This window comes from Moschus berezovskii, chromosome 14, assembly GCF_049115385.1.
Source record: "Moschus berezovskii isolate FMDL1 chromosome 14, NW_MosBer_1.0, whole genome shotgun sequence".
Classification (NCBI taxonomy): domain Eukaryota; kingdom Metazoa; phylum Chordata; class Mammalia; order Artiodactyla; family Moschidae; genus Moschus; species Moschus berezovskii.
Window position 1 is genome coordinate 84,910,023 of NC_142473.1, and position 72,089 is coordinate 84,982,111.

General features: G+C 38.7%; 5 protein-coding genes and 1 pseudogene across 5 annotated transcripts; 2 read left to right on the forward strand and 4 right to left on the reverse strand.

Annotated features, from left to right (window-relative positions):
* The window catches only part of LOC148775768 (olfactory receptor 8H1-like), a 5,905-nt pseudogene extending 2,849 nt beyond the window's left edge, over positions 1-3,056 (reverse strand).
* A 5,681-nt stretch (positions 3,057-8,737) lies between these two features.
* On the reverse strand, positions 8,738-9,685 carry LOC129537492 (olfactory receptor 8H1-like). The gene has a single exon (XM_055396883.2). It carries the CDS (start codon positions 9,683-9,685, stop codon positions 8,738-8,740), a length of 948 nt encoding a protein of 315 aa, XP_055252858.2.
* Positions 9,686-22,590: 12,905 nt separating this feature from the next.
* On the reverse strand, positions 22,591-23,529 carry LOC148775769 (olfactory receptor 5J3-like). The gene has a single exon (XM_088843584.1). It carries the CDS (start codon positions 23,527-23,529, stop codon positions 22,591-22,593), a length of 939 nt encoding a protein of 312 aa, XP_088699710.1.
* An 8,844-nt stretch (positions 23,530-32,373) lies between these two features.
* On the reverse strand, positions 32,374-33,336 carry LOC148775770 (olfactory receptor 5J3-like). The gene has a single exon (XM_088843585.1). It carries the CDS (start codon positions 33,310-33,312, stop codon positions 32,374-32,376), a length of 939 nt encoding a protein of 312 aa, XP_088699711.1. The 5' UTR covers positions 33,313-33,336.
* A 17,033-nt stretch (positions 33,337-50,369) lies between these two features.
* LOC148775771 (olfactory receptor 8H1-like) lies at positions 50,370-51,317 on the forward strand. The gene has a single exon (XM_088843586.1). The coding sequence runs from the start codon at positions 50,370-50,372 to the stop codon at positions 51,315-51,317; it is 948 nt and encodes a 315-aa protein (XP_088699712.1).
* Positions 51,318-59,489: 8,172 nt separating this feature from the next.
* Positions 59,490-60,428, forward strand: LOC148775772 (olfactory receptor 8H1-like). Its single transcript, XM_088843587.1, has one exon. It carries the CDS (start codon positions 59,490-59,492, stop codon positions 60,426-60,428), a length of 939 nt encoding a protein of 312 aa, XP_088699713.1.
* The last annotated feature ends 11,661 nt before the right edge of the window (positions 60,429-72,089 follow it).

Sequence of the window (72,089 nt, forward strand, 5' to 3'; positions counted from 1 at the left end):
GTCTGGATTTTTCCCATTTGCCAGAAACATATTCACCCTAGATTTCAATAACAGAAAAATAACTAATGGTAAACTTGTAAGAGTACAAAAAAAGCTGCTGAAAACTTCATAGGAAATGAGAGAAATATGACATATATAATGTAAACCATGTGCATACATAACTATCGATCTAGAGCATATGTTGTTGTTGTTAGCCCCTAAATGGTGTCTGACTCTGTGACCGCGTGGACTCTAGCCCGCCAGGTTCTTCCTTCCATGGGCGTTTCCAAGCAAGAATAATAGAGTGAGTGTGATTTCCTTCCCAGGGAATCTTCTGGGACCAGGGCTCAAACTGGTAACTCCTGCATTGACAGGTGGATTCTTTTCCACTGAGCCACCAGGGAAGCCCCTTAGAAGAATATATTATCGCTGCCGTTCAGTTTCTTTGTTGTGTCTGACTCTGTATGACCACATGAACTGTTGCCCATCAACCTCCTCTGTCTGTGGGGACTGCCAGGCAAGAACACTGGAGTGGGTTACCATTTCCTTCTCTGGAGGATCTCCCTAAATCAGGGATTGAGCCTGTATCTCCTTCACTGGCAGGCCAATTTTTTACCACTGAGCCAACAGGAATGCCCAGAAGAACATATATAAAAAACTTTTTTTTCAAGTTTTTCTTATATTTTCCAAGTTTTTTGAAGAAATCTTGAAGTATTGAGAATTTACTTAGTTTGTGTATTTGTCTTTCAAATAAACTAAAAGTAATTTATAAATTATAATAATATTCTTTAAGAAAAAATGTAAACCATTATAAGTTAAAAATAAGCAGGGATGCGAACATTCTGATGATAATAGTTAGCATTTCTTTGTAAGGCCTTAAATGCTTTACATCAACTGTGTGATATAATACCTACGATAACACTATAGACCTGGAATTATTACTTACTTGGTGAGGCTGAGGAAACCTGAGTCCAAAAGTTCCAATGATTTTTTCAAATGTTACAGAGCTACAAGGGACGCAGATCGAGACCTGAAACCCTGCAATGCAGGCTCCAGAGCAAGTGCTGCTGAATACTCTGTGATATTTCTTCTCCACAAGGCCCGTGAAATAATCTCTAAACCTGTTATTTCTGTTCCTAAAATGGGCTTCTTTTCATAATAAAACTATCTAAACTTGCATGATACTGTTTAAAAAGCAATAACTATACTTCATCATTCTGCAAATCAGTTGTCCTTAAATGAACACCATGAATTTAGCATGTTTCAATATTTCAAATTATTTTCTTAAGGCATATTCCAGGAAAAGGGTTTCCCATGGCTCAAGGTTAAAATGTGTTGCCAATGCAAGAGATGTAGAGGATGCATGGTTCAATCCCTGGGTTGGGAAGATCCCTTGGAGTAGGAAATGACAACCCATTTCCGTATTCTTGCCTGGAATATTCTATGGACAGAGGAGCCTGGTGGGATATGGTCCTTGGGGTCGCAAAGAGTCGAACACAACTGAGCATGACCACAGTGCCAGGAAATGCCCAAGGTCATATTCAGCTCAGTTCAGTTCAGTTAAGCCGCTCAGTCGTGTCCGACTCTCCGCGACCCCATGAACTACAGCACGCCAGGCCTCCCTGTCCATCACCAACTCCCGGAGTACACTCAAACTCATGTCCACAGAGTCAGTGATGCCAAGCAAAAACTTGTTCAAAAAGAAAAGCAAATAAATAAATAGTTCAGTTTGTTTCTGTAAAGAGAAAGCAGGGGAATAAAATACAGATAAAGAAAAAAATAAACTGGTGAGCATAAACACTAACCTTCAATGCTATTTTAATTATTCAGAACACTTTACCTGGGCTTCCCTCATAGCTCAGTTGGTAAAGAACCCGCCTGCAATGCAGAAGATCCTGGTTTGATTCCAGGGTCTGGAAGATCCCCTGTAGGAGGGACAGGTTACCCACTCCAGTATTCTTGGGCTTCTCTTGTGGCTTAGCTGGTAAAGAATCTGCCTGAAATGCAGGAGACCTGAGTTCGATCTCTGGATTAGGAAGATCCCCTGGAAAAGGGAAAGGTTCCCCACTCCAGCATTCTGGCCTGGAGAATTCCATGGACTGTATAGTCCGTGGGGTCACAAAGATTTGGACACGACTGAGTGACTTTCACTTTATCTTCTGCATGACTCTTCTGAGAGCATTTTTTACTTCCTTGTTTCTAAGACTGTATATGAGTGGATTCAGCATGGGGATGACAATAGTATAAAACACAGAAGCCACGTGATCCTTTCCCAAGGAGTAGGACTTACTTGGTTTTAAGTAAGTAAAAATCATAGTGCCGTAAAAGACAGTGACCCCCAGAAGATGTGATGCACAAGTAGAGAAAGCTTTTTTCTTACTAGAAGTGGAAGTAATTTTCAGGATAGTAGACAGGATGGACACATAGGACCCTGCTATTGTAGTAAGAGACAGCACTAGGCTGGAGCCAGCAAAAGTGGATATGATGATTTCTACGCCATGTGTGTCAGTGCAGGACAAGGCTAAAATTGGGGATAGATCACAGAAAAAGTGATAAATTATATTGGATTTGCAGAAATGCAATCTGCTCATGCAAAATCCATTAACAAAAGAGTCCATAAAGCCAATCAAATAACATCCAAAGACTAGGGAGCAGCAGCGTCTGGTATACATGACAATCGGGTAACGCAGAGGGTTGCAGATGGCTACATAGCGATCATAGGCCATGGAGGAGAGAAGGAAACATTCAGTCCCACCCAAGAATATAAAGCAACTCATCTGGATGAAGCAGTTCAGGTACGAAATGTCCTTGGTGGAGTTCAGTAAATTGTCTAAGGTTTTGGGGGTGATGACACTTGAGTAACTGAGGTCAAGAAATGACAAGTGACTGAGGAAAAAGTACATGGGTGTGTGAAGCTGGGGGTCCAGGCGGATTATCAGGATCATCCCCACATTCCCCAGCACAGTGATCAGGTACATCAGGAGGAAGAGGGTGAAGAGGACCAGCCGGATCTCTGCAGAGTCTGTCAGTCCCATGAGGATGAAGTCAGACACCTGTGTGATATTCCTTCTGCCCATAGTGTTCAAATGCTCCAAATTGTTGAGATCAAAGTTGATACTCAGCAGGAATTACCTCAAAAATTAAAAAAAAATTACTTTGTGTATGTATGAATGACATCACTTATTTATATCAATTTGGTGTTTACATGAAGTGATGATAAGGAGGTGTGTACACTGTATGCAGAGACAAAATCTTATTTTGATTTCCAAATATATAAACAGGTGTGAGTTGACATTTGGATATATTATAACAAAAACTAATACACTGAAGAATTAGAATAAGCCTGGCATGGTCCTAAATACTCCTGTTAAGACATTTAATTAATGCACTTCATGAGATTTTTATACCATAATTAGTACTGTTTTAGCCATATTTTTCTGTTGAGACAAAGGGCACAGATAATTTAGCTAACTTGTCCAGGTTTAGAACTACTACATTTTGGATCTGTAATTCCACCTCGATAGATTGACTCCAGAGAGCATGTCCGTAATACTATGTGTGTGTGCTCAGTCATGTCTGACTCTTTGCAAACCCCGCGCACTGTAGCCCTCCAAGCTCTTCTGTCCATGGAACTTTCCAGGCAAGAATACTGGAGTGGGTTGCGGTATCCTCCTCCAGTGTATCTTCCCCACCCAGAGATCAAACCCATGTCTCCTGCATAGCAGGCAGTTTCTTTACCACTACTCCACACCATAATACCATACTCCTATTTATAATTAGTTTAAGCAAAACCAAGAGTAAACTGCTAGCTATGTGATAAAGAATGATAAAAGAACAGTTTCAATGTACAATGTTCTGCTCTTTCATTTCAAATACTATTCATGTTAATGCCAAGCATCCAAGCTTAGCGGACTTTAATAGGGTGTATTAAAATGATAGACCACATTGGTACTAATTTCCAAAAAATCTGATGCTTTTCTAACTTGACCACTGAAAATCAAATTTCTTCCAAAAGTATATTTCTAATAAATGCTAATGACTTGTAGACCCTGATTATATCAACTCTGTACTTCCCCTTCCACAAATCCTGACACTTTTTAATAAGGTCGGAGAAGGCAATGGCAAGCCACTCCAGTACTCTTGCCTGGAAAATCCCATGGATGGAGGAGCCTGGTAGCCTGCAGTCTGTGGGGTCGCTAAGGGTTGGACACGACTGAGCGACTTCACTTTCACTTTTCACTTTCACACATTGGAGAAGGAAATGGCAACCCACTCCAGTGTTCTTGCCTGGAGAATCCCAGGGACGGGGGAGCCTGGTGGGCTTCCGTCTATGGGGTCACACAGAGTCGGACACGACTGAAGTGACTTAGCAGCAGCAGCAAAAGATATCTGGCTGCATATTCTGCTGATAAAGTTCCCGTTTTATTGGATCCTACCTAAAACCTTCCAAATTTGAGAATTATACTTACTTTCAGCCAAACTTGGTGAAGAAACACTTTCTTCCAATATTTTCTCTCTAGAAGTATGTCAAACACCAATTTTTCTCACAAATAACACATGAAGACCATTTCAGTTTAAAATTTCTATGATGCAATATTTGTTTTCTTTGCGATAATTTCTTTTTAAATTTTAGTGCATTCATTTTGTTTTATTCTGAGGCAAAAATAAATGAAGTTTTGTTCAACTCCTGATCATGCATAAAATTTGCCAAGAAGTTATGTCTAAAATGAGTATCAGGGATCAACTGTGTACATGTATGTAAGTGGAGCACATCTTTTGCCTCTCATCCTGAAAACTCCAGGGTACCTCATATTCTGGGGACTGATGATAAAGTAAACTTTGGTCATCTCTGTGGACCAATTTCCAAGAAAGATTACTTGGCATGTCTCCAAGGACAGAAGTTCAAGTACTAAATGCTGCCCTGCTAAGTTCTGAGAAACTAATTTTTTCCCTTAGAAGCCACACAGTGAAGAGCCTGATGCTGTGGCCTCCCAACATGATGCTCTAAATCTATGCCTGCTGTGGCAGAGAAACTATCTTTAGAGAATTATTTCCTTATTCTCTGACTGAAACTATCAGGGATGGAATGATGCATTTTTTACAATGAGACTTTTATATTTAAATTGTGACAATATTATAGGAGTGGACTTCCCAAGTGACACAAATGGTAAAGAACCTGCTTGCCAACGCAGGAGACATAAGAGACACAGGTTCAGTTTCTGGCCTGGGAAGCTCCCCTGGAGGAAGAAATGACAACCCACTCTAGTATTCTGACCTTTTGAATCCCATGGACAGAAGAGCCTGGTGGGCTACAGTCCTTAAGGTTGAAAAGAGCTAGACATGATAGAAGCGACTTAGCACACATGCATTATAGTAGCAAATATGCACATTGGAAACAAAATGTCAATATAATAAAATTCAAAGAACAATGTGAAATAATAAGAACTAATGTAACATTTTGATTAAAATTTCCCAATTATCTTTTTCTTCATAAACTGCTTATTTATAGACCTCTAGATTTGCAATAAAGGACAGAAATGGTATGGACCTAACAGAAGCAGAAGATATTAAGAAGAGGTGGCAAGAATACACAGAAGAACTGTACAAAAAAGATCTTCACATCCCAGATAATCATGATGGTGTGATGACGCACTTAGAGTCAGACATCCTGGAATGTGAAGTCAAGTGGGCCTTAGGGAGCATCACTACGAACAAAGCTAGTGGAGGTGATGGAATTCCAGTTGAACTATTTCAAATCCTTGAAGATGATGCTGTGAAAGTGTTGCACTCAATAAGTGAGCAAATCTGGAAACCTCAGCAGTGGTCACAGGACTGGAAAAGGTCAGTTTTCATTTCAATCCCAAAGAAAGGCAATGCCAAAGAATGCTCATACTACCACACAATTGCACTCATCTCACACGCTAGTAAAGAAATGCTCAAATTCTCCAAGCCAGGCTTCAGCAATACATGAACCAGGAACTTCCAGATGCTCAAGTTTCTTTTAGAAAAGGCAGAGGAACCAGAGATCAAATTAACAATATCCGTTGGATTGTTGAAAAAGCAAGAGAATTCCAGAAAAACATATATTTCTGCTTTATGGACTATGCCAAAGCCTTTGTCTGTGTGGATCACAATAAACTGTGGAAAATTCTGAAAGACATGGGAATACCAGACCACCTGACCTGCCTCTTGAGAAATCTGTATGCAGGTCAGGAAGCAACAGTTAGAACTGAACGTGGAGCAACAGACTGGTTCCAAATAGGAAAAGGAGTACGTCAAGGTTGTATATTGTCACCCTGCTTATTTAACTTATACTCAGAGTACATCATGAGGAACGCTGGGCTGGAAGAAGCACGAGCTGGAATCAAGATTGCCAGGAGAAATATCAATAACCTCAGATATGCAGATGATACCACCCTTATGGCAGAAAGTGAAGAACTAAGAGGCTCTTGATTAAAGTGAAAGAAAAGAGTAAAAAAGTTGGCTTAAAGCTCAACATTCAGAAAACTAAGATCATGGCATCTGGTCCAATAACTTCATAGGAAATAGATGGGGAAACAGTGAAAACAATGGCTGACTTTATTTTTCTGGGCTCCAAAATCACTGCAGATGGTGTTTGGAACAATGAAATTAAAAAACGTGCTTATTTCTTGGAAGGAAAGTTATGACCAACCTAGACAGCATATTAAAAAGCAGAGACATTACTTTGCCAACAAAAGTCCGTCTAGTCAAGGCTATGGTTTTTCCAGTGGTCATGTATGGATGTGAGAGTTGGATTATAAAGAAAGCTGAGTGCCGAAGAATTGATGCTTTGGAACTGTGGTGTTGGAGAAGACTCTTGAGAGTCCCTTGGACTGCAAGGAGATCCAATCAGTCCATCCTAAAGGAGATCAGTCCTGGGTGTTCCTTGGAAGGACTGATGTTGAAGCTGAAACTCTAATACTTTTGCCACCTAATGGGAAGAGCTGATTCATTTGAAAAGATCCTGATGCTGGGAAAGATTGAAGGCAGGAGGAGAAGTGGACGACAGAGGATGAGATGGTTGGATGGCATCACCGACTCAATGGACATGAGTTTGAGTGATCTCCAGGAGTTGGTGATGGACAGGGAGGCCTGGCGTGCTGTGATTCATGGGTCGCAAAGAGTCGGACACGACTGAGTGACTGAACTGAACTGAACTGAACCGCTTATCTCTATTAAGTAATTTAAAACAAATGAGTTAAGATTCAATTTAATTAATTTAATCTTTTAATGACCATAACAAATCTATAGAAATCAGGAGAAAAGAAATTATGGTTTTTTAGTTTATTTATTTTAATTGGAGTCTAATTACTTTACATTATTGTATTGGTTTTGCTATACACTGACATGAATCTGCCCCGGGTATACATATGTTCCCCATCTTGAACCCCCCTCCCACCTCCCTCCCCATCCCATCATCCCTCTGGTTCATCCCTGTACACCAGCCCCAAGCATCCTGTATCATGCATCGAACTTGGACTGGGTATTCGTTTCACAATTATGTTTTAAATTACACAGATTATCAATTAAAAAGCCAATCTACTGATGCTTGTTGACACATCATAGAAAGCAAGAATTTTTTTAATATTTCCATATAGTCACCAAAGAGACATAACTGTCTGAAGATTTTTAACTTGATGAATTTACAAACGCTTCATGTCCAAAGAATTGCAAAATGAAAGTCAATCTTTCCCATGTATCAAAAACACATTCATCTTAGGGTTCACTCACAAAGAATTAGTCATAGGTTAATTGACAGGTACCATTTTAAATCCAAACCTGTGAGGTGCTGAGTTTTTTCTTAGCTTTTGTGTGTTTGTCTTTTACATCAACCAAAAGTAATTTTTTTACAAACAAGAGAATATTCTGTAAGAATAAGACACTGTGCATTAAAAATACTGAAGAAGTCAGAGTGTTCTAATGATAATGGTCTGCCTTTAATAGTGCTACCTTAAACACTTACATCAGTTATATGAATTAATCTTTACAAAAACTCTATGGGACTGGAATCATAATTTATTATGTTTGATTTAGGAAATGTTTTGTTTTATTTTTTTATTAAATAAGCTAAGCTTTATTTTCCAAGTGGCACAAAGCATTAAACATGTTGAACAAGAGGAGTTCATAGTTACATGTCACCATCTGTCTACACACTATTGCTTCCTCGCTGACTAAGCCTTTTTTTATTTATTTATTTTAATTGGAGGCTAATTAGTTTACATTATTGTATTGGTTTTGCCACAGATTCATGTCAATGTATGGAAATGTTTTATTTAAGAGTTAAACAGCTGAAAGAGTTGCAGATCTAGAATCAAAAGTCTGGAATGTTTGGTTCAAAAGCAAGAGCACTCCGCTATACAGCTTTTCCACAATATAAATGAAATAATTTCTAAAACTGTTATCATAGTTCCCAAAATGAAGCTCTTTTCTATCATAAAATTCTATGAATCTGCATGATATACTTTAAAAGGTGGCAAATATAATTTTTATTTTGCTAATCAGTTACCCTTAAAAACATATACATTTGCACCATTGATTTAATATATGTCAGTGTTTAATGTGGATTTCTAAAGGCATGTTCTAAAAAATGTCCAAGAAAATATTTGGTCCAGCAAAAGATAATTCTACAGAATAAATGAATAAATAAATGACAAGTAAAGTCCATTTCTGAGAAAGAGGAAGGAGATGCCACAGAGGGAAGAAGGAAAAACAATAGCTTAAAAGTTCAGCATCACTGCTATTTTAATTGCGTGGAAACATTTCTTTTCTGAATGACTCTACTGAAAGCATTTTTCACGTCTTTGTTTCTAAGACTGTATATGAGGGGGTTCAGCATGGGGATGACTATAGTATAAAAAACAGAAGTCACTTGATCCTTTCCCAAGGAGTAGGACTTACTTGGTTTTAGGTAAGTGAAAATCATAGTGCCATAGAAGATGGTGACCGCCAGGAGATGGGAGGCACAGGTAGAGAAGGCTTTCCGTTTCCCTGAAGTGGAATTAATTTTCAGGATGGTGGACAGGATGGACACATAGGACACAGATATTGTGATAAGAGACACCACTAGGGTGGAGCCAGCAAAAATGGATATGATGATTTCAATGTCATGTGTGTCAGTGCAGGACAGGGCTAAAACTGGGGGTGCATCACAGAAAAAGTGATAGATTACACTGGAGTTACAGAAATGCAATCTGCTCATGCAAAGCACATTGACAATGGAATCTGTAAAGCCAATCAAATAAGATCCAAAGACAAGAGAGCAGCAGCGTCTGGTGGACATAACGACGGGGTAATGCAGAGGGTTGCAGATGGCTCCATAGCGATCATAGGCCATGGAGGAGAGAAGGAAACATTCAGTGGCACCCAGGAAAACAAAGCAATTCATCTGAGTGAAGCAGTTCAGGTATGAAATATACTTATTGGAAGTCAGTAAATTGTCTGAGGTTTTGGGGGTGATGACACTTGAGTAACTGAGGTCAAGAAATGACAAGTGACTGAGGAAAAAGTACATGGGTGTGTGAAGCTGGGGGTCCAGGCGGATTATCAGGATCATCCCCACATTCCCCAGCACAGTGATCAGGTACATCAGGAGGAAGAGGGTGAAGAGGACCAGCCGGATCTCTGCAGAGTCTGTCAGTCCCATGAGGATGAAGTCAGACACCTGTGTGATATTCCTTCTGCCCATAGTGTTCAAATGCTCCAAACTGTTGAGATCAAAGTTGATACTCAGCAGGAATTACTTCACAAAGGTTTGTGTTGCTATATATGACGTGACATATTCATATTTGTTTAATGTTTCTAAGAATTGGTGATAATGAGGTATGGACTGTGTACAAAGAGAAAAATAATAATTTGATCCCCAAATTTATAAATAGATGCAAACTGACATTTGGATACAACACAAGGCGGTATATTGAATAATGGGTATAATCCTGACACAGTTCTAAATGCTTCCTCTTATTAATGCATTTAATGCTCATAAGATTATTATACTGTAGCATCATTAGATTATTATACTGTAGTATCATTAGTACTGTAGCATCATTAGATTATTATACTGTAGCATCATTAGATTATTATACTGTAGCATCATTAGATTATTATACTGTAGCATCATCATTAGATTATTATACTGTAGCATCATTAGATTATTATACTGTAGCATCATTAGATTATTATACTGTAGCATCATTAGATTATTATACTGTAGCATCATCATTAGATTATTATACTGTAGCATCATTAGATTATTATACTGTAGCATCATTAGATTATTATACTGTAGCATCATTAGATTACTATACTGTAGCATCATTAGATTACTATACTGTAGCATCATTAGATTATTATACTGTAGCATCATTAGATTATTATACTGTAGCATCATTAGATTATTATACTGTAGTATCATTAGCCACATTTTTCACATGAGAAAAGGGAACAGAATTTGGGTAATGTATCCATAGTTAGAACTATTAAATGTTGACTCTGTATTTCTACCAACATAGATTGACTCCAAAGAGCATGTCCATAACATTCTTGTCATAGTTAATTTAAAATATGCTTATTAAAATGCTATATATATCATAAACAATCATAGTAGAATAATTTTAATATACTATGCTCTGCTATTTCCCCCAATATTATTTAATACTAATGAAAAATAAATTTCAATCTTTGGTCTTTAGCAGAGTGACCACATACTTAGTATTGATTTCCCAAAGATACAACCTTATCATAACCTGACCATTCAAAATCAAACTTCTTCCAAAGTTACGTTTCTAAATTGCTAAAAGACCATGATCATAACAACTCTATATTTCTGGGTCCACCAGTTCTGAGACTACTGAAGGTAAAGCTATCTAAAATGACATCTGCATGCATATTCTTCTGATATTATCCTTACTTTATTTGATTTCAACTAAAACCTTCCAATTTTGAGAATAATACTTGCTGGGAGGCAAGGTTGATCAAAAAACACTTTTCTTCATTATTATCTGTCTAGAAGTATGTCAACTTCAACATTTGCTCACAAACATAATATGAGGACCATTTCAGTTGAAAATTTCTGTAATATTTTTTTCTTTGAGATAAACTCTTTTTAAATTTTAGTGCAGTCATTTTGTTTTATTCTGTGGTAAAAATTAATTAACCTAGAAAGTTTGTTCAGTTCCTGATCAAATGTAACATCTGCCAGGAATTTATGTCTAAAATGAATATCAGAAGCAGAGCAGAGTATGCCTTGCCTCTTATCCTAATAATTCCAGGGCACTTTACATACTGGGGATTGATGATTGCAACATTTGGTCATCCCAGTGGACCAATTTCCAAGGACCAATTTCATTCCAGTGGACCAATCTCCAAGGGCAAAAGGGACTTGGCATGTCTTCAAGGATTAATGCAGGTATGTTGCTGCTGCTGCTGCTAAGTCGCTTCAGTCGTGTCCGGCTCTGTGTGACCCCATAGACGGCAGCACACCAAGCTCCCCCGTCCCTGGGATTCTCCAGGCAAGAACAGTGGAGTGGGTTGCAATTTCCTTCTCCAATGCATGAGAGTGAAAAGGGAAAGTGAAGTCGCTCAATTGTGTCCGACTCTTAGTGACCCCATGGACTGTAGCCCACCAGGCTCCTCTGTCCATGGGATTTTCCAGGCAAGAGTACTGGAGTGGGGTGCCATTGCCTTCTCCGAATGCAGGTATGCTAGGTCATGAGAACTAGATGTCTTCCTTTCCAAGACCTACAATGAAGGGCCTAATGGTTTGGTCTTCCTGTGTGATGCTCTAAATTTTTCCCTGGTGGTAGAGAAACTGTTTCTAGAGAAATATTTACTTACTCTATGACTTAAACTTTCAGGGAAAGAGTGATACATTTTTCACAATGAGTCTTTTATATTTAATTGTGTGACACTATTACAGGAGTAGGCATTTTCATTAGAAACAAATTGAGAATTTAACAAAATTGAAAGAATGATATGAAAAATTTCAAAACTTTTGTAACATTTTGATAAATTTCACAGGATGATTTATTTTAATAGAATGCTTGTTTGCATACCTATGGAACTTCATAATTATTATCATACTGGATATTCACCATCCATCCTTATTTGATAATTTAAATTTCATAATGTACTATGACCAATGTTATTCTAGCCTCTCATAAAACCAATAATTTCACATTTTATTTGTTGACTGACACCCTATAACCAACTTTATTCTAGTGAAGTTTTCTTCAGATGTTAAGAATTTTATTGAATATTATTCATCCAAGATGAGACAACAAAAAAAGACTATAAAAAGGGACAGACTAGATTAAAATACTCTTAGGAATCTTTCATTAATTCATGATAATTAAACCAATATTCATAAAGATTTAAAAGTGACTCTTACTAGAAACTCTGGTCATACTTCAGAATTTCGGGAGATAATTTGTTGTTTGGAAAAAAGGGAAAAAATTGTGCATTTAATGTACTTTTAATTAATTTTGGAAGAGCAATTATACTCACCCAAACTTCATTCTGCTAGAACAGGTGTGAAATAAAATTCATATTTTGTGATGAGATAAGAAAAATTATAAACAAAAATTTTCCTCTGGCCTTTCACCTCCTCTCTCATCTGCATTATGCTCTGGCCAAACCTCCACCATCAACAGAAACACCTGCTCAGCCTTAAAGAGCAACATTCTTCTAGCATTAACAAAGCAACTCCTTAGGATATTCCTTCTTGATCTCATAATGGACCACTATGACCCATGACTTCCCTGGTGGCTCAGATAATAAAGAACCTGACTGCAATGTGGGAGATCTGGGTTCAATCCCCGGGTCGGTAAGGTCCACTGGAAGAGGAAATGGCAACCCACATTCTTGCCTGGGAAGCTCCATGGATGGAGCCTGGTGGGCTGCAGTCCATGGGGTCGTAAAGAGTAAGTCATGACTGAGAGACTGAACTGAATTGAACTGAACATACTATATAGTCAGAATCCATCTGCATTTTATAACTAAACTTTCACAATATAATATGACCAATTTTATACTAGCCTTTCATAAATCCCATAATTAAATGCATCATGCATTGACTGATACCCCTTGAACAACTTTCCTCCAGAGTTCAAATCAGCCGCTGAGTTGTGTCTGGTTCTTTGTGACCCCAAGGGCTACAACATGCTGGGCTTCCCTGTCTTTCACCATCATCTGGAGCTTGCTCAAACTCATGTCCCTTCAGTCAGTGATGTCATCCAACCATCTCATCCTCTGTCGTCCCCTTCTCCTCCTGCCCTCAATCTTTCTCATCATCAGGGTCTTTTCCAATGAGTCAGCTCTTCGCATCAGGTGGCCAAAGTATTGGAGCTTCAGCTTCAGCATCAGTCCTTCCAATGAATATTCAGGACTGATTTCCTTTAGGATGGACTTGTTTGATCTCCTCTCAATCCAAGGGACTCTCAAGAGTCTTCTCCAACACCACAGTTCAAAGGCATCAATTATTTGGTTTTCAACCTTCTTTATGGTCCAACTCTATGACCCATACATGATTACTGGAAAAACCAGAGCTTTGACTATATGAACCTTTGTCAGAAAAGTAATTTCTGTCCCTCCAGAAATGTTCATCAATATTAAATATTTCATTGAGGATTGTTTACCCAAGATGAAGAAGACTCCAAAAAGGGGTAGAATAAGTATCAGATTACAATATTATTATAAATTTTCTACTGATTCATGATAATGAAATCAATGTTTATGTAGATTTAAAAGTGAACCTTACAGGAAAGTTTGCTCATACCTCCAGAATGTCAGGTAATAATTTATTGGCATTGATAAAGAAGCTACTTTTTTATGTGTTATACATTTGATGCAGGGCAATTCTATTCATCAAAAGTGAGTGCTTATAAAACAGGAATCTTTAGAAATTAAAACACTAGTGTAAACCTATTTGACTACAGGCAACGTAGGGAATTAAATCAACTAAGAAACTCTCAATTATTTTCTGTGTAAAGTAACCTCAATAACCACAGTGATTGCAAAATTACCAGAAGTTCTTCTTTCTCAGTAATGTCCCAATATTGAAAATCATTTTATTAAATTTTAGGATTATGCTTTCAGAATATTTATTTTATTTGACAATGACCATTTATTTTGTCATATTGAAACCAAGTTCTCATAAAACTGAGCTCCTCTGCTGAGTTTATGATTAGCATCTCTATCCAAAATGCAGTTCCCTTCCTTGTCCAACAACTGTTCCCTACAAGGTTGAGGATTATCAAAGAAAAGTGGGATTGACATCCAGCAGGATCCTGTGGGGCCCTCCCAGGTACAAATGTATTTTCTTGTCCCAAGTTTCTTGTTGGTAGAAACAAGGTTTTCATCCTCCTTGACCTTTCCTGAGTTCTGAAGGGCATATTGAAACAATAACTGTTTCGGTCAGTGAGCACACATGGAAAGAAGCAGTAGTGTAGTAATGGGCCAGTGTCTCGCTTCCTCCACAAGGGAGGCACATAACAGTGTGTGTCCCTAAGATCTTCTATAGGAACTAAGGCCCCACCAGGTGGAGCATGGTAACCTCAGGCTGAACACAGCTTGGGGACGCCAGACTGGCTGGTACCAGAAGACAGACTCCTGGAATACCACCAGGAGTGGTATCAGTCCTTCATTTCAGCATCAGTCCTTCCAATGAACACCCAGGATTGATCTCCTTTAGAATGGACTGGTTGGATCTCCTTGCAGTATAAGGGACTCTCAAGAGTCTTCTCCAACACCACAGTTCAAAAGCATCAATTCTTTGGCACTCAGCTTTCTTCACAGTCCAACTCTCACATCCATACATAACCACTGGAAAAACCATAGCCTTGACCAGATGGACCTTTGTTGGCAAAGTAATGTCTCTGCTTTTTAATATGCTGTCTAGGTTGCGCATAACTTTCCTTCCAAGGAGTAAGCACGTTTTTTAATTTCATTGTTCCAATCACCATCTGCAGTGATTTTGGAGCCCAGAAAAATAAAGTATGACACTGTTTCCACTGTTTCCATCTATTTCCCATGAAATGATGGGACCAGATGCCATGATCTTAGTTTTCTGAATGTTGAGCTTTAAGCCAACCTTTTCACTCTCCTCTTTCACTTTCATCAATAGGCTTTTTAGTTCCTCTTCACTTTCTGCCATAAGGGTGGTGTCATCTGCATATCTGAGGTTATTGATATTTCTCCTGGCATTAATAAAGCTTGCTAAATTTTGCAAATATATATATATATGTATATAAATATATAAAATGTATATTTTACAAAATGTCATATATAAACATATGCATATATTTACATATAGTAAGTGAGATATTATATATATATAATGGAGAAGGGAATGGCAACCCACTCCAGCATTCTTGCCTGGAGAATCCCATGAACAGAGGACCCTGGTGAGCTAGAGTCCATGAGGTCACAAAAATTTGGACACAACTGAGTGACTAACACACACACACACACACACACACACACACACATACATACACACACTATATAGGCTCTTAAAGCATACCTGAAGGTGCAGGTGTATAAAAAGAAAAACTGTGTCCATAAGAGAAACACATAATTACACAATATTTAAAAGAAGGTGATAAAATCAGACTTACCTGGGGTTCAGTCGTCAAAAGGAAGCTCTCTTTTCATTCAGGACTCTTCCACCTTTCTTCAGGTTTATGATCAGACAATAGGAAGAAAAAACTTCGCTTAATACTTGCAAAATTCATCATTATTTTTGGCATACAACTATATTTGTCTCACCTATAATTCCGAACTCTGTGAATTCCCAGTAAGGTGACTTGTTGCTATTTTACTGCTGTTGTGTTTGTTACCACAGAGCTTTATTTCTAACATAATGGACCCTTAATGATATCAGGAAGTTGATGGGGAGAATGCTGGTGGTTTTGATAACAATTATGGAAAATACGTATATCACATTCCGATGATGGAATAAGGGCCAAATTAGCAAAGCGATTGTTTATTCGCATGTACTTCTCAAGAATTCAAATCTATTTTTTAGTTCAAATTTAGATTTATATTCAGAATTATTTTTGTTCTCAGTGCTTTTATAAAGCAGTCTCATGACAAAGAATTATCTTCGGGAATCTAGTCTTAAACTGTCTTTTTATACCAAAATCTCTTTTTAAACTCACATATATATTATAAAGGAACTGGTCAATTAGCACCTTTCATCTCTTGAGATTTGTATTTTAATTGTACCCCAAGGTTTATTTTTAATTTACATGGGATACATCTACAGTGAAAATGTTTGGAAATAAATAGTCCTTACTTGTGTGTATTTGTTTAAATGTCCATTGGCATACTGAAAATGCAATTTAAAATAGTTTTCAAAATTATATTTATTTTATATTATACATTTAAATTATTAAACATATATATTATATTTGTTTTATTATATACATTTTAGATTTTCTGTTATTAAAATATTATATATTTTTTATATTATTCATATTATATAAAAAATATATAACAGCTTTTCTAAAATATTATTAAATGTGTATGAGATTCATGGTATTAGAAAATATCAGATAACTACTGCCCCTTTCTAAGCTTCCCAGGTAACTCTCCCAGCAAAGAGAAGTGAGTCTTCCTATCTACTGATTTAACATTGAAATCATGTTACCACCTATATTAATAAATCATGCATGCTTTTTTTTAATGCAGGCATGCAATGATTTTTAACTGGCTGAGAATAAATATGCCATCTAGAAAAATAAACACAAAATCTTAAGTAAAATTAAAGTTTGTGCTCTGAGTTTTATGCTCAGCGGAATGGTCAGTACTTTGAAAAAAGTTAATTATATTATTATTGTTTCTTTATTTTCTAAGCAGCTTGGTAGGACACACTCTATAAAGATTCTACATTAGTAAATCTCTGACTGACCCACAAAACTGAAATTTTTAAAGTGTCTCAGGTCCATGGACTCTTTCCAAATACTAGCTTAGAAGCACCACACAGATTTGTCTAATTAAGTTACTTTTCAATTGGTATCATTATATTTTATTATTTTACATACCTTTAGAAGGGATTTAGTATTACAGTGATGAAACATGACAGATTTTTCACTGGGGAAGAAGAAAAAAACACATCTCTAATTCTACTTGTTTCACTATAGATTTTAAAAGAGAAATAAAATCTATTACACATGGGCCAAATCAGTTACAGGTGAACAGCAAATTAAGATATTAGGAAGAAAGAAATTGTACTACATTTTCCCCCCTCTAGTATGTGTCTTGAAAAAGTTAAACTCTGAAAAACTTGTGCTGTAAATATCAAATTTCCATCCATTATCTTTCTTCTTTCAACACACTTTTATTGAGCAACTATTAAATAACAGATACTGTGCTTTATGTGGGAAAACAAAGATGAGAATAAAATCATCTCTACTTTTGCATCCCTTAGAGTTGGTTGCCTCCTTCAAGATTCAAAATTTGTCTCAGTTCTTCAGTATTCTGACATTTGATGAGTTAAAGTTATTGTGGTTACCATTGTGTAATTGGTTTCGGGACTTTGCTTGACCATGCTATAGGGTGAATGTGTGTGTGCATACTAAGCCACTTCAGTCATGTCCAACCCTTTGCAACCCCATGGACTGCAGCGCATCAGGCTCCTCTGTCCATGGGGATTCTCCAGGCAAGAGTACTGGAGTGGGTTCCTGTGCCCTCCTCCAGGGGATCTTCCCAGCTCAGGATGGAACCCATGGCTCATGTCTCCTGCCTTAGCAGGAGGGTTCTTTACCATGTAAATGCTTGCTCAGTTCAGTTCATATTTCTTATAAACCCATTTATAAGAGAGTGAAAAAACTGACTTGAAACTCAGCACTAAGACAAACAAACAAACAAAATGAAGAACGTGACATTTAGTCCCATCACTTCATGGAAAATAGAAGGGGAAAAAGTAGAAGCATTGACAGATTTTATTTTCCTGGGCTCCAAACTCACTGCAGGCAGTGACTGTAGCTATGAAACTGAAAAATACTTGCTCCTTGGAGGACAAGCTGTGACAAACCTGCTGCTGCTGCTGCTAAGTCACCTCAGTCGTGTCCAACTCTGTGCGACCCCATAGACGGCAGCCCACCAGGCTCACCCGTCCCTGGGATTCTCCAGGCAAGAACACTGGAGTGGGCTGCCATTTCCTTCTCCAATGCAGGAAAGTGAAAAGTGAAAGTGAAGTCGTTCAGTCGTGTCCGACTCTTCATGACCCCATGGACTGCAGCCTACCAGGCTCCTCCATCCATGGGGTTTTCCAGGCAAGAATACTAGAGTGGGGTGCCATTGCCTTCTCCAGTGACAAACCTAGACAGTGTATTAGAAAGCAGAGACATCACTTGCTGACAAAGATCAAAGCTGTGGCTTTTCCATTAGTCATATCGGGACTAAGAGTTAGACCATGAGTTACACCATGTGAAAGTTAGACCACAAAGAAGGCTGAGGGCTAAAGAATTGATGCTTTTGAACTGTGGTGTTGGAGAAGACTCTTAAGAGTCCCTTGGGCTGCAAGGAGATCCAACCAGTCCATCCTAAAGGAAATCAACCCTGAATATTCATTGGAAGGACTGATGCTGAAGCTCCAAACTTTGGCCCCCTGATGTGGAGCTGACTCATTAGAAAAGACCCTGATGCTGGAAAAGACTGAGGGCAACAGGACAAGTGGGTAGCAGAGGATGAGATGGTTAGATAGCATTACCGATTCAACAGACATGAATTTGAGCAATAGTGAATGACAGGAGCTTGGCAAGCTGCAGGCCATTGGGTTGCAAAGAGTCAGATATGATTTAGCAACTAAACAATAATAGCAAGAAAATAAACCCACTTTGGGTTCTGGCTGTCAATCAGCTCTATTTTTAACTTTTTATTAGATATTGTCAGACTTACAGATGCACCTTACCTTGCTCAAGAAAGCTAACAGCTTCCATGATTATAGCATAGTTATTAGCATAAAGAAGAAATAAATTAAAGAGTTTACTTAATTTCACCAGTGTTTACACTAATTTCTTCTTCCTGTTCCAAGACCCGAGTCAGAACGGCCTGCTGCGCTTGCTCTAGCAGACACTACTGGAGGCGCCCCACAACGTTAGCCCTTCTTCAGCTACACCCATTTAGCCTACAGATGTTTGCTCTTCCTCTCTTTCTTGCTTAGTTGCACTCTGAAAACATTTACCTTCGAACTACATCCCTCCAAGACAACACTCTCTCACATTCCTTTCCTCTGGGGGCATTCTTCATTCCAGAAAGAGTGTCACCGTATGATGACCTCAGGAAACATCAGAACCTGTCCTGGAATCACCTGAGGGCCTGGAATCACCCTAGAGATCTCAATGCCTCCAGGAGAAGGAGAAGAATGCAAGGCCACATCAACCCTCATCCTTATCTTCAGTCCCACTTTCCATCCCAAAACTAGAAGACCTCAAAGAAAAAGAGAAAGAAAAAAAAAGTAGATTTAAATCCATTGCAAGCACAAAGGAAAAAAACAAAACAAGACAAAACTATAAGACTTCTTCCAGCTTCTGAGGAAGGGGGCGCAGTCATGGAAGCATTACTTTGCTGTGGTTCCCCTTTGACTGGCAAAGTAATAGAGCTACTCCTTTCTGCTCCTCCAAAACTCTGTATATTTCTTTTCGATATTAGCAAAGAGAGGCCGTTTTTTTGGCAACACAGTTAATGTTTTATCTCATTAGTTTTCTGTTATCAGTGATCACCTCCTTTTCTTTCCTTTTGCTTCATGACCTTGATGCTTTTTAAAGAAATTGGTCAAGTATTTAGAAGAATGTCTCTCAATTTAAGTTAGGCTGTTTTTTTCTCATGACTGCTGCTGCTGCTGCTGCTGCTAAGTCACTTCAGTCGTGTCCGACTCTGTGTGACCCCATAGACGGAAGCCCACCAGGCTCCCCAGTCCCTGGGATTCTCCAGGCAAGAACACTGGAGTGGGTTGCCAATGACTAACTTGAAATTATTCTTTATGGAAAAAGTCCCAAAGGCCTTGTTCACGTTATCAGAGGACGCACCACATTGATAAATATTTCTAGTAATATTAAACTTGGTCACTTAATTAAGGTAGTGTGTGCCTGAATTCTTTACTGTAAAAATATGATTCCTTACTCTGTAATTTACATAAATCAATATTTATATGTAATTATATATATACAATATTAACATTCTTACTTAAATTAATATCATTTACTATGGCTTTTATATAAATTCATATGTATGTAATAACATAGATTATGTAAGGTTATTTCATTTATACTTTTCAGAATCCATCAATAAGCTACATCTGCTGATTATCATGGCGGTGCTTTCATAGTAAATTTCCATTTCCCATATTCTTTCCATGTACTCTAGTTGAAAGTACCCTCTAAGGGAGAGTTGGTCTATATATTTATTTATACCATATGTACACTTAGTGAGTGTTTTGTCCTTTGAGGTTGTAACCCAGCACTGTCATCACTCGTTTTGTTGTTCACATTGCTCCGGTTTGTTAGTGGGAACGTCGCTGCTCCTTTGTGCATGGGTGTTCATACATGCTTGTCACGTTCTCTTTGTTTTATTTTTACTTCTTACACCCTGGCAGCGCAAGGTGCCCCAGGTTTATTTCATATGTTCCTGGGGAAACAATCACTTTTGCAAGGACGCCTGTGATCTTTTATGAGAGTAGGGTGTTTGGAAGCCAGGATATTTTATTTTCACGTGCATTTCATTTTCATGTATGCATTTATATTTTTCCCTTAAGAATATATAACAAGTTTTTAACATTTTTAATGTTTCTAAGTTTCAAGTCTTTCTAATCATAATTTTATAAATGAAGACTCTATGCTTTAGTTGAAGAGGTTTAGAACTGGGAAACATAATTCTGAGTCTGTGTTCAGAAAAAACATTTGCTAGCTCTACGGCCGTGTAAGCACTTTTTATCACTTTGATTCACAGTGTCCTTGTCTGAAAAGTGACAATAGTGGTACCCACCTTACATGTTTGTGAAAATTAAATTAAATATATAAAATATACTTCATGATATTGAGATTTTACCAGGTATTCAATCAATACCTGAGTGACTAATGATACATTCAATCAGCTCCCTGGTGGTTCAGATGATAAAGAATCTGCCTGCAATGTGGGTGATTTGATTTTCATCCCTGGTTTGGGAAGATCCCCTGGAGGAGGGCATGGCAACCCACTCCAGTATTCTTGCCAAAAGAATCCCCAAGGACAGGGGAGTATGGCGGTCTCCAGTCCATTGGGTCACAAAGAGTCAGACACGACTGACTAACTAAGTACACATTCAATAAATATCTATCTCATGTCCTTCATATAAGTGCTTCATAATAACCTATTACAACCATACATCCACATTTATTGAACTGTTTCCTCTACTGTTTGACTTTCACACTAATCATGATTTTTCGTTATTTTTATTCATTTTAAAAAATTTTATTGGAGTATAATTGATGTATGATGTTGTGTTAGTTTCTTCTGTAGGTTGATATGGAATTATAAAATACATATAGGAAATTATATTTGTTTATGTAAAATGGTAGGAGGACTATATACTAATATATGAACATGTGTGTGCTTGAATTCTCCCTCTGAAATCTTTATGTTTTTTTATCTTGGTCAAGCTTTTAACTCCATTGATCCTTTGTTTCCTCAACTATAAAATGGATTAGTTCTTCAAGAGTTTAAAAAAGAAGGAAAATTGAGACCACTCTTTGTAACTGATTTCTTGGGGGAGGTGCTTTGTATAGAAGCATGTATTTGTGGGTGTTTGTGTGATTATCATCTACTGGTTCATTATTATTCAATCAAAACTGAGAATCATATTTTATAACTAAACATCTGTAGAAGATGGTGTCAGTTTCTTACATAAGAAGTTAGAAGAGACTCAAAATAATAATTTGGGAATTGAAGGAATTCAAAGTGTACAGTGGTATAAAATTATTGTGTACTGGAGACACTTCAGATTCAATGTAGAGAGACTGCTCAGAGCTTCCTTTATCTGACTGAAGGCAGAACTTCTGAGCGTGAGGCTGCCATAACCCCCCTCTCTTTGGGGCTGCTTTGTCTGCCAGGAAGAGACACAGAAGGCCGCCTGCCTCTACCATAAGCAAACGATGCCCCAGAACTTCTCATCTCCATCTCTTCCCTTAGAAGCCCATTTGTTTTCCTCACAGAAGCCATTTTTCCCTCTCCCTTTCCTCTATTGTCAAATTATTGAACAAGTAAATTTTGTGTGCACTTTTATATACATATGAATAAACTTCATCTGTTCCCCCGTTAATCGACCTTCTGTCAATTTAATCCACAGTCCTTTAATTAATGACCCTCAGAAAGTAGAAGAAAAGGTTTCTTCCTCTGTGACAGAAAGTATTGCATATGTATGCACGTATATGCACACACATAAAACGTAATATAACGTATGGGCATCTGTTTCCAAACGCCAATGAGAAGTACCTTTGTGCATATGCTAACTTAAAATGTCATCCTTCTTTTCTCCAAAATTCTCACACATATTTAATAACGTACCCATATGTAGCGTCAACTAATATTCTTAAAAGTCTCACTTGAAAATTATAGTCACTGAGCAAATATTTTTCTCATGATAATTCTTCTCATTGCTTCTTTGGCTTCTGTGTTCCTTATGCTGTATATCAGAAGATTTAGTACTGGCAGCAAAAGGGTATAGAATACAGACAAGATTTTGGTTTTCTCATCCAGGTAGCTATAGCTGGTCCCCAAATAAGTAAAAATCACTGTTCCATAGAAGAGACTCACTACCGTTAGGTGGGAGGCACATGTGGAGAAGGCTTTGTATCTGCCTCTCAAAGACTGTGTCTTCAGGACGGTGAGAAGGATTCCCAGATAGGAACTAACCACCATCAGAAAGGTAGCCACTGACGTGGCTCCAGAGAGGACAGTAAATAAAGCCTCATGGTAATGGGTGTCAGAACAGGCGAGTTGGAAAAGCAGTGGGATATCACAGAAATAGTGGTTAATGACATTGTGCCCACAGAAAGACAGACTGAGCAAACCAGACAGGTGGGTGAGTGAGTTGGCACAACCCAGTAGATAGGAGGCAGCGACCAGGTGGATGCAGAAGGCGGGTGTCATGAGACCTTTATAGTGAAGAGGACGGCAGATGGCAAGGTACCGATCATACGCCATGGCGGCCAAGAGGAAGCATTCCGTGGTCAGGAACAAGCTGACAAAGGAGTATTGAAGGAGGCAGCCGCTGTAGGAGATAACTTTCTGTCCTGCTATGTAGTTCACCAACAACTTAGGAATAAAGACTGAGGAAGAGCAGAAATCCAAGAAAGCCAACTGGCTAAGGAAAAAGTACCTGGGAGAGTGGAGCTGATCACCAACCAGGGTGATGGTGACAGTCCAGACATTGCCCAGGACAGTAATGAGACAGATCAAGAGGAACAGCACAAACAGGGCTGTATTCAGTTCAGGGTTAGCAGTCAGCCCCAGGAGGATGAATTCGGTTATCCCACTGACATTGCTGTCAGCCATTTACGTGACTCCTCTAAGACTGGTCTGCAGAGGGTAAGAGAAGAAAGAAAAGAAGCAAAGGAACAACTTGAATATACGAATTCCATTTGCCAGTAGCTTTAGAAAACTGCATGGTTTTAGTTAATAACCTGCAAGTGAAAGTGAAGTGTTAGGCACTCAGTCTGGTTCAGCTCTTTGCGGACCCGTGAACTGTAAACCTGCCAGGCACCTCTGTTCATGGAGTTCTGCGAGCAGGAATACTGGACTGTGTTAACATTGCTTTCTCCAGAGGATCCTCCTGACCCAAGGATGGAACCAGGGTCTCCTTCACTGTAGGCAGATTATTTACCGTCTGAGCAACCAGGGAAACCTCAATAATAATAATAATAATCTATAATAATCCAATTCTTTCAAGGATGAAAAGTTTACCGGATATAAAACTTTATTTGGTACAAAGTGTCACCAGTGCATGTAACCTGGCATTATGCACCATAAAAGAACCTCTAGAGAAATTAAAGTCCTCGTGAAGAGCCCTAAGAGGTGTCTTTAACAAAGAAAATTCAGGAGATAGATCCTGGATAACAGTATTGTCCAAATTCCAGACATAGACAAGAAGCTCATATTTTTAGAAAGTACATCTGTTAATAAAGAGCAAAAAAAAATCAGTATTTAGCAGGTAAATTCTTGAGATATCTAGCAAAATTATTCTCTGTAACAACCTTTTCACCTAGACAAAAAACATATGTTAAGCAATAAAAACAACAAATGAATAGAACATATATATGCATATACATATGCATGTATAGAATATCATCTAATAAATTTAATGATTATCCAAACAAATGGAAAATGGCAATTATGGGCATCTAGAATATAGAAAGAAACAAATTTAAAAATTGTCTATCCTAACATACCTTACTTGTTAAAACTCACTCACTGCAGGAAGTCATTCTTTGCTCCTCTAATAGATATTAATTATTTCATCCTCTGATTTCCCATTTTATTATCCAATAGCTTGAATTAGTCCATGTTAGATTTTTTAAATTAAGATAGAAAATTTTCAATATTTTTAATCTTGGCAGTCAAAAAGTCTCAAATCTAATTTCAAGTATAATGCATATGCTTTTGGCATATTTCATCCCATATCTGAATTTTTGCTACTGCTGCTAAGTTGCTTCAGTCGTGTCTGACTCTGTGCGACCCCATAGATGGCAGCCCACCAGGCTCTGCCATCCCTGGGATTCTCCAGGCTAGAACACTGGAGTGAATTTTTACTGTTATAATTATTCAGGAATAGTTAGATCATTATTTTCTTTTAGGCTTTTATCATATAACTCAAAGTACATAAAAGTCAAGATTCTTGTAAAGCAATTATCCTTCAATTAAAAATAAATAAATTTTAAAAAGCAAGGTTTTGATATTTAATATATTGGGGAAATACTTAAGGAAGGTTTTCTTTACTGCAGAACTTTTAGGAGTGCATAGTATATGGCTCTGCTTTGTGAATGCCAACAAATAAATAATATAGAACATGTTTCACATCCAGTTAACAGTTGAATATATTTTCACTAAAAATTAATGAATATGATGTTCCAAAATCCGTGCTTTGGAAATAATACTTCCTGGTATTGAATGAAGAATAGAGTTTGGATCTCTATGCCTTATTATCAATGTGGTGTAAAGTAAGCTATTTAATAACGTTTGTGTTATGTAAGTTATTAATAACAATTCGAATACTGCAAACCATGCTACAAAATACCTTTGATTATGTCCATGTTACCAAAGCACAAGATGTAAAAAGAATGACTAGACACTTTTTACCACATTAAGCTGTGGTTTCGTATCTCTTAGCTTCATTTATAACCCTTCCTCAAGACATAGTCATGAGAATTAAATAAGAAAGCATGTGAAAGCTATGTTGTATACCACAGGCACTCTCTAAAAGTCTGCTTTATATCCAAAGTAAAACTAATAGGGAAAATAGAGATAAGACTGTCTGTTGACATACAGGACAAACAGCTTTTGGCTAAAGTCATTTTTTGGAACTTTGCTGTTGCAGGTTTGGTTTTGTTAGCTTTGCCTTGACTAACTTTGTTTCTTAAAAAATCAATGTGTTTCTTTAATGATGAGTTTCTTATTTCATTGATTTCATATTTCTTTTTTGCTTGAGTGTCAATCTCTCAGTCATGTCTGACTCTTTGCAGCCCCATAGACTATAGCCCGCCAGGATTTTCTGTCCATGAAATTCTCCAGACAACAACACTGGAGTGGAATCGCCTTCTGCAGGGAATCTTTCTGACCCACAGATCAAACACAAGTCTCTGACATTACAGGCAAATTCTTTACTATCCGAGTCACCAAGGATCACTTAATTTTCCTCTACACTGCCTAATAACGTACTTTTCCTTTGCTGTAAATTCAGGTATATAAAATAAATTAATCTTTGAGTCTCAAGATTAGCTCTGATAGCAGGACCAAATAAATGACTGTTCTTTCCCTCAGATTTAACAGAATTCATAGTTTGCAATAATTGGTTTTAGTTCTTAAAGAATTTCTTTAAATAAATTATTTCTTTTAATTTATGGAATTATGTGAGATTTTAAACATAGCTACTTGAGGAAATATGGACTAAGATCACTGATTATTTCAAGAGAGTTAGTTGACATGTATTGTGAGACAGTTCTATTTCCAGTGATTAGAGTAGCTTTGAGGCAGGTGATTTTTCTTCCCCTTCCATTCACAGCGTGTACTGAGAGTTGCTGCTTTTGAGAAGTGGAAAAGGCGTTCATAATTCCTTTGCGAGGACACATTAATGCAACACCTACCTGGTGCCAAAAGGAAGTCTGTTCCTTTCTCTTAGTTTCCTGACCTGTGTTTATATTTGGCTCTGGGCCTTTGGAGGATGTGATCACCAGGGATTCTGTGAATACTGAGTTTCATCAAAACGACTAACAAGAGGCGTGGGGAAAGTAAGGTCCCCCACTATCTTTCCGAATTGGAGCAGTTCACAGATTTGGCTTTTTCTCAGTCTTAGGGGAAATTGTTGTATAAGTTCTTGTCTAACTAATATGAGGCTCTTCATGGGAAAGTGCTTCCCTGGTGGCTCAGTGGAAAAAAGTCTGCCTGCAATATAGGAGACGTGGGTCTGATCCCTGGGTCAGGAAGATCTTCTGGGGAAGGAAATGGCAGCCCACTGCAGTACTCTTGCCTGGGAAACCCCACAGACAGTCCAGGGGGTCACAAAAGAGTTGGACACAACTTAATAACTAAACACCAACAATAAGGGAAAACCAAATTATTAAAAATGAACTCCATGGTGTTTGTAATTATGATTTGCATGTGTGTGTGTGTGTGTGTGTGTGTGTGTTGTAAAGAATGCTAAGTTGCATTTTTTGGTGACCACGTGCTTCTGTTGTGGTAGCTGTTGTTCAGTTGCTAGCCATGTTTGACTCTTTGTGGCCCCATGGACTGTAGCCCTCCATGGGATTTCCTAGGCAAGAATACTGGAGTGGATTGTCGTTTCCTTTTCTGAGGGATCTTCCTGACCCAGTGAATATGTGTCTCCTGCATTGCAGGTGGATTCTTGACCTCTGAGCCACCAGAAAAGGAGCCGAGATGGCACTAAGCTTGTGTGCGTGCCAAGTCACTTCCGTTGTGTCCAGCTCTTTGCAACCCTATTGATTGCAGCCCGCCAGCCTCCTCTGCTTGTGGGATTCTCCAGGCAAGAACATGAGAGTGGGCTGCCGTGCCCTCTTCCAGGGGATCTTCATGACCCAGGAACTGAACCCATGTCTCTTCCATCTCCTGCATCAGCAGGTGGCTTCTTTACACTAGCGAAGCCCAAACAAACCTGAAATCTTTGAAACATAAATTCATTGCATTGACTTGAGAGTCTCCTAATAAGTATCAAAGATGACCATAATGCCAGTTTGTCATGGCTAGTCCAGATGCTGTCACAAACTTATTTTTGTAATGATTTGGACCATTTCCAAATTGCAGACTCTAAGTTTACACATATAAAATAAAATTAGCACATATTTGATAGAGGTTCTGAGTGTTGAGAGGAAATTATGTGATATAAACATCAGCTGAGCTGTGATTTCTCTCAATATTCATATTAAAAGGTAACCAGTTTTACGTATGAAGTGCAGAGTTTAGAGCTACAAGTGCTCATTCTCAGTGTTTTTCCTGATATTTTATGTGACAATTGATAGAGTACTAACAGATATTTCATTGGTGAAGTCCTCACTGATTTCCCATTGACTGTATTTGTCATTTAAAGACATTTGGAATGTGCTTAACTCAGTTTATTTACTTTCAGGATATATACTAATATATATATATTTAGTTTGTTTCTAATTTTTGTTATATTCCTAATTTTTCAATCTAATAATATGAACTACAAATCTGCAGAAGACTCTCAATTTGTCTGAGAATTCTAAGACAGATTTCTTTTCCTCACGTAAGCAGCCAGTTTCTTTTTATAGTATAATATAGTAGCTCTTCACTGAAGAAGGGCACGGCAAACCACTTCAATATTCTTGCCTTGAGAACACTATGAACAGTATGAAAAGGTAAAAAGATAGGACACTGAAATATGAAAACTCCCCAGGTCAGCAGGTGCCCAATATACTACTGGAGATCAATGGAGAAATAACTCCAGAAAGAATGAAGAGGTGGAGCCAAAGCAAAAACAACACCCAGGTTTGGATGTGACTGGTGATGAAAGTATGGTCTGATGCTGTAAAGAACAATATGGCATAGGAACCTGGAATGTTAGGTTGATGAATCAAGGCAAATTGGAAGTGGCCAAACAGGAGATGGCAAGGGTGAGCTCACTGCAGATGGTGACTGCAGCCATGAAATTAAAATACTCTTATTCCTTGGAAGAAAAGTTATGACCAACCTAGACAGAGTATTAAAAAGCAGAGACATTACTTTGCCAACAAAGGTCCATCTAGTCAAGGCTATGATTTTTGCAGTAGTCATGTATGGATGTGAGAATTGGACTATAGAGAAAACTGAGCACTGAAGAATTGATCCTTTTGAACTGTTGTTGGAAAAGTCTCTTGAGAGTCCCTTGGACTGCAAGGAGATCCAGCCATTCCATCCTAAAGGAAATCAATCCTGAATATTCATTGGAAAGACTGACGTTGAAACTGAAGCTCCAATACTTTGGCCACCTGAGGCAAAGAGCTGACTCAATTGAAAAGACCCTGATGTGGGAAAGATTGAAGGCGGGAGGAGAAGGGGATGACAGAGGATGAGATCATTGGATGACATCACCTACTCTAGGGACATGGGTTTGAGTAAACTCTGGGAGTTGGTGATGGACAGGGAGGCCTGGCATGCTTCAGGTGATGGTTTCGCAAAAAGTTGGACATGACTGAGCGACTGAACTGAACTGATAGGAGCTCTTGGGCTTCCCAGGTGGTAAAGAATCACCTGCCAGTACAGGAGATGCAAGAGAAACAGAAAAAACATGTCAGGAACATCATCTGGAGGAGGCAATGGCAACCCACTCCCGTATTCTTGACTGGAGAATCCCATGAGCACGGGGACCTGGAGTGCTACAGTCAAGGGGTTGCAAAGAGTCGGACATGACTTAGAGACAAAACAGCAGCAATTACACATTCACACTTAGTATAACTGTGTTTTTTTATCCAAGACCTGGGAGTCTGGACCCCTTCTTTCACAGAGACGCTACTGTATCAGGGGCTTCCCAGGAAGCATTAGTAGTGAAGAACCCTCCTGCCAATGCAAAAGCTGCAAGAGACAAGGGTTAATTCCCTGAGTGGGGAAGATCCCCTGGAGGAGAGCATGGCAACCCACTCCAGGATTCTTGCCTGGAGAATCCATGGACAGAGGAGCCTGGTGGGCTATCGTCCATCGCGTCACAAAGAGTCAGACACAACTGAAGCAAATTAGTACAGCACACAGAACATACTATTACAGAATTTTTTTAAAAAAGATTATAAAAGTTGATTTTTCTGAGTTTAATAATCTTATCTGTATACCATTCCTTGTGTTCCATACTCTAGGATACAAGATATTGAATGTTCTTGAGAAATTGTGAAGAATTATATAAAATTAGGCTTAAATATTACCATTATTTAATTTTATTCTGAAAATTACTTTCATACAAATGCATACATGACGTCTCATACCAAAAAAAAAAAAAAAATGAAAGAAAGAAAAAGGCAGCCATATAGGAGTCAAGATCAAGTAATATATTAAATGAATTGGAAATTTGTGATGGTCTGTACAAATGTCATATGCCCTTTTTGATAGAAGCGGTGGTATTATTTCATTGTAAAAAGTAAACTTTCACATGAATTTCTTTGCATGAATGGCTAATATAATAAGCATTTCAACTTGCTACCTTTTCAGGTAGTGGAACCATGTACATATTATTTTAGCTGAAACTGAGAAAAAAAATAAATTTAAAAACACGACAACATTTACTGAGCCTTCAGCTTTCTCATTGTGCTGTTTAGCCAACTTGCCACTAGTTATTTCAGTATTTAGAAAATTAAATAATATAAGTATTATTTATAAATGAAAGTATTCTTTAGAAAACTGTTTCTGTTTTCCAGATACTCCAATTTATAGCAATTTAGGGAAAGGAGATCCCTATGGGACAATCAGTATTTACAGGCCTGATTTTATCATTATGCATCTGTACATAAAATATTTTTTTTTTTATTTTGTAAAGTTTTTAACTGAGATTTAGAGTGTGCTGTCCTCACTTGCTCAGTCGTGTCTGACTCTGTGACTTCATGGACTGTAGCCCGCCAGACTCCTCTGTCCGTGGGGATTCTCCAGCCAAGAATGCTGGAGTGGGTTGCCATTTCCTTCACCAAGAATTAACATACACATACACATAGAGAAGTCCATACATTGACAGTGAATAGATTTTAATAGAATGAACATGGTCATGTAACTACCACTCAGAACAAGAAATGCAGCATTACCAGCAACCCAGAAGCCTCCCTCAAAATGGGAGAAAACATTTGCAAATGAAGCAACTGACAAAGAATTAATTTCTAAAATGTAAAAATCATTCATATAGCTCAGTATGAAAAAAACAAACAATGCAATCAAAATATGGGTGGAAGACCTAAACAGACATTTCTCCGAAGAAGCAAACCAAAACTATGATGAAGTGTCACTTCAAACCAGTCAGAATGGCCATGATCAAAAACTGCACATATAATTTGAATCAAAAGGAAAGCAACTGGCTTCACATATTTTCTCTCCCTAGAATTCACAGAGTGTTTTCTCCTATCTAAACTACTGTCAGATAATTTTTTGTTTAATGTCTAAAGAAGATGTTGGAAGATCCTTAGAGGAAAGGGGAAGAAGTCTGATTATTAATGGTCCCTTTATTAACTTGACAGCACCCTTTCTAAACATTAAGTAAACTTTTTCAGGATATATTTTCTGTGAGTATTAGTGGCCTTCTGTGTGAAATGGTAATGAAACCGAGACATTCTGTCTTTTTCAGTTTTGTGTGATTTAATAGTGATGGAAACCATGGTGAGAAAAAAGGAAATGGTCTAGACTAACCCCTGTGAGTGGAAAGAAATCAAGAACCAAGTCCTCTTTCTGACTATTTTTTTGTGTTGTATTCATTTTGCAGAATATCTGACTATAAGTATTTCAGGCTAATTCCAGGAACATGTATCTGTCAGTTTTTTTGGATAGTTCAAATACCAATGCCTTTTGCTTTAAAATTATTTTGCTTTTTGTCTGTGTTCAATAGAGAAAATGAGTTAAGAGATACTTCATTATTTATGAATTTTATGTTTGTGTCTCCCTATTTGAGGATGTGTCTGTGTGTCTGTGTGTGAAGAGAAACTCAAAAGCCTCTTGATGAAAGTGAAAGAGGAGAGTGAAAAGGTTGGCTTGAAGCTCAACATTCAGAAAACAAAGATCATAGCATCTGGTCCCATCACTTCATGGGAAATAGATGGGGAAACAGTGGAAACAGTGTCAGACTTTATTTTTGGGGGCTCCAAAATCACTGTGGATACTGATTGCAGCCATGAAATTAAAAGACCCTTACTCCTTGGAAGGAAAGTTATGACCAACCTAGATAGTATATTAAAAAGCAGAGACATTACTTTGCCAACAAAGGTCCGTCTAGTCAAGGCTATGGTTTTTCCCGTGGTCATGTATGGATGTGAGAGTTGGACTGTGAAGAAAGGCTGATCGCCGAAGAATTGATGCTTTTGAATTGTGGTGCTGGAGAAGACTCTTGAGAGTCCCTTGGACTGCAAGGAGATCCAACCAGTCCATCCTAAAAGAGATCAGTCCTGGGTGTTCATTGGAAGGACTGATGCTAAAGCTGAAACTCCAATACTTTGGCCACCTCATGCGACAAGTTGACTCACTGGAAAAGACTCTGCTGCTGGGAAGGATTGGGGGCAGGAGGAGAAGGGGACGACAGAGAATGAGATGGCTGGATGGCATCACCGACTCAGTGGAGGTGAGTTTGAGTGAACTCTGGGAGTTGGTGATGGACAGGAAGGCCTGGAGTGTTGTGATTCATGGGGTCTCAATGAGTCGGATAAGACTGAGCGACCGAACTGAACTGAATTGTGTGTCTGCATGCATATATTTATCTCTACCGAAATATAGGAATGAAAATGTTAAGAATTAGCCAGAGATAGCTAAAGTGGAACTTAGTATGGTTTGTTAGCTTAGTTTACACAGTAACCAGCCATATGTACTATGACATGCTATTCTTCCAGGCCTTTTCCTTCCATTGCAAAACAGTTCATAACTTTAATAAATGCATATAAATATCATTATCCAAAGCACTCATTTGTCGACAAACAATTTGGTACATATGGCATGACATTAGCAAGGAATATGTTTCATTTCTTTAGCCCTTTTCACAGCATCCTTCACTTCCTTGTTTCTTAAGCTATAAATTAATGGGTTTAACATAGGAATAACCAGGGTATAAAACACAGATACCGCCTTTTCTTGTTCTAAGGAATACTGGGAGCTTGGTTGAATGTAGCTAAAGCTTATAGAGCCATAAAATAGAGTCACGACTGTCAGATGTGAAGCACAGGTGGAGAAGGCTTTGCGTCTACCTGCTGCTGAGCGGATCCTCAGGGTAGCGGCAGCAATGAAGATGTAGGAGATCATCACAGTCATGAAAGTGATCAAGGCTATCACGCCAGAGAAGATTAAAAGCAGCAGTTCATTCATGGATGTGTCAGAACAGGACAGCTTCAACAGCGGGGGAAGGTCACAGAAGAAGTGCCTGATGACATTTGGCCCACAGAAAGACAATTTCAGCAAGCCAATTGTATGAGTCAACGAGTTGATTAGGCCTCCTACGCATGATCCAATGACCAGAACAACACACACTATTTTTGTCATAGCCACGGTATAAAGCAAAGGGTTCACAATGGCCACGTAGCGGTCATAAGCCATTGCTGCCAGTAAGAAGCCCTCAGCGGTAAGGAGAGACACGAATAAAAAGTACTGCACGATGCATGCAGAGAAGGAGATTGTCTCCCGTTCAACAAAGAAGTTCAGCAGCATTCTGGGTGCAAAGACTGATGAATAGCAGGCATCAATGAATGACAGGCAGCTGAGGAAATGGTACATGGGCGTTTGGAGTTTGGGAGTTATTTGGATTAGAAGGAGCATTCCTAGATTGCCCACCAAGGAAATGGTATAGATGAGCAGGAACACCAGGAAGAGGGCCACTTTCAGTTCAGCACAATCTGTCAGTCCCAAAAGGATAAACTCGGTCACCAGTGTAAAATTTACATCAGCCATGTGTTTGTTTATCTTGGTAACTGTTAACAAATAAATTGAGAATGATCATGCAGCATTATCAAGACTACTGGGAATCTCTAACTAGTAATATGACTTGAGTTATTGACTGCTCTGCTCTGGTTGTTTTAGCTATAAAATTAGAAAAAAATTTAACTAGAAATATCTAGTCTCTTCAAGCACTGTATATTTGCTTGTCCCATCGAAAATTCCAAGAATTGAAGCAAGAAAACGTTAGAGTCTTAGCTTCAGGATACATTCAAAATGCTGTTCTTTGTGTAAAGAAAAAACCTTAAGTGAATTTCATTTTCTGTGTGTGTGAATTGCTCAGTTGTATCCTACTCTTTGTGGCCTCATAGACTGTAGCCCGCCAGGTTCCTGTGTTCATGGGATTTTTCCAGGCAAAAATACAGGAGAGGGTAGCCTTTCTCCAGGGGATCTTTCTGATCCACAGATCAAACCCAGGTCTCCTGCAGTGCAGTCAGATTCTTTACCATCTAAGCCACCAGGGAAGCTTCTAAAATAGGCAAAATCTAGATTATAAAGCATAATTATCTAAGTTGGAAATTTAATCTGTGATACCACTGAAGTTCTCTTTTTTAATTTATTTACTTTATGGTCACACAACTTCATTTTTTTTTTTCATATGTTCCCCATCTTGAACCCCCCTCCCACCTTCCTCCCCATCCTATCCCTCTGGGTCATCCCAGTGCACCAGCCCCGAGCATCCTGTATCATGCATCGAACTTGGACTGGCGATTCGTTTCACATATGATAATATACATGTTTCAATGCCATTCTCCCAAATCATCCCACCCTCGCCCTTTCCCAGTCCCTGGAGTCCAGTGGTTAGGACTCTACATTTCCATTGCAGGGGGGTGTAGGTTTGATCTCTGATCAGGGAACTAAGATCCCACAGTCAAAAACTGAAAGAAAAAAAGCTTTTAAAAATGATACAATTGAACTTATTTACAGAATAGAAACAGACTTACAGACATAGAAAACAAACTTATGGTCTCCAAAGGGAAAGGGGATGGGGAGATATAAAGTAAGAATTTGAGAGTAACATACGCACACTACTCTAAATGGAATAGACAAAAACAAAGATCTGCTGAGCCACACAGGGAGCTGTGCTCAGTATTTCATAGTGAGCTGTATAGGAAAAGAGTCTGAAAATGAACCCATATACATTATACAGAAAGCATTCATGTGTATTATACACACACACATATAGAGAGAGAGAATCACTTTGCCATATACCAGAAACTAACACAATATTGTAAATCAACCACACAGCAACAACAACAACAAAATAAACATACCAGATTTAATTGTGGCTAATGTCATATCTATAAATATCTGAGCATAAACTGTATCATAACCTTTAAACTTGTTTTCCCGCTTATGTTTTCATGTTTAGTGTGTAGTCCACATTTTTTTAAACTTTGATTTGACAAAAGGCAAGTTCCCAATATCACAAATTCTGGATTCATTCTTAGAAAATAGCCAGAAGCATTGGCTTTTGAGAAGAATGTCCACTCGAAATTGAGAGAGAGAGGGTACTCTGAGCTGAAATATGAAATATGATAAATAGAACTTATAATTGGACTTTTTTGGGAAAAACTTCTTTTTAAAAGAATTTATTGAAATAGTTGGCATGTTTAGGTGGTTCTCATTTTCCAAAATGACAAGTCATGCAACAATGTACTCCTACATTCACATGACAGCGTGGAAAGTCTTATAGAATAAATGACATAAGAAGCAGACCTGTCACTAATCTACTTTGGATGGTTTGTAGTAACAATGCATTTCTAATGCAAAGGAACACCTATGGCCTTTGCTATCCAATAGAAACGCCATACTCAAGAGACTCCAGACACAATCTTTATACTCTTCTGAGTAAAGCAAGTTTATTAAATAAAGCCAACCTATAAAACATACAAATACTTCTCTGAAATAATTTTTTTCATGGTATTGCAACAGGTTTCTTAAAATATGCCACGTCTTTTCCACTTAACCAATGGACATCTTCTGAGCACTTGGAAAGTCCCATAAAATAAAACCAACCTATAGAACATATGGCTACTTTTTGCAGTATTTTTTTCATGATATCGCAGCAAGTTTCTTAAAATATGCCATGTCTTTTCCAATGCACATTTATTATTTCTAAATATGGCCCACAAAATGGAACTCTTTTTTACATTTATATTAAAAATGAAAACATTGTAAATAAGTCAGGATTACTAGTGCAACCTTGACTCAGATGCTAAAAAAATCTTCCTGCAATCTGCCTGGGTTCAGTCTCTGGGTTGGAAAGATCCCCTGGAGAAGGAAATGGCAACCGAATCCTGGGAAATTCCATGGACAGAAGAACCTGGCTGGCTACAGTCCACAGGGTGCAAAGAGCCAGACAAGACTGAGCAAACCACACACACACACGGTAACTCTGCTTCCGCAGAATAAAGGATAGGGTTTCCTTGGTTTATCATCCTTTCACATGGGAAACGCTAGCCCTGTGTTCAGTACGTAAAGCCCAATATTTCCTTATTTCCTATTATTCTAATGATCTCACAGTATTGTTCTTCTAACACCTTTATAGATCTAGAATATCTGTGGAGACAGGTGAATAATCTTAATAAGGTTACAGAGTTATGATTTATATTGAAATTCATTCTTTAGAAAATATTCCAAATTGAATTCAAACATTCATTTTTATTACTCCCAAAGAATTTATTCATTTTATTACTCCCAAAGTTTCATGACAACTTTGAGGTTAATATAGAGAAAGAGACTTAAGTGGTGGATATAGAAGGAGATGAGAGCCAAATTACACATCCCTCCCTACCCTATACCTTGAAGTCTTTATCACATTAAAATCTGAATGTGATTTTCTTCTTCTTCTTTGTATTTCAACTTATTGACAGAATACATATATACTGAGTATTGCATAAATTTTACTTACCAGTGAGTGGAAGAAAAAAAATGTGCAACAACTTATGAGCCTAAACATAAATGTGCAACTCAGTTATGAGCCTCATCACCACCCATTCTTGTGGTCTATTTTTCTATATTTCCCCCCAAACAAAAACTAGCACACAAAAGATAGTTAAATCTGTTGGTTTGCAGTGATGTGTAAATTAAGTCAGTGGCAGAACTTAACAGGTAGTAGATTTGAAATTTAATTTTTTTAATAAAAGAACAATATTGTAAAGTGATTAGGCTCCAATTAAAATAAATAAACTAAAAAAATTTTAAATTTAAAAAAGAACAAAAAGCACAGATTCCATGATGTCAATGCAAGAGCAAGATGAACAAAGAACAATCATATCAGAAAACAAATTTAGTTTAAAAGTTCATTTATATAATTACCTCAGTTCAAATGGGAATAGAGTCTCTGGAGTTCATCTTGTGACCAAATGATATAATAAATATGTTATTAAAAGTTCTCTGTGTATCTTGAGGGATTTAGGAAACACAGAAATGCAATTGCCCCCTTAAGGCATTTCACTTCCTTACTTTATGAATAAAGGAAATTTGCCACAAATAAAGAGAAAAAAACTCTGTGTGTGTGTGTGTGGTATACATACCAAGAAAGGTCCGTCTAGTCAAAACTTTGGTTTTTCCAGTAGTCATGTATGGATGTGAAAGTTGGACTATAAAGAAATCTGAGCACTGAAGAATGCCATTCTCCCAAACCATCCCACCCTCGCCCTCTCCCAGAGGGTCCAAAAGAGAAGCTTTTCAGAGTGTATTATCTGTGCCTAATGTCTGAAACACACACACATATTCAAATAAACACACAAACAGAAACAAAAGCAAACATCAGTGAGCTTTAAGGTAGTAGAACAAGACTTGCTAAGTCACTTCAGTCGTGTCCAACTCTGTGTGACCCCATAGACGGAAGCCCACCAGGCTCCCCCATCCCTGGGATTCTCCAGGCAAGAGAACAAGACTTACTAATTTAAAAATCTTTCCCTTTACTTCCTTGGATTCTAAGAATGTTATCAAGAAAATTACAATTAAAATTACTACTTCTTAAAAGCTTCCTTGCAAAAATCCAACCATTCATCCAGTCTAGCCTGTGTTTGCTGACAAAAATTTGGGGGTTTTAAAGAGTCGGACATGACTGAGCAACTGAACTGAACTGAAATGAATCTTATCTTAAAATGAATCGTGAGCGATTCTGGTAGCAGCATATATATATATATATATATATATATATATGTATATACCCATATACTGCTACCAGAATATATATATACACGAACTGTCCTTTATTTTTTATTCTATAATCAACTACAATTTTCCAACCTAAATGCAAATTTCTTAAATCTCTGAATTAACAGCTGATGGGGCAAAAGTTAGGAGTGGGGGTTAGGTGATATTCTAAGCTTGAGTTAGGCCAGAAGATACTCCATTATTTGATGAGACCTATGGGCTGCCATCTATGAGGTCACACAGAGTCAGACACGACTGAAGCGACTTAGCAGCAGCAGTAGCAGCAGAGCATTTTAAGCGCTTGATGTGTTTTCTGTTTGTTTGGTCTTTTAAAATATATAATCCATTTTCAGTCCACATATGCCGTATTTATATAAGAAATGCACAATTGACTCTTGAATAATGTGTTGGGGTGCCAGTCCTCTTGTGAAGTTGAAAAATCAATGTGTAATTGAGAGTCTTCCCTCTGTTTTTGTGTTTTTGTGATTCATCCACTTCTACAAATTCAACTGAGGATCCTTTAGTAATGTAGTAGCTACAGTTGAAACAAATTGATGCATTAATGGACCACTGCAGACAGAAGATGAGCTATTTGGATGGCATCACAAGTCAATGGACATGAGTTTGAGCAAGCTCTGGTGGTTGGTGATGGACAGGGAAGCCTGGCATGCTGCAGTCCAGTTCAGTTCAGTCACTCAGTCATGTCTGACTTTTTGTGACCCCATGGACTGCAGCACGCCAGGCCTCCCTGTCCATCACCAACTACTGGAGCTTGCTCAAATTCATGTCCACTGAGTCGGTGATACCATCTAATCATCTCATCCTCTGTTGTCATCTTCTCCTCCCGCCTTCAATCTTTCCCAGCACAGGGTCTTTTCCAATGAGTCAGTTCACATCATGTGGCCAAAGTATTGGAGTTTCTGCTTCAACATCAGTCCTTCAATGAATATTCAGGACTGGTTTCTTTTAGGATGGACTGGTTGGATCTCCTTGCAGTCCAAGGGACTCTCAAGAGTCTTCTCCAACACCACAGTTCAAAAGCATCAATTCTTCAGCACTCAGCTTTCTTCAGAATCCAAATCTCACATCCATACATGACTGCTGGAAAAACTATTGCTTTGACTAGATGGACCTTTGTTGGCAAAGTAATGTCTCGGCTTTTTAATATGCTGTCTAGTTTGGTCACAGCTTTTCTTCCAAGGAGAAAACATCTTTTAATTTCATAGCTGCAGTCACCATCTGCAGTGAGTTTGCAGCATCAAAATGTAGTCTCTCACTATTTCCACTGTTTCCCCATCTATTTGCCATGACGTGATGGGACCAGACGCCATAATCTTAGTTTTCTGAAGGTTGAGTTTTAAGCCAACTTTTTCAAGCCTTAATTAGTTACTGTGTGAATATGCCCTTTGGGACACAGGGAGGTCTAGGAGGATAAAAGCCTTCTTTCTACAAATAAGAAACTGGGGGACAATGTGTTTGTATTTGAAAGGGCCCCAGGGTCTCCTCTGCATTTCAATCCCACTTTTCTCAGATCATCTTCAACCTTGTGGGGAACAAGTGATGGACAAGAGATCCCATTTTGCATACAGATGTTAATCATAAGCTCAGCAGGGGGGCTCAATTTTAATAGGACCTAGTTTCAACATGACAAAATAGATGGCATGAGTCCACTAAAAAAGATGTATAACTTGAGAGTTGTGAGTTAAGTTCTATTTGGGGCAAAATTAGGACTGCAGCCAGGAGGCAGCATCTCACATAGCTCTGAGAGACTGCTCCAAAGCGGCAGTGGGTTAAAGTCAATATATAAGGCTTCTGTATGTACAAAAGTAGCTCCTTTATCAACACCAATAAGTTATCACCTGAAAGTCTGCACTATGAGCAGCCTTCTCTGTAAGAGTCACTTTTAAATCTATATTAACATGGATTTAATTATCACAAATCAGGAGAAACTTTATAATCACATTGTAACCTACTCTTAGTCTGTTCCTTTTTAGACCCTTCCTTTGCTTCTTCATCTTGATAAATTATCCTCAGTGAAATACTTGTGGTGGTCCAGGCATGTGTTGGAAAAGAATTTCCAGACAATAGACAGACTGCGAGGGAATTAAAGTTTATTAGAATGGGAGATGCTGTTAGAACAGCAGGCCAGCTCAAGGTATAACCGACGTGGAACGGGGATCCTTAGTCCACTTTTATACCCAGGGTACAAGGAGTGGGATAGAGGTCTTGAGAGTCATTTGCTGATTGGATGAGACATGGATACTGGGTGGGAGGAGAGTAATGCAAATGCCTTGTCCCCTCCTGTGGGGTAGGAGGGGAGACAGGTTATACTGCTCAGGAGGACCTGAAATCCATTAATGGTTACAACATGGGGAGGGAAGGCCCACAGGGTCTGTTTCCTCTGTTCCTGCGTCCAGGACCCTCCTTGGTTGTATCTGCTCTTTCGTCCTTGGATCACCAGATTCACTCTCTTTATTTTTAGGGCCAGTTCTTTGGCCCCTTTTACACCCTGCTCACGTCTAACTATCTACCTTTTCCCTTCTCACACACTTGAGAACCCAGTGATAACCGCTCTGACTTCTTCAGGCTGTACAGGGGTGTCGTGAAGCTCTGGGTTTCCTTCGCCTGCTCTCTGTCAGGGTGCATTTAGGAGATGAAAAGGTGACTTGTTTCATCATTGTCCAGGTGTTAGTCTGGAGAAGGCGATGGCACCCCACTCCAGTACTCTTGCCTGGAAAATCCCATGGACGGAGGAGCCTGGTAGGCTGCAGTCCACGGGGTAGCGAAGAGTTGAACACGATTAAGAGACTTCACTTTCACTTTTCACTTTCATGCATTGGAGAAATGGCAACCCACTCCAGTGTTCTTGCCTGGAGAATCCCAGGTACGGGGGAGCATGGTGGGCTGCCGTCTATGGGGTTGCACAGAATCAGACACGACTGAAGTGACTTAGCAGCAGCAGCAGCAGGTATTGGTCAGGGAAATTCTTGTCGTACTTGGAGACTTGCTGTATTCTAGAAGAAACAAACTTAACAAGAAAGTTAAAGTACATGGCCCAAAGATGAATAGAAGTAGAAAAGCTGCTTGGGGCCTAGCCAGGAGAACCAGAACCAGACATTGGTTCATACCTTCTCTAGGTATGAGAAGATGCAAGAATTTGGGCTCATAAAATCTTTACCTGAAAACATCTGACTATCTGAAGGCCAGTTCTTCTGGGGTTTTCCCAGAGCACGGAGTGCCTTGTTTCTGAATTCCACCCTGAACTCCTTTCAGGGAGTGTTGAGGGCTGGCAGCTTGCAGTGGTCATGATGTAATCTTTATAGGGGCAGCTGGCAAGTGCCAGCTTCCAGTCAGAAGGGTCCCTTCAAAGCCACCATTTGTCTATGTTTCGGGGGCATCTTATGGCCATTGCATCCCACGGGGCTGGGAAAGCTCATTCCCAGGTCCAGGGAAGATTCCATTGACAGGCCCCTCCGTGTGCTGTTATTGGACCAGGCCTTGTGAGAGCAAAAGCTTCTGGGTCACAACCGTCTTACTAGCCTCTTGTTCTGGGTCACATCCGTCTTACTAGCCTCTTGGTCCAGGAAAAGATTCCCTCGTGTTGCTACTTCCCATATCTAGAGTTACATTACTATAATCATTGATCTCATATGGAACTGCATATCAGCATTTTATCACAGGCTCAGTCACACATTTGGTAAGGTAAGAATCTTCTGAAACAAGTGACATAGAAAATAATACAGCTATAGCTAGAAATTATTAGTCAGGTGGTAAATAAGAATTGTAAGTCATGAACTTTCATTAGGTAGAGCCCAGTATACCCCAGGTCATCTGACTTCATTTGTTAAATGACTGTAGCCTGGTGTTAATCTCCTGATTGTACATCATGGAGCATCTGATCTTTATCTGAAGGTTGGTTACTGAGATAAGCTTTAGAAACAAACTTAGAGTGCCCTTTTTAATAATTTAATTAAATTTTTGAGCAATATAACACAGCAAGGAACTATCTCAGGAGTCTTAGTAAACAAAACTAGAAACTTAGTTTAACAATTAGCAAAACAATATTCAGTGAAACATGATTTTTTCATTATGAGGGCATTAACCCCAGAGCCAGAGAAGACTTTAATTCATCAAATGAAAATGAGGTTTGTCAGGGAGCCAGGTAAAGCCAAGGAGCCATCTTGGATTTCCCATAGCCCTGACTCTTTGATTTACAGCTATTGTTCACCCATTTTTAATTGCCTGATTTAGGAGTAGACTGTTGCCTTGTTTTAAGGACATCAGGATAGCAAAAGTCTAACGGTTAGGGGTTAGTTTTTTGTAGAAGCAGAATGAGCTTTTACATGTACCATAATCTTAAATAATGCTTATTTACTTTATCAAAGGCACAAAAGATTTTAAAAACAAATATAAATCACTTAAAGGCAAAGAAATTCATAATCTGTAATTGAAAGCTTTATTCTAAGAAAACTTTGCTCTCTTAACATAGAGAGTAGACTAAATCCAATCTGTTACCAGTTTACCAGATAACAAACAAAGTTGTTTATCACTTAATCTTAGAAAAAGTCTTTTCCATACACCTTGAAGAGCAGTATTTTTCTAAAGGCATGAGAGTGAAACCATAGAAGACATGTTTAAAATCTAATTAAAATGCAGTTGACAAAGTAGCCTGGTCATTGCTGTGACTTGCAACACTTTCACATGATAACTAGAATTATAACTGAAAACATTTTACCAGGACATATCAGATTTTCATGAATTCCACATAATTTCTAGGATATTTATATAAGTAACATCAATACACAATATAACCTGAGAAGATTTGTCAGTCCTCCCACAATACTTCCCATGTAATTTAACATGTCAAATGAACTCAGGTAGTTTAACAGCTCTTTTGGATGTCTCAGGGGCCCTCTGAAGCATCCCAAAGTCAGCTAGAAGTCAAGTTATTTAGGAAGTGTTGTCGATAAATATCAAAAGGGTTTATAACACTCAATCAGATAGAAGCATATATATCACTGTGAAACAATATATACACTCAGCCAAAAAACAAAGATTTCAAAGGTAAACATAGAACAGATCACTTCAGCCAGTCCAGGTTCGATGCATGATACAGAATGCTCGGGGCTGGTGTACTGGGATGAACCGGAGGGATGGGATGGGGAGGGAGGTGGGAGGGGGGGTTCAAGAACTGATCTTTATATTAGCATTCTATCGATTAGTGAGCAGAAATACCAGTGATAATTTCTTTTAAAATTTGCTTTCTTATAGAGAACATCTCAGGGTGGCACCAAACATTATTCATTAATAGTCCAAAATCTCTTTAGTCTCTGTGTAAGAGGAAGTTAGTGTTAAGTTATAACTATTTCAGAGTCTTATTTTATTTGGAAATGACCTGCTGCTACTGCTGCTGCTGAGTCACTTCAGTCGTGTCCGACTCTGTGTGACCCCTTAGACGGAAGCCCACCAGGCTCCCCCATCCCTGGGATTCTCCAGGAAATGACCTAGCTATTCAATAAACTTCTGTCACTTAGTTTAGCACAATCCTAGAAATTCAGGTTACCAAAATATAGACTGTTTTAGACAGACATTTTTAAAGTATAATTATTCTTAATAGAGTTTATCTAAAAGTTCATATCTCATTTACATTTTTTTAAAGTTTCTTCACTTGAGGTACTTTCCTTTCTGACAAACTTGTAACAGATATAGAAATACTACAATATTTAATATATAGTAAACCTAGGCACAATGAAAATATCATGCTTAATGTTAATGGCTCTTAGACATGTCTATATTAGACAAGTAAACAAACGTTAATGCTAGATATTTAATATTGGATATTTCCCAGTTCACATGAATCTGAAATTCATTTAGGTTAATTTCTCTTATATTTAGAATTGTCTGATTTGTAAGCACTTACTTTTCTTTAGGCCAATTAAATTAGAACTCACTTACAACTTCACAATATTATTAAAAAAAAAAAAAAAACCCAACAGACACACACTGAGATAAACATAAATCCAGACAGACAGACAGAGATATAGTTTTCCACTTGATATTTAAAAGGTCTCTTTGACCCCTCCCCCTCCCTTTCTTTTTGAAGTTCTAATTTGCCCAAGGCTGAGGTCTCAGGCAAGTGGGCTGTGTATTTCAGGGACATGGAATGGGTTAACTTCAAGCTTTCCCTTAGGCAGGCTTTTTAACAAGCAGTTGTTTTTAATTGCATATGCAGAAAGAACCGGTTTTGAAGCATAGAGGAGAGTTTTTGATCCTTCAGGCTTTGAAAACAGAGGAAAGACCTGGACCAAAGGGAACCTCAGAATCCTTTCCTGGAGATCATGAGGATACGACATGTCGAGCTGGGGTAGTCCAGGAAATCTGGTGGAGAGAGACAGAGGGCAAGAGATAGGGAGGCAACAGAAAGACACATGCGGCATGAGTCCCTCAGACCTGGGGATTCTGGCTGAGGGCCATGAAGGACTGAATGGAAGGAAATTCTTTTTTTTTTTTTTTTTTACAACAAAGCAGTTTATTTGTGATCAGGAAATTCTGAGTCCTCTCCCTGCTTTTGCAAAAGCTAGTGTGCCATTCAGAGGCCTTTATTTTATTTTATTTTTTGGTCCCCCAGTTTGTATTGGGGCCAAACCTTTTGCAGGGTCAAAATTTTCCAGTTTCTGAGAATATATCCAAGGGGTGAGTCTGAGAGAGGCTCCCGGAACACACAAGAACACTCTTAGCCTGCCTGCCGTAGAACGGGGGCACTGAGAGTCACCGGCTGACAGAAAGGCATCCCTTTTGGCCGAGTGACCTCTGCGTGACACTAATGCACAAAAGTGGCCGACCGTCCCAACAGTCGCGTCCTACAGTGAGAGGTGACCCCTGGGAACAGTGCAGCTAAGGCACCATGTGACCTGGGCAGAGAAAGACAGATTCCCGGGGCAACCGGGTGGCTCAGCCTTCTGTGATTCCCTGAAACGTGGAAGGCACTCTTGGGGTGGCTCAGAGGCAACAGCTCGGCTTCTGTACATCAGTCCAGACGGAAAGGGAAAGAAGGGAAAGTGACGGGGAAGAAGGATGAGGAATCCGCCTTACAATCCAGGGGAGGCGGTGGCCAGGGGACAATGGTCTCTGTTTCAACCACTATGTGCCTGACATGGTGCACGGAAGTTGTCTTGCTGGGGGTGGATGGCCTTGTGGCCTGATCGGTTCTGTGGCCCCATCATCCTCACAAGGAGTCTGCATGTGGCAGGTGCCCTAATGGCTTTTAAGTGCCTGACCCATGCACACGATATTTGCTGGCCTAGTCCTCAGTTGGAGAGAAGAGAAAAGAGAGACCCTCACCCACTCAGGGGGCAGCTACCGGGGCTCTGTGAGCAGTGGGGCCTTTGGAGCACACCAGAGGGAAACCCTGGCCCGCGTTCCCCAGCTGCTTCCACAGCACTCGCCTGTTCGCAGAGGGTCCCTATGAGAAAGGAGAAGCGAGCAGGTGGGGAAGAGACCCCCAGTCCCCGTGCAGGCCATGAAAACTGTCATGGTGCGGGCGCGAGCTGGGAAAGAATTTCCAGACAATAGGAAGAGTGAGAGGGAAATAAAGCTTATTAGAGTGGGAGACGCTGTTAGAACAGCAGGCCAGCTCAAGAGAGAACCGATGCTGAACATAGGTCCTTAATCCACTTTTATACCCAGGGTGCAAGGAAGGGGATACAGGACTTGTGGGTCATTTGCCGATTGGATGAGGCAGGTATCCTGAGCGGGGGAAGAGTAAGACAAATGACTTCGCCCCTCCTATGGGGTAGGAGGGGAGACAGGTTATACTGCTCAGGAGGACCTGAAATCCATTAATGGTTACAACATGGGGGAGGGAAGGGCCACAAGGGCCTGGTTTTTCTGTTCCTGCATTCCAGGACCCTCCTTGGTTTTATCTGTTCTTTCATCCTTGGTTCACCACAATGCAGTATGTGATAAACATTTCTGGAGGAAAGTTGGTCATGAAGTATCACTCAATGCATAATGCGTGAAATTACGGGTTTTAGGAAAGGACAACATAACATTGGTCATGGTATGTTGTGAAATATTAGTTATAAAATGCAGATGGATACTATATATACATTATGATAAAAAGTATGCAAATCTAGAGGCAACCAAATAAGCATTTATGAACCAGAAAAGTTGAGAAAACTATCAAAATGTTACGAGGTTGATTATTTTCATATCATTTTTGAATTTTATTATAGTCTCATTTTGTATCTTTATTTTTCCTGATATGTTTTAGTATGCAACAGTTATTTTAGAAAAATCAGTTGTTATCAAAAATTATACATACACAAAAAAGAACACAAGGACATTTTTGGAGATTTTTTATAGATTTAGAGCTTTGATTGTGATGATAAAATCATGGATATATACAGAAATCCAAACTCATCAATATGTACCTAGTAAATGAGCGCAGATCTTCCTGTATCAATTCTATTTCAATAAAACTTTGAAAAATTGGTTCTTAACTTGCCTAGAATCCTCTTCACATTTTCAGATTTCATTTTGTTTCTAATGAACATAATAACGCCTGTAATAGTATTTCACATTTAAATATAAAAATTTCATTGTGAAAAATGCATCATTTTGACCCTATGGTTCCAGTCATAAAGTAATCAAGCATTTTTCTAGAAATAGTTCCTCTACCACCACATGCATAAATCTATAGCATCACAAAGGAAGATTAAACCATCTTGCTCTTCACTCTCTGACTCCTAAGGGAAAAGATAACTAGTTTCTGAAAACCTAGCGTAGCTGCAGTTAGTTTTAGAAATCTTGTCCTTGGAGACATGTAAAATAATATTCCTTGAAACTAGTCCACAGGGATGATGAAATTTTGCATTAATATAAATTCCCAGTATCTGAGGTACCTTGAAATTATTAATATAAGAGGCAAGCCATACTCTGCTCTGCTTACTTACATGGGAGAGCCCTGATGTTCTTTTCAGACACAACTTCCAGGCAAAATTTACACATGATCAGCAGCTGAACAGAATTTCTATGTTGATTAACTTTTCTCTCAGAATAAAACAAAATGAAAGCAGTAAGAAATAAAAAGAACTTATCTCAAAGAAAACAAATATCACATTACAGAAAATTTTGACTGTAAAGGTCTTCATATTTCATTTGTGAGCAAAATTTGATGTTGACATGCTGCTGCTGCTGCTGCTGCTGCTGCTGCTATGTCGCTTCAGTCGTGTCTGACTCTGTGCGACCCCATAGACGGCAGCCCACCAGGCTCCCCCATCCCTGGGATTCTGCAGGCAAGAACACTGGAGTGGGTTGCCATTTCCTTCTCCAATGCATGAAAGTGAAAAGTGAAAGTGAAGGCGCTCAGTCGTGTCCAACCCTCAGCAACCCCACGGACTGCAGCCAACCAGGCTCCTCCATCCATGGGAGTTTCCAGGCAAGAGTACAGGAGTGGGGTGCCACTGCCTTCTCCGTGACATACTTCTAGACAGATAATATTAGAAGAAAATGATTTTTCACTAACTTTGCCTTCTGGTAAGTACTGTTCTCAAAATTAGAAGACTTTTGTTATGTTCAAATATAATAAGGAATTATCAGAAGTCTCCGCATACAGATACCACTTTTTAAACGACATCTGTATCATTACTTACAGATATCATTTAAATGATTTCTACGTCATTTCTTACAGATATTATTTCAACGACTACTTACACTATCATTTCTTCTTTTTACCCTAGAAGTCCCAGGACTTGTGGATCCCAAAATATACAATTGATGTAATCAAGGTGTGTAAGGAAATTGTTAATATTAGAAGAAATTTGATTTTGAATAGTCAAATTAGGAAAATGCATGTTTTGGAAATTAATATGAATATGCAGCTATAATTTTAATACTCTTTACAACTAAAAAGTCAACAGGTTGATATTTATTTTTCATTCAGTTCAGTTCAGTCGCTCAGTCGTGTCCGACTCTTTGCAGTCCATGAATCACAGCACGCCAGGCCTCTCTGTCCATCACCAACTCCTGGAGTTCACTCAAAATCACATCCATCGAGTCAGTGATGCCATCCAGCCATCCCATTCTCTGTCATCCCCTTCTCCTCCTACCCCCAATCCCTCCCAGCATCAGAGTCTTTTCCAGTGAGTCAGCACTTTGCATGAGTTGGCCAAAGTATTGGAGTTTCAGCTTTAGCATCAGTCCTTCCAATGAACACCCCCGAGGATCGATCTCCTTTGGAATGGACTGGTTGAATCTCCTTGCAGTCCAAGGGACTCTCAAGAGTCTTCTCCAGCACCACAGTTCAAAACCATCAATTCTTCGGCGATCAGCTTTCTTCACAGTCCAACTCTCACATCCATACATGACCACGGGAAAAACCATAGCCTTGACTGGACGGACCTTGGTTAGCAAAGTAATGTCTCTGCTTTTTAATATGCTATCTAGGCTGGTCATAACTTTCCTTCCAAGGAGTAAGCGTCTTTTAATTTCATGGCTGCAATCACCATCTGCAGTGATTTCGGAACCCCAAAAAATAAAGTCTGACACTGTTTCTTCATCTATTTCCCCTGAAGTGATGGGACCAGATGCCATGATCTTAGCTTTCTGAATGTTGAGCTTTAAGCCAACTTTTTTACTGTCCTTTTTCACTTTCATCAGAGGATTTTTAGTTCCTCTTCACTTTCTGCCATAAGGGTGGTGTCATCTGCATATCTGAGGTTATTGATATTTCTCCTGGCAAACTTGATTCCAGCTTGTGCTTCTTCCAGCCAAGTGTTCCTCATGATGTACTATTTTTCATTAGTATTAAAGAATATTTGAATATAGTGAACAGTACATGGTACATTAAAACAATTCTACCACTGTTCATTTTATATCTAGCTTTTATTTTCACGTTTGCTGAAATTAATTATAAATAGGGATACAGTATCATGAGCATGCTCTCTGGGATCAATCTATCTTGGTAGAATTACAGAGAAAACATGAAATAGCCCTCCTAGTGGAGGTGATAGAATTCCAGTTGAGCTATTTCAAATCTTGAAACACGATGCTGTGAAAGTGCTGCACTCAATATGCCAGCAAATTTGGAAAACTCAGCAGTGGCCACAGGACTGGAAAAGGTCAGTCTTCACTCCAATCCCAAAGAAAGGCAATGCCAAAGAATGCTCAAACTACCGCAAAATTGCACTCATCTCACACGCTAGTAAAGCCATGCTCAAAATTCTCCAAGCCAGGCTTCAGCAATATGTGAACCGTGAACCCCAAGATGTTCAAGCAGGTTTTAGAAAACGCAGAGGCACCGGAGATCAAGTTGCCAACATGTGCTGGATCATGGAGAAAGCAAGAGAGTTCCAGGAAAAAACATCTATTTCTGCTTCATTGACTATGCCAAAGCCTTTGACTGTGTGGATCACAATAAACTGTGGAACATTCTGAAAGAGATGGGAATACCAGACCACCTGACTTGCCTCTTGAGAAACCTGTATGCAGGTCAGGAAGCAACAGTCAGAACTGTACATTGAACAGCAGACTGGTTCCAAATAGGAAAAGGAGTACGTCAAGGTTGTATATTGTCACCCTGCTTATTTAACTTATATGCAGAGTACATCATGAAGAACGCTGGGCTGGAAGAAGCATGAGCTGGAATCAAGATTGTTGGGAGAAATATCAATAACCTCAGATATGCAGATGACACCACCCTTATGGCAGAAAGTGAAGAGGAACTAAAAAGCCTCTTGCTGAAAGTGAAAGAGGAGAGTGAAAAGGTTGGCTTGAAGCTCAACATTCAGAAAACAAAGATCATGGCATCTGGTCCCATCACTTCATGGGAAATAGATGGGGTAACAGTGGAAACAGTGTCAGACTTTATATTTTTGGGCTCCAAAATCACTGCGGATGCTGATTGCAGCCATGAAATTAAAAGACGCTTACTCCTTGGAAGGAAAGTTATGACCAGCCTAGATAGCATATTAAAAAGCATAGACATTACTTTGCCAACAAAGGTCCGTCTAGTCAAGGCTATTGTTTTTCCTGTGGTCATGTATGGATGTCAGAGTTGGACTGTGAAGAAAGATGAGTGCCGAAGAATTGATGCTTTTGAACTGTGGTGCTGGTGAAGACTCTTGAGAGTCCCTTGGACTGCAAGGAGATGCAACCAGTCCATTCTAAAGGAGATCGATCCTGGGTATTCATTGGAAGGACTGATGCTAAAGCTGAAACTGCAATACTTTGGCCACCTCATGCGACGAGTTGACTCTCTGGAAAAGACTCTGATACTGGGAAGGATTGGGGGCTGGAGGAGAAGGGGACGACAGAGAATGAGATGGCTGGATGGCATCACCGACTTGATGGACATGAGTTTGAGTGAACTCCGGTATTTGGTGATGGACAGGGAGGCCTGGCGTGCTGTGATTCATGGGGTCTCAAAGAGTTGGACACGACTGGGTGACTGAACTGATCTGAACTGAAAAAAATTACCTAAATATTCTGCCCACTTTTTCTCACCTAAAAAATGTGGGTGATAGTAATATCTATGGTACAATATTCTAATGAGAATTAAATATTTTAACAAAGGGAAATGGTGTTAGGGTTATCCCAAATATTTTTGATATATTAGCATTTATTATATTATATTCAAATGTCAGTTTATACCTGTTTTTATACTTATATATTTGGCAATCAAATTAAGATGCTTCTCTTCATACTCTGTACACAATTATCACATCCTAGAAACACTAGACTAACTTAAATCTGTCATGTCATTTTTTGAAAATGCAAACTTTTTGAAGAAATTTTTCCTGAGTATCAACTTTGATCTCAACAGTTTGGAGCATTTGAACACTATGGGCAGAAGGAATATCACACAGGTGTCTGACTTCATCCTCATGGGACTGACAGACTCTGCAGAGATCCGGCTGGTCCTCTTCACCCTCTTCCTCCTGATATACCTGATCACTGTGCTGGGGAATGTGGGGATGATCCTGATATTCCGCCTGGACCCCCAGCTTCACACACCCATGTACTTTTTCCTCAGTCACTTGTCATTTCTTGACCTCAGTTACTCAAGTGTCATCACCCCCAAAACCTTAGACAATTTACTGACTTCCAATAAGTATATTTCATACCTGAACTGCTTCATCCAGATGAATTGCTTTGTTTTCCTGGGTGTCACTGAATGTTTCCTTCTCTCCTCCATGGCCTACGATCGCTATGTAGCCATCTGCAACCCTCTGCATTACCTGATTGTTATGTCCACCAGACGATGCTGCTCCCTACTTTTTGGATCTTATTTGATTGGCTTTATGGACTCCTTTGTCAATGTGCTTTGCATGAGCAGATTGCATTTCTGTGACTCCAATGTAATCTATCACTTTTTATGCGAAGCACCCCCAATTTTAGCCCTATCATGCACTGACACACATGACATTGAAATCATCATATCCATTTTTGCTGGCTCCACCCTAGTGGTGTCTCTGATCACTGTGACTGTGTCCTATGTGGCCATCTTGTCTACCATCCTGAAAATTACTTCCACTTCAGGGAAGCGAAAAACCTTCTCTACCTGTGCCTCCCATCTCCTGGCGGTCTCCATCTTTTATGCTACTACAATTTTTACTTATGCAAAACCAAGTAAGTCTTACTCTTTGGGAAAGGATCATGTGGCTTCTGTGTTTTATACTATTGTCATCCCCATGCTGAATCCACTCATATACAGTCTTCGAAACAAAGAAGTGAAAAATGCTCTCAGAAGAGTTATGCAGAAGAGAAAAGGCCCCAAACAACTAAAATAACAGTGATGATAAATTTTACAGCTCGTTTTTTTTCCATCCCTATAGTGTATTTCCTTGCTTTCTCTACAGAAACAAATAGAATTATTTATATCTATTATTTATATATTTATGTTGTTGTTGAACCATCCTGCTTGACTAATTATAATGTCAAATATTTCTAAGAATGTGTCATTAGAAATCTACATTGTAATTGGAAATCATGAACCATGTTAAATCATGGTCTATATATACATTTTTAAAGGCAACTGGACCACCTCATGCAACGAGTTGACTCACTGGAAAAGACTCTGATGCTGGGAAGGATTCGGGGCGGGAGGAGAAGGGGATGACAGAGAATGAGATGGCTGCATGGTATCACTGACTCGATGGACATGAGTTTGAGTGAACTCCGGGAGTTGGTGATGGACAGGGAGGCCTGGCGTGCTGTGATTCATGGGGTCACGGAGAGTTGGACATGACTGAGAAACTGAACTGAACTGATGCAAAATGAAAGATTATAGTTTTCATCTTTTAAATTATATCATACAAGTTCACATTCATAATCCAACTCTCCAGAATTTTATGATGGAAAATAGCTCAGTTTTGGGAATAATAAATTATTTTGGAAATTATTTCCTTTACCTTATGGAGAATCAACATAGCAGACAGATTATAAGCACTTGCCCAGACCCAACCAAGTGTTCCAGAATTTAGATTCTAGATCTACTGCACTTTTACTTATATAACCCTTTAAAGCATTGCTGACTGTTTAAGTTTCAAATTTCCTCAAGAAAAAAAGTAATTTATCTTGCTCAATATAAATAATAATTCCAGGTCCATAAATATTCTGTAAAGATTAAATCAGATAATGATGGCATTTAAGGACATACTAATAAACGCTGGCCATTACTGTTTGAACCTTCATAATCCTACAGTATTTTATATGTACAATGGCTTTTTGTTATCAAATATTCATTTTTTTATGAATTACTTTTGATTGATTTGGTTATTTTCTGCATTACAATAAACTGAATCAGGTAGATATACACACATCCCCTCCCTCTTGGATTGAACCTCCCCCCAAAGAAAGCATTTTAAAAGACTTACTTCTGTGACATGTCAACAAGCTTCAGCACTGCTTCTTCGCTAAAATTCTATGTATTTTAAGACCTCATTGCTTTTCTCCTGATTTCTATAGGCTTGATATGATTATTAAAATATATTTTTTACTTAAATGCTTGTCTAATTTGTATTAATATTTTTACAAAGACAAGTTGTAAAGCTACTAATTTACAATGAAATCAGACGTTTTAGCAACCTATTAGCTTTAATCAGATAGAGTGCTAAAATTTCCTTTATTTAAAAATTTTGTACATTACCTTAAATTTTCTCTACATAAAGCATAAGAATATATTTTAAATTTTCCAAATATTTCATAATTTTCATACTTTTGTAATTAAATAGGTCATTATATTCAAATAATAATGATTATAAATATTTCATTTTTTTAAATTTATATTGGTTTCTATCTAAAATGGTGTTTGTTTATTTTTTTTACAAAGTACTTTTTAAATGTTAAAATTCAAACTCTCTTTTAGGAAATAAATGTTTAAATTCATTTTACTAATCAAAATTCTAGACAAATTTATTTGTCTTGCATTATTTTCCCCTACTTTATTTTAAAAATTCCCTTTCATATTTGAATGCCACAAAATTATTAAGACTTATTTTTGCTCTGATATTTACATTTTCTAGACTTTATATTTACAGCCTTTGTTATTTACTTTCACTTGCAATTGTCTAAGAATAACCTTTTGGCTCCTCTCTCCTCTTTCAAAAGCATATTACCTCATTTTATTTTTATGGGCATTTTTTATTTTTCTAGCATATTTGACAAACTATGACTCTACCTTGATATCAAGGTAAAGGTATGCATTTTCGCACTGATTGTTGTTGTTGCCAATTCGTGTCCAACTCTTTGAGACCCTATGGACTGCAGCAGATCAGGTTTCCCTGCCCCTCACCATCTCCCAGAATTTGTCCAAGTTATGCAGTGAGGTATAGCATAAAACAGCAAAATTTATTTTCTTAATCCCTATAATGTGTCTCTCTAAGTTCAAATAATTGGTAACTTTTAAAGATTAGAAATAACAAGGTAACATTTCATGCAAAGATGGGCACAACAGACAGAAACAGCAAGGAATGAATAAAAGCAAAAAAGACTAAGAAGAGGTGGTACACAGAAGAACTGTGCAAAAAAGGTTTTAAAGACCCAGATAACCACAGTGGCATAGCCACTCACCTGGAGCCAGACATCCTGGAGTGTGAGGTCAAGTGGGCCTTCGCAAGCACCACTATGAACAAAGCTAGTGGAGATGATGGAATTCCACCTGAGCCATTTAAAATCCTAAAAGATGATGCTGTTAAAGTGTTGCACTCAACATGTCAGCAAATTTGGAAAACTCAGCAGTGGCCACAGGACTGGAAAAGGTCAGTTTTCATTCCAACCCCTAAGAAGGGCAATGCCAAAGAAAGTTCAAACTACAGTACAGTTGCTCTCATTTCACGTGCTAGCAAGGTAATACTCAGAATCCTTCAAGATAGGCTTCAACAGCATGTGAACCTAGAACTTCCAGATGTACAAGCTGGATTTAGAAAAGGCAGAGGAACTGGAGATCAAATTGCCAGTATCTATTGTATTAGAAAAAAAGCAAGAGAAGTCCAGGAAAAGACTCTACAACTGCTTTATTGACTATGCTAAAAATTTTGTGTGGATCACAACAAACTGTGGAAAATTCTTCAAGAGATGGGAATACCAGACCATCTTACCTGCCTCCTGAAAAACCTGTATGCAGATAAAGAAGCAACAGTTAGAACCAGCCATGGAACAATGGATTGGTTCAAAACTGGGAAAGGAGTATGTCAAGGTTTTATATTTTCACCCTGCTTATTTAACACCTATGAAGAGACCATCATGGAAATGCACAGCTGGATGAAGCACAAGCTGGAATCAAGATTGCCGGGAGAAGTATCAGCAACTTCACGTGTGCAGATGATACTACCCTAAAAACAGAAAGCGAAAAAGAACTTAAGACTCTCTTGATGAAGTTGAAAGAAGAGAGTGAAATGCCTGGATTAAAACTCAACATTCAAAAAACTAAGATCATGGCATCTGGTCCCATCAGTTCATGGCAAACAGATGGGGAAAAAAGTAAACAGCAACAGATTTTATTTTCTTGGGCTCCAAAATCACTGTGGAAGGTGACTGTAGCCATGAAATTAAAAGACACTTGCTCCATGGAAGAAAAGTTATGACATGGAAGAAAATCTATGACAAACCTAGTCAGCATATTAAAAGGTAAAAGAGTGATATGATCTGAAGAAAAACCAGAGTATAGACAGCATATTAAAAAGCAGAGACATCATTTTGTGGACACACGTTCATTTAGTCAAATCTATGGTTTTTCCAGTCGTCATGCATGGATGTGCGAGTTGAACCATAAAGAATGATGAGCACTGAAGAAATGATGTTTTCAAACTGTGGTTCTGGAGAAGACTCTTTAGAGTACCCTGGGCAGCAAGGAGATCAAACCAGTCACTCCTAAAGAAATCAACTCTGAATATTCATTGAAAGGACTGATGCTGAAGCTCCAACACTTTGGCCACCTGATCAGAAGAACCTGATCATTAGAAAAGATCCTTATGCTGGGAAAGATTGAAGATGAGAAGGGGGTGATAGAGGATGAGATGGTTGGATGGCATCACCAACTCAGTGGACTTGAGTTTGAGCAAACTCCAGGAGATAGTGAAGACAGGGAAGCTGTTTTGCTGTCCACACAGTCGCGAAGAGTCAAACATGACTTAGCAGCTGAACAACAATGACATGCATGTTTGTGTGTGTGAACATGAAGTACTAGGTGTAAAATATTACTGTGACATTTGCGAGGCATATTTAGACTCTCATTTCTCCAGATTGGGCAGAAAATTTTCATTAAATCTATAGTATTAAGAAGAGAAACTGGGTTTTCCTTTTATTTTTCCTTGACAAGAGACTTGAACAGAAACCCTGTTTAATGTACTCTCTTCAGCATTGATACAAAATGAACCCTGGAAAAGATGAAACCCTCAGTACTACTTTCACTGTGCATGAATGACTGAAAAGTAATGAAAGCTGGATAATCCTTTACAAATGTTTATTGAAAAGAACTGAAGACTAATCCATAAAGTACTTCTAGGAGAAAATATGTGTGCTTATATTTCTCTTTCTCAGACAAGATTGTAAGGTTTTTGAGAGAAGAGTCTGTTTACTCATAGTTTGACTATTGCTCTCCACAGCATGGAACAAACACATATGTAATGTTTATGATATTTACAGTAAGTAAAAGTTTTCTTTGCTCTTTTTGGCTTGTGGAAACAAAGTGATGAATTTATTAAGATCAATGCTTCTTCCTTAATCATGTTTATAACTTGCCTTGGAATTTGGACTGTCCTGTGCATATTAGCACTCAAAAAACAGTTCAGTTGAAAATTCTATCTAGAATTCTTTCAAAAACATTGCTTACTGTTATATTAAAAATGGCATAGAGATTAATAGACGTTTTAAAATGATTTTTTCCTTCAGTAGTTAGGATATGAAAATGAGTGTACATAGATCTGTATTTGTTCATATGATTTAAATCATTTGAGTCAAGTTTTTAGGACTCCTTTTGTATCATACATCAAAAAGAAACTTTCTGTATGATAATTGGTGTTCAGTTTGGGGATAATTGAAGACAATTCATGTGAAGGGATCTGTGAGTGCACATACATATGTTTGGTTTACATTTTTAATTTTATTCTCAGATATGTATTACTGGTGCCTGATGCCAGCAAAATTCATTTTACAATAAAGTATTTTACATTATAAAGTATTGTAAGTGACAACTGATGAAACATACTATGCATTACTTTAGGGACTTATTGGATTGCTAGGAGATCCAACCAGTCCATTCTAAAGAAGATCAGTCCTGGGTGTTCATTGGAAGGACTGATGCTAAAGGTGAAGCTCCAATACTTTGGCCACCTCATGAGAAGAGTTGACTCACTGGAAAAGACTCTGATGCTGGGAGGGATTGGGGGCAGGAGAAGGGGATGACAGAGAATGAGATGGCTAGATGGCATCACCGACTCAATGGACATGAGCTTGAGTGAACTCTGGAAATGGTGATGGACAGGGAGGCCTGGCGTGCTGTGATTCATGGGGTTGCAAAGAGTCAGACACAACTGAGCGACTGAACTGAACTGAACTGAACTGATTGAGGATACTGTCTTAACTCATCACTCATTCCCTTTATTAATTTAACATCAATTTTTTCTTTTAAGTCTGAATCAGATTAGTTGCCTTCAAGATATTTCATTCTTATTATTGAAAATTGTTAAAATGATTATATTTCCCTTTTTTTCTCAATCAGGGATTTTCATCCATGCATCATAACTACAATGCTCAGATTTTGGTAATTGTATGAAACATCCTCACTGTTGAACCTTCTTTACATTTGCTATGGTTCTAATTGTATATATTGAATATTACTCTTCTGTAGATAATTTTAAGATTTTGTATTTATTTAATGCTAATAAAATCAGGTATCTAATTTTTATTTCTGTGCTTTAATATTGCCTTGCTATTCTCTTTCTAAGAGAAAAACATGCCACACTTTTCCTGTTAAGTATAAGAACCAGAAATATGTTTTATTTGTTCAGAGTTATGATTAAATGTCCATATATATTTTTCAAAATGTCCTTGTATTTATCTTTGGTGTACTTTCCATCATTCTAGATTAAGGAAAAAAGGAATATACATATACACACACACATGTATATATAAAATCTATCTATCTATCTGTATATGTATGGAAGTGACGGTGTAAAGCACTCAGTCATGTCTGACTTTTTGCAACACCATGGAATGTAGCCTTCCAGCCTCCCTGTCCATTGAATTCTCCAAGAAAAAATGCTGGAGTGGATAGCCATTTCCTTCTCCAGGGGATCTTCCCACCCCAGGGATCAAACCCTATTCTACAGCATTGCAGACAGATTCTTTACCATCTGAGCCACCAGGGAAGCCTATATGCATAGTTAAAACTGTAATGAATTAGGGAATGTAGCTATACCATCATTAAATTAAGAGAGATTTTAAAAATCTCTGATCATGCTTTGGTTTCTGACATGACACAATGAATGGTATAACAATAGCTGGAAATCAGGAAAAACACTAAAATGAACCAAATGAGTTCCAGTGTTAAAAAATATTAAGTAAGAAAAACTTTCTCCTCATAATTTTGCATTTCTCATGGTTTTTGAGGTGGCTTTTAATTATAAACTGAGAGTGGATGCTGAATATGCAGTGTGACGGTGACTATGCAAATCTAGAGGCATACGGATAAGTGCTCCATGACAAAAATAATTGGGAGCAATTCATTAAATTGTTACAGCAGTTTTTATTCTTTTTCATATCATTCTTTGAATTTTGTTATATTCTAGTTTTCTTTTTAACAAACATATTTACTCCCTAAATAGTATTACACATTTAAATATAAAACTTTTACTGTCAAAAATGTATCAGTCTGCCCCTGATGATTTTAGTCATAGAGTAGATATTTTGCTAGAAATAGTTTCTCTACCAACCTGGGCATAAATTTAGAGCATCACAAAGGTAGACCAAACCATTAGGCCCTTCATTTTGCGGCTCCTAAGGGAAAAGACAACTAGCTTCTCAAATCCTATCATAGCTGCTTTTGGTCCTTGAACTTTTGTCCCTGGAGACAGGCAAGGAAATCATTCTTGATAATTGGTCCACAGGGATGAGCAAACATTTCATTATCAACAATTCCCAGTATATGAACTACCCTGGAAATATTAGGATGAGGTGAAGAGCACACTCTTCTCTGCTGATGTACCTATAGAGTGAGGCCCTGAAATTCTTTTCAGGCATAACTTCCTGGCAAATTTTACATTTGATTAGGAGCTGAATGAAATTTCTAGTTTGATTTACTTTTCCCTACAGAAGAAAACAAGATGAATGCATTAAAATTTTTAAATAACTTATCTCAAAAAAGAACCATGTTTCTTACAAAAATTTTCAACTGACATGATCTTCATGTTTTATTTGTGAGCAAAATTTGTGGCTGACATACGTCATAGACAGATACTATTGAAAGAAGTGTGTTTTACCAACCTTGGCCTCCAGTAGGTATTCTCAAGGGTAGAAGGTTTTAGGTAGAATCAGGTAAAATGGAGACATTTTCAGAATATGTACACTGATATCATTTAAACCTTTCCCTAAGTAATGCCAAGATTTGTAGAACCAGAAATACAAAGTTGATGTAATCACATTCTGCAATCAATGTGCGTATTTAGAAATGTAATTTTGCAGGAAATTTAATTCTGAATTATCAAGTTGTACAAGCATCCTGTTGTTTGAAAATTAATACTAATATATGTCTATAATTTAATATATGCTACTGAAGCTCACTAAAGTTGAAATTAATATTCATTAGTATAATATTAAATATATTGGGAAAGCAAGAAGAGTGGCATGGTGCATCAAACTATATATATCAAACAATTATATATATTTATATATCAATTTATATATATATATATCAAATTGTCAATTATATATATCTCAAAATAATTTTGTTATTATATATCTAAAAATTTTGCAGGTTTGCTGAAATCAATCGTAAATAAGAATATAGATAGTATTATGGGTATGCCTTCTGAGGTCAATCTACCTTGGTAGAATATCAGATCCAATATTTAATAGCTCTGACTCTGGTTGGGTTAACTAAATTCACAGTGCTTTTTTTCTCATATGAAGAATGTGTCAAATGGTACTAACTAAAGTATAATAATCTCATGGTAATTAAATGCATTAATAATGACAAGCCTTAAAACAGCATCAGTCATTCTAACTATTCAACTGTACCAAGTTTTGCTACATTATATCCCAATATATAGTTACCCTTATTTCTATATTTGGTAGTCAAGAGTTTTCTTTTCATACTCTCTACAACCCTCTTCTCACTTTCTAGAAGCATCAAGCTATAACATCAAATATAAATATATCATGTTGTTTATAAAAACCCAAGGGTTTTGAAGTAATTCATGTCAAGTATCAACTTTGATCTCAACAGTTTGGAGCATTTGAACACTATGGGCAGAAGGAATATCACACAGGTGTCTGACTTCATCCTCATGGGACTGACAGACTCTGCAGAGATCCGGCTGGTCCTCTTCACCCTCTTCCTCCTGATATACCTGATCACTGTGCTGGGGAATGTGGGGATGATCCTGATAATCCGCCTGGACCCCCAGCTTCACACACCCATGTACTTTTTCCTCAGACACTTGTCATTTCTTGACCTCAGTTACTCAAGTGTTATCACCCCCAAAACCTTAGACAATTTACTAACTTCCAAAAAGAATATTTCATACCTGAACTGTTTCACTCAGATGTATTTCTTTGTCTTCTTGGGTGCCACTGAATGTTTCCTTCTCTCCTCCATGGCCTATGATCGCTATGGAGCCATCTGCAACCTTCTGCATTACCAAGTGGTTATGTCCACCAGGCGATGCTGCTCTCTCGTCTTTGGATCCTATTTGATTGGCTTTATGGACACCTCTGTCAATGTTCTGTGCTTGAGTAGATTGCATTTCTGCAACTCAAAGATAATTTATCACTTTTTCTGTGATGGACCAGCAATTTTAGCGCTGTCCTGCAGTGACACACATGACATCAAAATCATCATATTCATTTCTGCTGGCTCCACCCTAGTGGTGTCTCTTATCACAATATCCGTGTCCTATGTGTCCATTCTGTCCACTATCCTGAAAATAACTTCCACTTCAGGGAAGCGGAAAGCCTTCTCTACCTGTGCCTCCCATCTCCTGGCGGTCACCATCTTTTACTGCACTATGATTTTCACTTACTTAAAACCAAGTAAGTCCTACTCCTTGGGAAAGGATCAAGTGGCTTCTGTTTTTTATACTATAGTCATCCCCATGCTGAACCCCCTCATATACAGTCTTAGAAACAAAGAAGTAAAAAATGCACTCAATAGGGTCATTAAGAAGAGAAAGGACTCCAAATAATTAGAATAACAGTGATGTTAAACTTCAAAGCTCATTTTTTTTTTCATTCCTGTAGTGTATTTCCTTGCTGTCTCTTCAGAGACAAATAGAATTGCTTGTTTGTTTATTTTTCTGAGCCATCATTTGCCTAACTAAATATAATCTTGGGTATTTTTAAGAATATCTTTTTGGAAATCTACATTATAATTGGAAACCAGAGCTGTGTTAAACCATGGTCTAACTATACACATTTTTAAGTGAAACTGATTTCCTAAAAGAAAAAGTATAGTTGTCAGCTTTTAAAATATGTCATATATATTCCAAAACATAATCCAACTTCAGAGAATGTTATGATGGAAGAGAAGTTCGTTTTGGGAACAATGATACCAATTTCAGAAATCATTTCCTTTACTTTATAGAGAAGCATTATAGCAGAGTGATTATGAGCACTTGCTTGGGAACCAAACATTCCCAAATTTAGATTCTAGGATTGCTGCTCTATTACTTATATAACCCACAAATCACTGAAAAATCAAGCCTCAAGTTTCCTCAACTGCACTAGATAAATAATAATTCCAGGTCCATATAGTTACTATAAGGGGCTTCTCAGGTGCTCAGTGGTAAACAATCCATCTGTCAATGCAAGAGACATGTGTTCGATCCCTGGGTCTGGAAGATCCCTGGAGAAGGAAATGACAACCCACTCCAGTGTTCTTGCCTAGAAAGTTCCATGGACGGAGAAGCCTGGTGGGCTACAGTGCATGGGTTTGCAAAAGTCACAGAGGACTGAGTGATTGAGCACGCATGCACTGACACACATAATTACTATGAAGAGTAAATCAATTCAGGTATGCAAAGCGTTTAAGGCAGTACTAATAAATGTTGGCCATTGTCATAAGAATATTAATATCCCTCCAGTACTTTTAACACATGGTGACTTCTTCATAGTGAATATATAGTTGTGTTTTATGAGTTATTTTAGGTTGATTTAAAAGGCAAACACAAAAACAGCTAAGGAAACACTCACCCACTCACAATTTTGGATTTTGAGTAGAATATGTTAATATTGTAAAAATTTGAAAAATACTAAAAATTTAAGGAAATAGAAATGCGCTAGAAGTTATTATGTGTTTAGTTTGTGTTCTTCTAGATTGATAATTATGTAGGTTTTGTGTGTCTATATTATGAACATGTGTGATATTTCTGAAATTTCCTATATTTTTTGAGACTTTCTGCATACACTTACATGTATAAACTTGAATATTCTTTTTATCATGGAAATCTAAGATGACTGTGTTTGTATGTGGGAAAGATGTTCATTTGCAATTCTTTGGACATTAAATGTTATTGAATTCATCAAGTTAACATTCTTCATAAAAGAAAGTGAAAGTCACTCAGTTGTGTCTGTTTCTTGAGACCCTACGGACTATACAGTCTGTGGAATTCTCCAGGCTAGAATACTGGAAGTTGTTCCCTTCTCCAAGAGAATCTTCCCAACCCAAGGATCAAGCCCGAGTCTCCCGCATTGCAGGAGGACTCTTTACCAGATGAGCCACAAGGGAAGCCCAACACTCTGCATGAAATGCTATAATTTTGATGACTCCTTGAAAATATTGATTTTATTTTTAAAATTTTTGTTTAGTATTTATTTATTTTGGAGTGCAATAGCTTTACAACTGCGTGTTAGTTTCTGCTGTACAACAGAGTGAATCACATATTACACATATATCCATGCTTTCACTGTGCATGAAACGCTGAGTGGTAATTAGAATTTGTGCAGTCACATTCAAATGTTTATCTAAAGGAAGTGAAGATTAATTTGCAGAGGCATTTTTAAAAGAAAATGTATGTGTATAATATTTCTCTCACCAAATATACTGTAAGCTCTTTGAGAAAAGAATTTGGTTAGTCATAGTTTTACTCTCCACAACATGCAGCAAATGTATCGCTTATTCAATATGCAAATAAAGATTTTCTTTCATTTTTGCTTCCTGGAGAAGGCACAGTGATGAATTCATTAAAATGAAAGATTTTACTTCATTCAAGTTTATATTATGTTTTGGTATTTGCACTTTTTAATGTGGCTTCCCAGGTGGGATTGTGGTAAAGTACCTGCCTGCCAATGCAAGAGACATAAGAGATGTGGCTTGACCCCTGGGTTGGGAAGATCACTAGAGGAGTCCATGGCAACCTAATCCAGACTTCTTGCCTCGAGAATCATCTGGACAGGGGAGCCTGGCAGGCTACAATCCATGGGGTCACACAGAGTCAGACATTCCTGAAGCTACATAGCAGGCACCAAGGTGAATGTTAGCCCTCAAAAAATATTATTTTAATTGAAAAGTCTGATTATCAAAAAAATCTCATACATGTGCAAAATATGGCCTAATGATTGACTGATAGATTTCATTTTAAATTGCTTTTTCCTTTGTAGTTCAGCTCAGTTCAGTTCAGTCAGTCAGTAGCGTCCGACTTATTGCGACCCCATGGACTACAGCACACCAGCCCTCCCTATTAATCACCAACTCCCAGAGCTTACCCAAACTCATGTCCATTGAGTCAGTGATGCCATCCAACCATCTCATCCTCTGTCATCCACTTCTCCTCCCGCCTTCAATCTTTCCCAGCATCAGTGTCTTTTAAAATGAGTCAGCTTGTCCCATCAGGTGGCCAAAGTATTGGAGATTCAGCTTCAACATCAGTCATTCCAATGAACGCTGAGGACTAATTTCTTTAGGATAGACTGATTGGATCTCCTTGCTGTCCAAGGGACTCTCAAAGTCTTCTCCAACACCACAGTTCAAAAGCATCAGTTCTTCAGTACTCAGCTTTCCTTATAGTCCAACTCTCACATCTATGCATGACTACTAGAAAAACCATAGCTTTGACTGGAAGGACCTTTGCTGGCAAAGTAATGTCTCTGCAATTTTTTTTAATTTATTTATTTTAATTGGAGGCTAATTACTTTACATTACTGTATTGGTTTTGCCATACATTGATATGAATCTGCCCCGGGGGTACATGTGTTCCCAATCTTGAACCCCCTTCCCACCACCCTCCCCATACCATCCCTCTGGTTCATCCCATTACACCAGCCCCGAGCATCCTGTATCATTCATTGAACCTGGACTGATGATTTGTTTCACATATGATAATATACATGTTTCAATGCCATTCTCCCAAATCATCCACCTTTGCCCTCCCCCACAGAGTCCAAAAGACTGTTCTATATACCTGTGTCTCTTTGGCTGTCTCGTATACAGGGCTATCGTTACCATCTTTCTAAATTCCATATATATGTGAAGCTCAACATTCAGAAAACAAAGATCATGGCATCTGGTCCCATCACTTCATGGGAAATAGATGGAAAAACAGTGGAAACAGTGTCAGACTTTATTTTTTTGGGCTCCAAAATCACTGCGGATGCTGATTGCAGCCATGAAATTAAAAGACGCTTGCTCCTTGGAAGGAAAGTTATGACCAACCTTGATAGTATATTAAAAAGCAGAGACATTACTTTGCCAACCAAGGTCCGTCTAGTCAAGGCAATGGTTTTTCCCGTGGTCATGTATGGATGTGAGACTTGGACTGTGAAAAAAGCTGATTGCCGAAGAATCGATGCTTTTGAACTGTGGTGTTGGAGAAGACTCTTGAGAGTCCCTTATACTGCAAGGAGATCCAACCAGTCCATTCTAAAGGAGATCAATCCTGGGTGTTCATTGGAGGGACTGATGCTAAAGCTGAAACTGCAATACTTTGGCCACCTCATGCGACGAGTTGACTCACTGGAAAAGACTCTGATGCTGGGAAAGGTTGGGGGCGGGAGGAGAAGGGGGCGACCGAGAATGAGATGGCTGGATGGCATCACCGACTCTGTGGACATGAGTTTGAGTGAACTCCGGGAGTTGGTGATGGACAGGGAGGCCTGGCGTGCTGTAGTTCATGGGGTCGCGGAGAGTCGGACACGACTGAGCGACTGAAATGAACTGAACTGAACTGATACTGTATTGGTGTTTTGTTTTTTTTTTCTGGCTTACTTCACTCTGTATAATAGGCTCCAGTTTCATCCACCTCATTAGAACTGATTCAAATATATTCTTTTTAATGGCTGAGTAGTACTCCATTGTGTATATGCACCACAGATTTCTTATCCATTCATCTGCAGATGGACATCTAGGTTGCTTTCATGTCCTGGCTATTATAAACAGTAAGCCAACTTTTTCACTCTCCTCTTTCACTTTCATCAAGAGGTTCTTTAGTTCTTCTTCACTTTCTGCCAGAAGAGTGGTGTCATCTGCATATCTGAGGTTATTGATATTTCTCCCATCAATCTTGACTCCAGCTTGTGTTTCATCCAGCCCTGCATTTCTCTTGATGTAGTCCGCATATAAGTTAAATAAACAGGATGACATTATACAGCCTTGAGGTACTCCTTTTCCTATTTGGAACCATTCTGTTGTTTCGTGTCCAGAACTAACTGTTACTTCCTGACCTGCATACAGATTTCTCAAAAGGTAGGTCAGGTGGTCTGGTATTCCCATCACTTTGAGAATTTTCCCCAATCTGCTGTGATCCATACAATCAAAGGCTTTGGCATAGTCAATCAAGCAGAAATTGATGTTTTTCTGGAACTCTCTGCTTTTTCGATGATCCAGCAGATGTTGGCAATTTGATCTCTTGTTACTTGGCCTTTTCTAAAACCAGTTTGAACATCTGCAAGTGGATGTGAGAGTTGGACTGTGAAGAAAGATGATCGCTGAAGAATTGATGCTTTTGAACTGTGGTGTTGGAGAAGACTCTTGAGAGTCCCTTGGACTGCAAGGAGACCCAACCAGTCCATTCTAAAGGAGATCAGTCCTGGGTATTCATTGAAAGGACTGATGCTAAAGCTGAAACTCCAATACTTTGACCACCTTATGCGAAGAGCTGACTCACTGGAAAAGACTCTGATGCTAGGAGGGATTGGGGACAGGAGAAGAAGGGGACGACAGAGAATGAGATGGCTTGATGGCATCACCGACTTGATGGAGGTGAGTTTGAGTGAACTCCAGGAGTTGGTGATGGACAGGGTGGCCTGGCATGCTGTGATTCATGGGGTCGCAAAGTGTCAGACACGACTGAGTGACTGAACTGAACTGAACTGAATTGAAAGTCTGGCTTGGAGAATTTTGAGCATGACTTTACTAGCGTGTGAGATGAGTGCAATTGTGTGGTAGTTTGAGCATTCTTTGGCATTGCCTTTCTTTGGGATTGGAATGAGAACTGACTTTTCCAGTCCTGTGGCCACTGCTGAGTTTTCCACATTTGCTGGCATATTGAGTGCAGCATTTTCACAGCATCATCTTTTAGGATTTGAAATAGCTCTATGGGAATTCCATCACCTCCACTAGCTTTGTTCATAGTGATGCTTCCTAAGGACCACTTGACTTCACATTCCAGGATGTCTGACTCTCGGTGAGTGATCACATCATCGTTATCATCTGGTTCCTGAAGATCTTTTTTGTATAGTTCTATGTATTCTCACCACCTCTTCTTAATATCTTCTGCTTCTGGTAGGTCCATACCATTTCTGTCCTTTATTGAGCCCATCTTTGCATGAAATGTTCCCTTGGTATCTCTAATGTTCTTGAAGAGATCTCTAGTCTTTCCCATTCTATTGTTTTCCTCTATGTCTTTGTACTGGTCACTGAGGAAGGCTTTCTTATCTCTCCTGGCTATTCTTTGGAACTCTGTATTCAAATGGGTATATCTTTCCTTTTCTCCTTTGTTTTTCACTTCTTTTCTTTTCACAGCTATTTGTAAGGCCTCCTCTGACAACCATTTTGCTTTTTTGCATTTCTTTTTCATGGAGATGATCCATTGCAGTTAGGATATGGAAATGAGTGTACACATAGTTATATTTTGTTCATATGACTTAAAATCATTGTAGTCAACTGCTTAGGACCTCTCATACATCATATATCACAAACAAGCCTCCTATAGAACTATCAGTCTTCAGTCTTGAGAGTAGCTGAAGACAATTCATGAAAAGGGATCTGTGTGTGTATATATGCACATGTTTGGTTTTAAATTTTTAGTTTTCTTCTCTGATCTATATTATTGGTGTCTGCCTGCTACAAACTTCATTTTACAATTAAGTATTTTACATTATAAATCATTGTGACAAATGATGAAGCACAGTATGCATCATCTTAAGGACTTACTAAGACTGTCTTTTTTAAAAATAATATTTATTAGGGGCTGTCCTAAAATGGTGGAGAAATAGGATGGGGAGACCACTTTCTCCCCCACAAATTCATTAAAAGATCATTTGAACACTGAGCAAATTCCACAAAGCAACTTCTGAACGCTGGCAGAGGACACCAGGCACCCAAAAAGGCAGCCCATTCTCTTCAAAAGGAGGTAGGACAAAATATAAAAGATAAAAAGAGAGAGAAAAGAGTTAGGGACAGAGACCTGTCCCAGGGAGGGAGCTGTGAAGAAGGAGAAGTTTTCAAACACCAGGAGTTTTGGAATCTCAGAGGGCAGCATAACTGGGAGGGAGAAAAAAAAAAAAGGACCCACAGATTATGTGCCTAGTCGCGACTCCCAGAGAAGTAGCCCAGATGCTTGAGTCCACCAGCAGAGAGAGGGGTTGAACAGGGAGGCACTTTGCATTGCTTAGGGTGGGGACAGGGCCTGAATGCCCTGAGGACAATCTGAGGGAGCAAATGTGAGATAGCAACCCAAACTGTAGGATAACCAGAGAGAAAAGAGAGAGAGAGAACTCTGCTGTGACAGCCTGGCGGGCTCACAGAACAAAGGTCTGAGGGAACACCAGAGGAGGGCTAGCCAGCCACTGACTGGCCCCTCCCCCCAGGCCCCCACCAGAGGCAGAGAGGCAGGCAGGCAATAGCCAGAGCCTGAAGGCGAGGGGCAATCACGACCACAGAGATTGCATCTTCCACCAAACTGTGAGCAGGTTCCCAATTACTAACCAAGTCTTCCTGGGATCCTGGACGGGTGACATCCACCAGGAGGGTTGCAGTCAGAGATCAGCTCCGCAGAGGAGACACACGGCACACCTGAGACAGTGCTCTCACTGCACACCCAGGAAACCAAAGGTCTGGGACCAGAGAGGTGATAAGAGGCACTGCCCAGCTGGGAGAGTGCGCTCTCCAAGCACCTGGTCGCTTGAGCTGCTTTGACCTGGGAAGGGCACAAAATGAAGTCCCAACCGAGTCTGCACCTTTGTGGAGTAACCAAGAACCTGAACCTGAGTAGCTTAGACCTGGGAAGTGCACGCAATCCAGGACCCACTTTAGACAGTTCCCCTGCAGAGCAACCTGAAGCCTGAGCAGTGTAGACTGGGAAAGCACACATGCCATGAGCAGGGGCAAACCCAGCGTGGCCCAGACACTGTGAGCACTCCCCACACACGCCAGTGTTATTTCTTTGCAGTGTTCCTCCCTTCCCACAGCACAACTGAACAAATTAGCCTAAATAAGTGACGACCTTCACCTCCTTATATCAGGGAAAAAGTCTGAAGAGACTTGCAAACAGAGGAAGCCAAAATAAACAAAAAAAGAAGGAACTGCTCTGGAAGTGACAGGTGCAACAGATTAAAACCCCACAGTTAACACTGACTACATTGGAAGGGGCCTATAGACCACGACAAGAAGTATAAGCTAGAACAAGGAACTATCTGAAACTGAACTGACCCCACACTGCCCTCAACAGCTCCAGAGAAATTCCTAGATATATTTTACAATTATCATTTTTTAATTTATTTTTTTAATTTTTAAGTTCTTTCAGTTCAGTTCAGTTCATTTCAGCTGCTCAGTCGTGTCCGACTCTTTGTGACCCCATGAATCACAGCACGCCAGGCCTCCCTGTCCATCACCAACTCCCGGAGTTCACTCCAACTCATGTCCATCGAGTCGGTGATGCCATCCAGCCAGCTCATCCTCTGTCATCCCCGTCTCCTCCCACTCCCAATCCTTCCTAGCATCAGACTCTTTTCCATGAGTCAACTCGACTCATGAGGTGGCCAAAGTATTGGAGTTTCAGCTTCAGCATCAGTCCTTCCAATGAACACCCAGGATTGATCTCCTTTAGAATGGACTGGTTGGATCTCCTTGCAGTCTAAGGGACTCTCAAGAGTCTTCTCCAGCACCATAGTTCAAAAGCATCAATTTTTCGGCGATCAGCTTTCTTCACAGTCCAACTCTCACATCAATACATGACCACAGGAAAAACCATAGCCTTGACGAGATGGATCTTTACTATTCCTTTAATTGTCATTTTTATAACCTACTGTTACCTTGCACAATTGCACTCATCTCACACGCTAGTAAAGTCATGCTCAAAATTCTCCAAGCCAGGCTTCAGCAATATGTGAACTGTGAACTCACAGATGTTCAAGCAGGTTTTAGAAAAGGCAGAGGCACCAGAGATCAAGTTGCCAACATCCGCTGGATCATGGAGAAAGCAAGAGAGTTTCAGAAAACCTTCTATTTCTGCTTCATTGACTATGCCAAAGCCTTTAACTGTGTGGATCACAATAAACTGTGGAAAATTCTGAAAGAGATGGGAATACCAGACCACCTGACCTGCCTCTTGAGAAACCTATATGCAGGTCAGGAAGCAACAGTCAGAACTGTACATGGAACAACAGACTGGTTTCAAATAGGAAAAGGAGTATGTCAAGGTTGTATATTGTCACCCTGTTTATTTAACTTATATGCAGAGTACATCATGAGAAATGCTGGGCTGGAGGAAGCACAAGCTGGAATCAAGATTGCTGGGAGAAATATCAATAACCTCAGATAGACAGAGGACACCACCCTTATGGCAGAAAGTGAAGAGGAACTAAAAAGGCCTCTGATGAAAATGAAAGAGGAGAGTGAAAAAGTTTTCTTAAAGCTCAACATTCAGAAAACTAAGATCAAGGCATCTAGGACCATCACTTCATGGGAAATAGATGGGGAAACAGTGAAAACTGTGGGTGACTTTATTTCTCTGGGCTCACAAATCACTGCAGATGGTGATTAAAGTCATGAAACTAAAAGACGCTTACTTCTTGGAAGGAAAGTTATGACCAATCTAGATAGCATAATAAAAAAAGAGACATTACTTTGCCAACCAAGGCTCATGTAGTCAAGACCATGGTTTTTCCAGTGATCATGCATGGATATGAGTGTTGGACTATAAAGAAAGCTGAGCACCGAAAAATTGATGCTTTTGAACTGTGGTGTTGAAGAAGACTCTCGATAGTCCCTTGGACTGCAAGGAGATCCAACCAGTCCATCCTAAAGGAGATCAGTCCTGGGTGTTCATTGAAAGGACTGATATTGAAGCTGAAACTCCAATACTTTGTCCACCTGATGCGAAGAGCTGATTCATTGGAAAATCCCTGATGTTGGAAAAGATTAAGGGCAGGAGGAGAGGGGGACGACAGAGGATGAGATGGTTGGATGGCATCACCGACTCAATGTACATGGGTTTGGGTGGACTCCGGGAGGTGGTCATGGGCAGGGAATCCTGGCATGCTGCGGTTCATGGGGTCGCAAAGAGTCGGACATGACTGAGTGACTGAACTGAACTGAACTGAACTGAAATCTACTTAAAGAAACAAAAGACCTATATATAGAAAACTATAAAACACTGACGAAGGAAATCAAAGATGAAACAAATAGATGGAGATATATACCATGTTCATGGATCAGAAGAATCAATATAGTGAAAATGAGTATACTACCCAAAGCAATCTATAGATTCAACACAATCCCTATCAAGCTGCTAACGGTATTTTTCACAGAGCTAGAACAAATAATTTCACAATTTGTATGGAAATACAAAAAGCCTCAAATAGCCAAAGTAATGTTGAGAAAGAAGAATGGAACTGGAGGAATCAACCTGCCTGACTTCAACTATACTACAAAGCTACAGTTATCAGGACAGTATGGTACTGGCACTAAGACAGAAAAATAGATCAATGGAACAAAATTGAAAGCCCAGAGGCAAATCCAGGCACCTATGGAAACCTTATCTTTGACAAAGTAGGCAAGACTATACAATGGAGAAAAGATGATCTCTTTAACAAGTGATGCTGGGAAAACTGGTCAACCACTTTAAAAGAATGAAACAAACACTTTCTAATGCCATACACAAAAATAAACTCAAAATGGATTAAAGATCTAAATGTAAAACCAGAAACTATGAAACTCCTAGAGGAAAACATAGGCAAACACTCTTTGACATAACTCACAGCAGGATTCTCTATGACCCACCTCCCATAGTAATGGAAATAAAAGCAAAAATAAACAAATGGGGCCTAATTAAACTTAAAAGGTTTTGCACAATGAAGGAAACTATAAGCAAGGTGAAAAGACAGTCTTCAGAATGGGAGAAAATAATAGCCAAAGAAGCAACTTCAAAGAATTAATCTCAAAAATACACAAGCAACTCCTGAAGCTCACTTCCAGAAAAATAAACGACTCAATCAAGAAATGGGCCAAAGAACTAAACTGACATTTCTCCAAAGAAGACATACAGATAGCTAACAAAGACATGAAAAGATGCTCAACATCACTCATTATCAGAGAAATGCAAATCAAAACCACAATGAGGTACCATCTCACGCTAGTCAGAATGACTGCTATCCAAAAGTCTACAAACAATAAATGCTGGAGAGGGTGCGGAGAAAAAGGAACCCTATTACACTGTTGGCGGGAATGCAAACTAGTACAGTCACTATGGAGAACAGTGTGAATATTACTTAAAAAACTGGAAATAGAACTGCCATACAACCCAGCAATCCCAATGCTGGACACACACACCAAGGAAACCAGAATTGAAAGAGACACGTGTATCCCATTGTTCATGGCAGTACTGTTTACAATAGCCATGACATGGATGCAATCTAGATGTCCATTAGCAGAAGAATGGATAAGAAAGCAGTGGTACATATACACAATGGAATATTACTCAGCTATTAAAAAGAATGCATTTGAATCAGTTCTAATGAGGTGGATGAAACTGAAGCCTATTATACAGAGTGAAGCAAGTCAGAAAGAAAAACACCAATACAGTATATTAACACATATAAATGGAATTTAGAAAATGGTAATGATGACCCTATATGTGAGATAGTAAAAGAGACACAGATGTAAAGAACAGACTTTTGGACTCTATGGGAGAAAGTGAGGGTAGGATGATTTGGGAGATAGTATTGAATCATGTATATTATCACATGTGAAATAGATCACCAGTCCAGGTTCAGTACTTGAGACAGGGTGTTCAGGGATGGTACACTGGGATAACCATGAGGGATGGGATGGGAAGGGAGGTGGGAGAGGGGTTCAGGATGGAGAACACATGTCCACCCATGGCTGATTCATGTTAAGGTATGGCAATGACCACTACAATATTGTAAAGTAATTAGCATTCAATTAAATTAAATAAATTTAAAAAAAGAAAAAAGCTTCTTGTCAAGTGAAACATGTACCTGACATAAAAGTTCAGTTTTACTGACAAGCACCTGAGGCAAAAGAGATTTCACCTTGGGGCTAGTAGTTTATTTCAAGGCTTTCCACTCAGTTTTGCTGGGAAACAAAAATTCTTTAAAAAACAAAAGAGTCTATTTAAAAAGTTAAGAGGCAAGATTGTTATCTCATGAGAAGAAAGGTGGATTTGAAGATT

Bases quoted from the DNA above. Each gene is read 5' to 3' on its own strand.
- LOC129537492 (XM_055396883.2), bottom strand. From the start codon at position 9,685: ATGGGCAGAAGGAATATCACACAGGTGTCTGACTTCATCCTCATGGGA.
- LOC148775769 (XM_088843584.1), bottom strand. From the start codon at position 23,529: ATGGCTGACAGCAATGTCAGTGGGATAACCGAATTCATCCTCCTGGGG.
- LOC148775770 (XM_088843585.1), bottom strand. From the start codon at position 33,312: ATGGCTGATGTAAATTTTACACTGGTGACCGAGTTTATCCTTTTGGGA.
- LOC148775771 (XM_088843586.1), top strand. From the start codon at position 50,370: ATGGGCAGAAGGAATATCACACAGGTGTCTGACTTCATCCTCATGGGA.
- LOC148775772 (XM_088843587.1), top strand. From the start codon at position 59,490: ATGGGCAGAAGGAATATCACACAGGTGTCTGACTTCATCCTCATGGGA.